Source organism: Micropterus dolomieu, linkage group LG14, assembly GCF_021292245.1.
Source record: "Micropterus dolomieu isolate WLL.071019.BEF.003 ecotype Adirondacks linkage group LG14, ASM2129224v1, whole genome shotgun sequence".
Taxonomy (NCBI): Eukaryota; Metazoa; Chordata; class Actinopteri; order Centrarchiformes; family Centrarchidae; genus Micropterus; species Micropterus dolomieu.
In genome coordinates this window covers 21,140,762-21,212,850 of record NC_060163.1, presented here as the reverse complement: position 1 = coordinate 21,212,850, position 72,089 = coordinate 21,140,762, and the positions used below count along the sequence as shown (strand labels likewise).

Here is a 72,089-nt window from a genome sequence, read left to right as displayed (position 1 = left end):
AACGGTCAAGCCAGTGGCCAAAAGCCTTAAATTGATCATTTGGTTTAATCATCTGGGCTAAATCTTGAGAGTAAGGGACAGATATACTTTATTTTTGACAAAAACAGCTCTTGTTTATTTGTCATTTGATTCCATTCCATCTAAATCTGCATTTCCCTCTGGCAGGAAAAGTGCCTGAGATATGTCTGATTGGTTAAATAACACTGTGTTGTGAATTGCCATGTCTAACTATGGAGGATTAAGACGGGGCTCCAAGCAGAGAGGGAATATTGTTGGAGCAAATGGTGAAATGTTGGCACGGTTAGCCGGATTTATAAGCAGAAGATGTGGCTAATTTCACCAGAGAAGGCAAGAGAACCCTGTAAAACCAGAAAGTTAAAGGAAACGGTAAACTGTCAGCCCTGACGATGTATATACTAATCAACCTTGTAAACCATCAACCTTATGAACAAATCTGTGTTGACGCTCTGCTTCAGTCGACAGTCTTCTCTCCGTGTAATGCAACACCTTACCCATCATTCCCAAACCATTCCCACAAGTCATTTCACTGATTCTTGGGAAAGCTGAGCAGGAATGAGACACAAGATTGTGTTTGATCCAAATGTTTCTTCATCCTAGAGGGTGAGTGATGTGACGAGCTCAGCATCTGTAATCCTTGGCTGTTTTTGTTTAAAAATCCACACGTAGCATGTCCATCACAGAGAAGGGCTGAAATCCCCAAGTTTCAGTCAAGTCTGATATCTGAATTCTCCTCACTTTCTGAGTGAGGAAATAAAAAGGATGATGATACTGCAGCCAATATGTATAGTTTTCAGTATTTCAAAAGAGGATTAAAAAACGCTTTTGGACATATTTTTGGAAACAGCGTCTAAACCTGGAGCCCGTGAGTGGGAGTTTCCCATTACATCGATTGACAACTGATCTATCATTGCTAGGAGACACACTGTTTACTACCAAGATATGAGACATTTTTTCCACTTTACAACAGGTCCAAATAGCGTTAGCTGTTAGACAACTTAAATGGTTAAAGGCTGTGTCTTTATAACATTCAATATTTGTGTGTCAATCAATGGTGCACCTCGAGCATGCTCTCACTCAGTCAAGCTCAATATCTTCACCGCAGCTTTGGAGGTTTTGTAAACACAATGGCTGAGAAACAACCACCTCCTTTGCCAACAACAGCGTATAGCACAAAACACGTGTTGGCGGGGCTTAGCAAATGATACAAGAAGCAGAGAGACGTGGAAGGTGCAGTACTTGAGTACTTTCTACCATTGGTAGTCACTTATTTCATTCTGCTACTTTGCTGCCATGAGGCATCAGCATCAGAACAGTGCCCAGGCCTGATTTCCAGTCTGGCAGTATCCCCCCCCTGTAAATTAGCATTTACACTATATTTACTATTTACCACAACCACGTTCTTTCCCTGACCTTAACCAAGTAATTTTTATTGTCTACACTAAACCACCAGACATTACTTTTGGTGCATGTTATTTCAACACTTAATCAGTCACTGGCAGCTCCTGCACACTCAGTGTTTGCCCTGTATTATGGAGATGAGAGGTTCTAGCTTTCATTAGTATTAGTCTTTTTTTCATGGGTCCATGTACTGTACGGAATCACAATGGAGTCACAATGGAGTCACAATGGAGTCACAATGGAGTCACAATGGAGTAACAGGATAATGTGTGTAAGCTGAAATGACAGATGGGGCAAACAACATCAGCCACATAGCTTGTTAGCTGCCTGTAAGGCTGTTGGAATTTAAAGAACAATTATAGTATTTTTACATATTTAGATATAAAATGACTGGTAGTTACAAAAAGGTTTGGAATACGTGCTGTTATGGCTTCATGTGGCAGCTGCGGACCGGCTGGGATAGCTGCAAGCTACTCCTTCAGAGCAATTGTGCCTGTTAAAATTATGTCCACAAAAAGTGCTTATTTTTGCCACTGACAGGCTTAGACTGTAACATCAGGTGACTGACAGCATCATGGAAAGGATCCCCTAAGAGTGACTCCTGGTGACATCCTTTGTTTTAAACAGGAAACTGACATAGGGTGTTGCCAGGAGTCACTCGTAAGCATCCTTTCAATGATGTTGTTACACACCTCGTATTAGTTAGTTTGACACCAAAATATCTGAAAATAGGGCCCAGGTTTAAAGGTATGATATGTAAGATTCCTCAAAACACTAATACATAAACTTGAACCTCTGTTAACATGATATCTGCCTGAGTCAATGGTGGAGAGCATCAGTAAAGGTGGTGCAATGGAGAATAGTAAACAAAATAAAGATTTCTTCTGTTTGGTAGTTACAATTTTGACTAAAGACACAAGCACACAAGTCAAAACAAACACCAAGGAGAAATATTGATTTCCTGGCAAATATGGACTTTAATTTCAGTTTGACTTTAAGAGTTTAAAACCTAAAAGATAAATGGTGATGACAAAGTTAAGTCTACAGTCCATTTGAATGCAGATGAGGAATTAAAATGCAGGTGCTGAATAACATCCACCAGGGGTCTGACCAGAACTAATGCCGCATCGGTTGGTTACCACGCAGCGCTGAAGCAGCTGCCAGCGTACCCTAGCAACAAGTACAGTCACCCCTCAAGGGCTGCGAGCGCCGGCGGGAGAGTGACTCACAGTGCATGTATCCCAGCATGCTTTGCCACTGTGATGCCCTTCACCCCCTGACCTGCCATAATGGCAGCATGGAGAGATGAAAAGAGCCATGTGACATGAGCGGACACAGTTGCTCCGGCCTCATGCTGCTCGCTGCCTTTTCAAACACAGCTCACATGGAGAGAGCGAAGACACTTGGCAGCTTGAGCAACAAGAGTCAACATAATCGGCCAGAACAGAAGTCGTGTTCTTTTTTCATCACTACAAAGGGTCTGCTCATGTTGATGACATACCTGCATTTTTATAGATGCTCTGTAATGAGTTAATTTTGATGCCTGTTTTCATTTTCCACTTCAGTGGTGCAGAATATTGCAGCCTTATTTCTGTTTTCTGAAATAACTCATCAAAACAAATTCCTTAAAAGTTTACTGACCAGAAGGAGCCAAATGAGAAAAGCAACACCAATCTGTTGCAGTGCACACTTTCACCTTCATTGTCCAACAGTCTCAGCACAGTTTACCCAGTAACATTTACTGTGTGAAAAAACACCATCTGTGCTCGGAGCCAGCAAACCGAGCGTACCTCAGCCATCATTCCTACAGTCCCTCTGTATTGTGACGGTAATGGGACTTTAAATCAGTGCCTTGCACCCTCAGGGTTCATTACAAGGTGACAGCCCATTGTGGCTGCTCTGTGATGACAACAAGTGGCAGTGGAGGGGGGTCTGGAGAAAGTGAGGCAGATGGTTCAGAGAAATGACAATGGTGCCATTTCACAGCGTATCCTCCACCTGTGGCGTGACGGAGGCTGCTGTCGGGGGCTTTTGATGCCTGCTGAGATGAATGCAATGGATGAACATATCTCTTACTGACAGCCTCCATATCATTGCTGATTGAGATGTCTAGAAGTCCACAACAGAGAGCTTTAAAAACAAACTTTGTGAAGCATTGCTCCACTTTCCCTTTCAAGGAAAAAGTTCTTTGAAATATTAAAATTTGAAAAATTAAAGTTGGAAAAGAAGTTGAACTTTCTTAATGCAGTTAATGCTGGTTTAATTTGAATAAAGCTATATAATGAGGTGTTTGAATATATAAGAGTCTAATTCCTCCTCTACGTACTTTGTAAACTGTAGTAACAGAAAGACAAAGATCCCATTTACATAATTGTGTTAATGCAGCGGCAATCCTCGCTAAGTACACTTAAATACCCTTAGGAATAGCAATTATTGCAATTACAAGCTTCCCAAAGTAGCAATCAAATAAAATGCAATAACCCAAGAATATCTCATATGCGCAGACTATAAGATGGGGCAATTCACATGTCATAACATCCTTTTAATGTGGAGCGTCAGCATGGGGAATATGACCACAAGAAAAGAACATCTACAAAATTCCTCTGAGCAACACATGAAACATTTCCCCAAGTGAGCATATGTTATAGTGGTGAGGAGCAAAACAATAAAAAGCCAGACAAGTTGTTTTAAGAGAGAGCAGGTGGTTCCTAGTTCAAAGAGTGCAGGGATGAGGTTGTGTTTTCTTTTCTCCAGCAGTGTACTTTTTTCCACTGTTCTTTCTTCCCAAAGGGTCTCGTCCTGCGAGTACTCCTGCCCAGTCTGCCAACTTCAGAGTTGCATTATTATCAGCAAAGTGCTTTTAAATCCGCTCCTGCTCGACACCAGGATGTCTTCTGCATGCTAATCCTCAGGGATACAGATCCGTCACTACTCTGTCGTTCTCTCATGCCTGGCATGCCTGAGACAGCTGGGAAAACAGTCTCTGCACGACAATCTGCACATACAATGGGGATCTCAGGCCACCATAGTGCTGCTTAGACGCAGAGCACTTTACAGTAGTGCGCTGTGTGTTGCAACATGGACTTTTCTGTAAAGTCAAGGACTTGCACTGAGGGGCAATGGGCTTGTGCAAAGGGAGGTATCATGAGAAAAGGTTACTGAGACCACAGTGTCTGCCTGTAGGTAAGAAAAGGTGTACCCATTACTTATGTAACTGAAGTGAAATATCATCCAGGTTGCTTAGAAACTGGGCAGTGATAACAAGAAGGTCACTGCACTTGGCTGAAAGATTGATAAAAACATATATTAAAATATTTACTTAGTCTAAAAACATAGTTTCCGTTGGCCAATTAATCTCAGCCAATATCTGGCATTTTGAGATAATTGATGCCTGCATCACCCACATCTGTAGGCGGCCATGTCAGTGTGTTTGCTGTGGAGTGATATTAGCAGCCCTCTTCTGAGAGTTTTGGGAAGTTGGTGAAAAAGTAAGTTTCGAACCCTAAATTTCTTCAGTAACCAACTTCTTTTCTAAATGTTAACATTTTTATCCTACACGATAGCAACTCTAATCTAAAACATTACTGGCTAGTGTTAAATGTATTCAGTTATACTATAGAGAATAATGCAGTTGAATGACATCACTTCTGACAAACTGTACCAAACTCTCCCTTTAATGTCACATTCTGAAATTTATAGCACAACCCAGTGTATTTTTCAATTTCAATAATTAATATCCATCTAAAGCAACACGTTACTGGCTAAATTAACCATCTATATTAGATTGTACTCTGCATGGAATAATGAAATCATACTTTTCTTTGTTTTGATTTTGGCATCATACATTGGCCATCGGCCGCCTGCTCTCTAAATATCGGCATTGGCCATTGAAAAACCTGTTTCGGTTGACCACTAGCCATATTACATTGTTTTTTGTTTGTTTTTTGCCTGAAAAGTAATTTTTGCCTTGCGAAGACTTACTTTATTGGGTTGAAATGTTGCTATCAGAAGCGTAGGAGTGCTCTCAATCCATTGTGTGTGTGCTATATCCTATTGAGGTTTTGGGGATGTGTATGATGGTCAGAAGTATTCTAGCCTATTAAAAATGTACCGTCGCTGTCTAGACGAATGGAGTGAACCACACAACATCCTGTTAAACACGGTTGATGTTTCAGGGCTAGTAATTTGAGTAATGACAAATGAACAGAAGTTCTGTATTCACTTTGGCTCTCTTTAGTAGCTTACACACAAGTTTCTTGCTTATTGAAACTTTTGAGTCATCTGATGTACTTTACCTTTAAAAGTTAAGGAAGTGTTCAAGTTTAAATGAAGCCACACAAGTTCAAAGTACTAATCTCTTCAGGACTTTTGAGAAGTGAACAGCATCACTGAGACTGAGGCTTATTTTCCTGAGTACAGAGAGAGGATGAGAGAGAGGAGCTACAAGCTGCAGAGAGGAAGAGAGTGGGGGGATAAATATAGAGAACAGTGATAAAGAGGTAATCATCTCCACTCAAAGCATATTTTATCCAGTGGGGTTATTAGGAGGATGGAGATGAGTGAAATCCGCACAGACATGTCTCTCTCTCTCTCTCTCCCTCTCTCTCTCTCTCTGTATTTACCCACTCTTGATCCTCTCTCCTCCTCATCTCCACGTCCGACCTACCTTGGCGCAGCGCCCAGCTTGCTCATTCTCAACCATTCACGGCAATTTCAATGTTTCACTGATTCACGTTAATAGCTGATGAATGGGCCAGTGCAATATGCAATACATACAAAATGAAGCAATGGTTTAATTAAAAGTTTCACTTAAGCGTCCTCTCTCTTCTGTGATCTATCATATTTGTTCTGTACAAGCAGAGTTCTCTCAGAGTTGCTATGTAGTTTTCAAAGATAGGGGGCAGTGTTCTCAAAGGTAACATAGCCTGAGAAACAGCTGAAGTACATTAGAAGCTGAATTGATACTGTGAACTAAAGGTGACTGTTAAAATCAAGACAAGAAGATCGCATTTCTTCATACACTATAAATAAAAATGGAAAGTTCCCACTCTTAATATTATTGCATACATCAGTCTGATCAGATTTTGCTGGAGGATTACAAATACTGTAAGTGTCAACAAGTACAATATGTGTTCCTTTATTAAGATCTTCTAACAAACTTCCTCAGCTAATTCTCAGTTCAATTTGGCTACAACACTTTGCATTAATCCGCTTTTGTCGTCTCTATATTTCCTTCCTGTTTAGTTAGCGGACAGACCAGTGTCTCCCTCCTAATTCAGCGCCATCCTGAAGATGAATCTGTTTGCCTACTGCATCAAGGCAGAAATAGCTCTTAATAATGAAAGATTGATGTGAAGTAAGCTTGTCATTACATGCTGCAGTAGACAATTAGGTGCCTCCCAATACACAGCTCTCTGATTTTTTCCTCTTCCACATTTTTTTCTCTCCTCCTGCTCCATATAGTGTCTCTCTTTTTCTTCCACACTGAAAAAGTTGCAGAAGTCATTTGCTTAAATTAGTTAGTAGTTTCAGTCTAAAGCAACAAACCTGTGATTCAGTCATTGGGCTGATGACAAATAGCTGATGTGCCCCCTGCAGCAGGTTTCAACCATTTCTACTGGGAACAAAGCTCATTAAAATGAATTACATTTTTGGTCATGCGGGGACACACCAGACTAAGCCAACTCGTACTTTAAGAAACAGTCAAGTAAAACTTTTGCAATGTGGATCATTAGACAAGCACTTAAAGGAATAGTTTGACATTTTTGGAAATACACTTATTTGCTTTCTTGCTGAAAGTTAGATGAGAAGATCCATATTACTCAATCTTTAATTTGAAGCCACAAGTAGAAGACAGTTAGCTTAGTATGAAGACTGGAAGCAGGAGGACACAGCTTGCTTGGCTACTCTACTTAACAGGCTATATTACATTTGTTTAATCCATACACTAACATTAAGATACATCTGTTAATTAGTGAGCTTTAGAGGTACAGGTAGGTGGATTTGTTACCTTTGGACAGAGCCAGACTAGTTGTATCCTCCTGTTTCCAGTCTCTATGCTAAGCTAGCTAATTGGCTGCATACATGGCGAACAGACAAGAGTGATATCGATCTGCTCATCTAACTCTCAGCATGAACTCCAATAAGCCTATTTGCCAAAACAATTCCTTTTAGATTAAAGGCATAAACAAACGTGTGAAGATGTGTCTAATCAAAACACACACCTCAAATTCTTTGAAATGGTGCCTGAGAAATGTAATTTTTAAAAGATATGTCCCCTAACAGACACCATCTGGAACATTGTTCTCCTCCAATACTCACATGCTCACACACACACACTTACAAACCTTTCACTGTTTAACCCAGTCCACTTCCCCAGGTGCTCCTATTGAAATCACAGATACCTCCCCTCATTCTATCAACCCTCGTGCTGTTGAGGCTGTAGCTGTGACACTGCCTGAATGCATTCATAAACACTAGCAGAACTGACATCTCAATGGGCTGCCTATTCCCCCACTATCAGCTTACAGCCTATAATTATGGCCAATCATCTTGGATCAAGCATGTCTGCGTGAACAGGCCAATGTAACATCTGCTGCCTTGGCCAGCAGGCCAAGGGGGACTTTTATACTGAAAGGTGAGCTAATTGTGGCTGAGGATGGGAGAAGGGAGTGTAATGTTAACAGGTACGAAAGGCTATTCAGAAACGTACACACAGGGACGTTTTTTTCTTCCTGGGAGCAGGTGCCCAAAGGTATTTTTTATCTTGCTTATGCCAGCGCAGAATTACAATCTGCATGAGGAAATGCTTAAGGGCATAACGATACATCTCCAAGTAGTTACATTTGGAGTGCAATAAAGGACAAACTGGAACTATGTTGTTTTAAAACCTCATTGAGATGCACCATAAATAATTCTATAAATAACATTGCAAGTAGTTTTGAAGCTGTGTGGAACTTGTTAAAATGGCTCCTCTAATGTCACCACAGCGTGCTAAAATTTTAAGGGATTTGGTCATACAAAGGCAGGGATACTTTTTTGATGTTGTTCTGTAATGGGAAACCATATTCCCTTCACTGTTGTGCCTACCAGGTTCCATTGGTAGTCCCATTTTCCCATTTACTTCGGTTTGCAAATGGTGAGAACATTTTATGTTTAGTTACTCACTGGGACTCTGTAAGACAAAAGAAGAAGAGCTACGTCACACTGGCTGGGAAAATGTGAATGGCAGCTGTGAAGCTTATTTTGTGGGCTATGATGCAGGCTTTGGTTCATCTCATCTGCATACCCTAGACCACAAGACAATGCTCTGTATAAGAGGCCTGGGCCTCAGCCAGAGCTATCACACAAACGCCTAACAACTAAAACATCAGCTTGATGTTTTGACTGCAACATAGTATAACTTTCCTCTTTGTTGTTCACTTTATTTTGCAGATTTGTTAAGGGAGTGGTAGTTTGAAAATCATAGATGCGCCCTTTGTAGATGAAAAGAACTGCCAAACATGATTTCCCAACATGATTTTACTTTCTCCAATGTGAGGAGTGATGATTGGAATCTACACGTTCTGTTCATCTTCTCCTCTGTCCGAACTCCATGTCTCTACATCTGCCTACACCCATTTACGTTTTCTGTCTGCGTAAACAAGTTAATCAGACTCAGAAGCTTGTCGGCTGTGAAACAAGCAGTTGCCCTACCCCGGGCCTTCACAGCCATCAATCATTTCATCTGGACTTCAGTGGAAAACTAAGCAAACAGACACAAAAATCACAACCAACTCTGAGCTTAGCTCGCTCGTCTCTCTGCTGAACTCAGCACCACAGAGCTGGCAGCAGCAGCCATGTAGACCAGACACAAGAAATAAATTGACACTCTTTGAGACTGAGTTAGACAGCGGCAACCAAATGTCTTCCCACCACAGACAACAAGACAGCAGGAGCAACAGCAGCAGACATGTCTAGAGTGTATTTGGATAATTATCAAGCTCCTAATTGTGGGATGGCTAATTGAGGGCAAATGCTCAGGCCAACCTGTCTATCCCAGTTATAATGATCTGAAAGGCAACAAAACATCTTAGTTCAATAGTTCTGTAACCACTGTGGATTAATAAAAGTTGAAGTCTTGGCATTTTCCACTTTAGCCCAGGGGTTGTGATAATAATAATAATGATAATAATAATAATAATAATAACAATAATAATAACAATAACAATAATAATAATAATAAAATTCCCCATAATTGACTGAATTTTTTTAACAAGGATGGAAAAATCTGAACACATCCATCATTTTGATAGATTAAGACTAAGGGTGATCTACCGTAAGATTAAGTAATTTACATGCAACACTGTCAATAACCACATGTAGACCACCTATTAGACCCCCTGTGGATCTCATATGCATGACCTGGTTGCCAACCTGGCTTTAGCCATCACATTATTAGGCTATATAGCTACATACCCTAGCTATTGCAAAATGTCACAGCAGCTGAGTGTCCCAAGTTCCTTTAGAAAGCCCAATAAATGTATTGTGGTCAATAAACAAGGTGAAAATAGAGGGATTTATGTGGTGGAGAGTGAAGAACAAGCAAGTAATACTGATAACATTTATCTGCCAACAGCAGCTAATGCTATTTTACTGGATTTAGCTACATTGCTATAATTAACTAATAATTTAAATAGTTGACTATATGCGATTGACAATACTTGACAACTAAACAGTCAGGAATTCAGGTATAAACATTAAGCCAATTGTCTCAATATTTCAGAGGATATTAAAAACTTTAACCTGGAAGAATGCGTACTTTTCACCACAGCTTTCCACGTAAAAATAATACAAAACAGAATACTTTTAAGTGCTAAAAGCCAGAATCAAGTCTCAATCTCAAACAATCTCATAAACAAACTTGAAACTTTGGCATAGGGAACCTTTACCTTGAACTTGTCTTCTCAGGCAGCACTTGCCCCAGGCAACATATTACTCGAATGGAGCTTCTCCAATTTCAGATTCTAATTATACAAATGAAGTTATTCAAGGGCGCAAAGATCATCCTGACATCCTGTAGGGACTGACTTTTTGCTGCTTTTATTCTGGAGGGAAACAACAGCAGTTACCTGCAGTGTTGCTTTTACTGTATTTAATCAATTGTTTTGGATTGTTTTAGAGCTGTAAAGTGGAAAAGCTTTCAGGACCATACAGACAGTGAGATGTTGTTTGTTGTTGAAGTAAGCAGGGAAGGGAGCCTTTTGTTTGTAAAGAATTTGAAATATGAGATTCAAATATGACAATTTGAGATACTTTAAATAGAGAGACATCATATATTTTCTCTGCAGCTTGGATGAATTTGTTATCAAGCTAATTTCATCAGAGGTGTAAAGAGGGTGACTATGAACCAGATCCCTTGTCGCCTCTCCTGCTTTTGTCCAGGCAACACCCTGTTTGACCTCATGTTTAGTCTTAGAAGGGGGTCATTATGGGCTTAAGCTGCAATGTAATGAAAATGTTGTGACAACAGCAGAGGGGTGAAGTAAAAACAGGGTTTAGGAGACAGCTGAGCCTCCACTCTGGGGACCAACAGGAGGGTTTAGAGGGAGGAAAATGATGGTTATCTGCACACCCTTGAGACATTGATATTAGCCTTGCGACTGGTGGATGGACTTGATGACAACCCTGAGCACTGCTGAAAGCCTGTCATAGTCCAGGGTGTTGGCTGTGTCTTGGGGAGGAGATCAAGTCAGGAGAGGTAGCTGCCTTAAAGGTTGGCATTTTTGCCAGTGGATTATTAAATATTTGTGTGAAGGTGAAAAATCAAGCAGGACATGCATCAGTCATCAGTCATCAAAACTGATACTATCTCACACAAACACACGCAAAAAACATGATACAAGCAGTGGAAGGATGTCTCAGAGGAAATTTAATTAATTTGGAAACAGCAGTAATCTAATACAAAATGCTCTGCTCCCTCAAATGAAACTAAATTCAAGGATCGTATGCATGCAGCTTGTTACGTGTTAGCAGACGCTTTCCTCTTTTGACTGCATTCATCATAATTCTGTGGCTTGTTGTTTTTCCACCGTATGGTTGCTGGCAAGTTGGATGTGACAAAAATGAAGAGTAATGTGCTTTGTCCCGGCTCCTTTATCCTTGTGCAGAGGCTGCTTTTGCCACCATTCGTTTCATTTCTTTCTTCTTCTTTTTTTTTTTTTACTGCTAGATCTCCTCCAAGCCAAAAGCACTTCCACATGCAGTACTAGAAATCCAAAGCTTGGTGCCAGAGTGAGAGTTAGCCTCAGTTTTGGACTCCAGCCTGCTCTAACCTCTCTGTTCTGGCACAGCTGCACCACCCTGTACTTTTCAGTGAGAAGAAACACCACAGGTATGCTGTACACTGGCCACTCTGCAGTTCAACACACACCCAATACAAATTTGCATCAGTGCTGAAGAACATGAGTGAAACTCACTGCAGTAGGGAAACTTACTTGAGTCAACCTGAATACGTAATAGCTATATTCTAAGTCTCTTTAATAGCAAATTGATTGTATGCTATTAAATGGCAATACAGAGATGATGCATAGGGGTGACTGGTGCCTTAGGTGATGATATTCAAGTCAACTTGTGTCTAGCTTGTGATGCCCAGACAGAGACTACAAAGTGAATAACAAGTTACTAAATCTGTTCAGAACTTTTCTTGCAGCAGTTTGTTTTTATGTGATTATTATCGAATCAACTCCTTTGGCACTGTTGCCAATTTTGCCCAAAAAATGTCTGTTCATCATAGTATGTCTTCATCAAACGTCTGTCCAATTATTCCAGCACTGTTCTAGCAAGTCTTTTCGGTGCACTTTTCACGCACTGAATCACAGTAAATCTATTTCTCCTGGCCTTATTTATTATTTTAACTTCTGACTATTGAAGTGCAACCACTGGGACGTGAGACTGAAGGGCCATGAGGTGAGCCGTGATGAGACAGACATATTGGTTCATAATTGCTACATCCTATAGTAACCTAGACCACTAAGTTGGCAACCTCTGACACACACATGTATGCACATGAACAACATACAGGTTGATAAAACCACCACTTTGACTACCACCACCACAAAACAAGGCACGAAATACTGCCTCCCATCTGCCAGCACATGAATCATTGTAGAATGACATTGTTCAGTGCCCAAGGCCAGATTCTCAGCACCCCCTCTCCAATCTTTTTATCTATCCTTCCACCTCGTCAGTCCCCCTACTTTCCTCCTGTCTCATAAATGGGCCAGTCTGCTGTACCAGAAGCAGACAGGGAGCCTGGAGGAGGGACAAAACTATTATCTCTCTCACAGCAGCAGCTCATGCCGGAGCTCTAACAGAAGATAGGATTCTCAAACAAGCTGCTGTCCTCGCTCAGATTGCTACCCAGCCTGTCCTTGCTTCGCCTGCACTCTCCAACATGTCCCACTGTGGTGGTAGTTTTCAGACTTCTTCCTGTGGGGCACTAACATACCCAAACTGATTTTCTCAGCTACTGCGTGAGCATGTCTGACAAAACATATCCTGTTTTAGGCAAACACAGTGTAGGCAGCAAGAAAAGGCAGCACAAAAAAACAACTCATGGTCAATTTATATATATAATAACAGATCCTTTCATGTGGTTCAGCATGATGCCTTCATCAGTAAGATCTCTTTTCGAAGGATGGAACTTACAATCAGCAATCAGCAGGGAAACAATTACAATTACTGTGAGGACAAAATGTGGGGTGTGTTGAAGATCAACACCAACAAAGGATTCAAATCACTCAAAAAAGAGGACAAAAGAAAAGAAAGACATTTGGAAATGTTCCTCTTCCAAATTTGTAGCATGCAGCATTTTTATTGAGTCTCGTAGAACATTTTTGAAAATGAATTATCATCATAATGTTGATACTGCATTTTTCTGCATTTTCTGTATATAGCTCCATATGCAGTACAATCAATATCCACTTTATTAAATTAATCTAAAATACACTATGTAGAATTAACTGGAACAGCCTGAATATGTCAAGACACAAGGCCTTCCGTCCAAGTTTGTAATTACTAGATCCTGGCTAAGCCCGATTGCAAACTGGGTGAAATGTTCTTTAGAGTATGGAGTCCTGAGTTCAGCTTGCACTATTTAAACGTGTCTTGTACTCTCTATTGAGAAAGTCCTATAAACTCAACATGATGCTGTAAAGATTCCACAGGTGACCTCCACTAACAGTGTTAGGTAGAGATCTGGGAATTGTGCAGGCTGTTTCATTTTGGTTCCCATTGATGTGGCATCATCTTGAGACAATACATTCTTCATAGCATCATCTGGTCAAAGACCATGTTTAAAAGAGTACTCAGATATAGCATCACACTCTTAAACACCATCGGACTCATGATGGATCATTAAAAAAGAATAAGCAGGATCAACATCAATGATGCTGAACCAGATATAGTCTTGTTCTTCCTTGTCAAAACCCACAAACCTGACCAGTGACAGTGACAAAACTTTTTTCACATGTACACCTCCCCAATACCTTCAAACAGACTTTTACGTGTAAAATTAGTGGAGTTAAGTACTGTTTACATATAAACAAGTAGGAGTACTAATGTGTCTAATATACGCTATATAGATATTTAAACCATTACACTAACAGCAGCAGTAGCTTGTACTGTTGGCACTAGGCAGAATGGCTTCCAGGATTCATTCTGTTTATGCCAAATTGTGACCCTGCCATCAGCAAACTGTAACACAAAATGTGCAAGGCGACTCAATCTTTTCCTACTCCCCAGTCATCCTGTTTTGGTGATCACATGCTCACTGTGGCTTTATCCTCTTATTGTTAGCTGACAGATGGCATGGTTTCCTGCTGTAGTCACTTGTCTACTTCAAGGTTTGATGAGCTGTGTTTTTGGAGATGCACACCTGCCCGTCAGTTTTGTACTGAGTTGCTATTTGCATATATTCAGCCAGCCTCTAAGTCGGAATAAGTATTACTATTTTAATCTGATGTCACTCATCAACAAGGTCTGCTGCTAACTGTTTTTTGATGTTTTGTCACATATTTTTTGGTCAATTCTGTATGTATGTGTATCCAACCACATTTAGAGGAGTTTTATCCAGAGTTCCAACACCTGGAGTGGGGTATATTTTACTAAACAAGTATTGCATATATTTTTAATTTATGTGATCCAATGCCTGGAAGAGCAATCTGTTTATCTGGATCTTGCAGAGACAAAAAGAACATGCATGGTAGGCAAAGGTCTTGAAAAAATATTTGTCAGTTCATAAATTAACAGCGAGCAGTGTTAAAGCATCAAACTAAGGCCCCATGCACACTACTGCGTTTACGTTGCGACGACTTCTAGTCTGTTTTCCGCCGCCACCACCGCTTTTAACTCCTGTGTTACATTCAGTAACAGTCCCAGTTCGTTATTGGTCCATGCAAAATAAAATCTGGTGTGGTTCTTCTTTACTTTATTCTTTCGCCAAATCTTCTGTAACTACGGAATAGACCATCTGCTTCATGTTTATACTGGCATGCGCATGCCCAGTGTATGTGAATGGCCACTAGATGTGCGTTTTCAGTCGTTTTAATGTAGACGCTGATCAGCTCTGATACACAGCTAAAACGCTGGTGTGGATGGAGATCGTATTCGTTTTAAAACTCCGTTTTTAAACTAAAAACGTGGATAGGGCCTAAGTGAACTCATCAAGTGTGAAATCCCCTCCTCCCACACCGTTCTGATGTTTTGTCTGAAAATTTCAGAAACTTGCAATCTGACAATCACACCCACTTCATGCAACGATTGGCCAGATGTGCAGAGGAAGAAAATTAGCAGGTTATTTGAATTTTATTTATTTTAAGTGTTCAGCTGAGTGTAACAACATAAATGCCTTGAAAGAGAGACTTTCTGAAAGTCTACTCCTTGTGCAACTTATTTTACAAGTCTTGCTGCTCGACAGGGAGACTCGACTGACAGCTACGACCTGTGATGGAGGTAGCAGAGCACTAGTTAGCAAGCTAATCTCTTATGTTTACTGCAGGACAACCACTAAAGGCTTACTGTACAATGTCATCTAATAGAACCCACCTACTGTGGGTTCTAAAAAATGTTACAATGGACACATTTCAAGAAGAATTTCTAATTGTTGGATAATTACATTGGCTTTTGCTGGACGACAGACCTACACGTTAACTGTAATACAAACATTGGAAGGTAACTTATATTGAAGGGATCATTAAAGGGTGAAGTGGTTTCTTAAATCTGATTACCTAGAAGTTATGTTTGCATGAATATTCAGAATATAATCTTCAGGGTTTGCTTTCCACAGTACAAGTACCATTAGACATCAGACTAGTAAGGCTACTAAAAAGTAGCTTTGGCTGTCTCTGTGACTTTGCAGTTTGTAGCAGTCCAGTGTCTCCCACAACGACAAGTTCACCCTGCCTTTAAAATTGTCACATTCTGCCTGTCGGCTATGTTTAGCTCTCTGTGAGTTTTGGTGATTTGATCAGTTCAGTATCTGTGTTATAGTATGTTGGGTTTTGGGTTTCAGTCCTGTCCGTCTGTTGTCTTGTATCGAATCTTCTCGGTGTGTGTTTGCATTTAGATTTGGTCCTGTCTGTTTGTGTTTTGTGGAGTTGGTCTATGTTCTGTCTTCTGCTTGTTCTGTGTGGTTGTTTGGTCTGATCTGTCCTGTTCATATTTCGGTGCCTGCCTTAGTTCTTGTTCAGTTCTGTTCCTGTCTGATGTATTAGTTTCTGTACCATCGTGCTTGGGTTCTGTCTGTTCTCTGCCAGTTTCATTAATTAATCTGATTTTGATCATTCTGCTTTAGTCTATTCTGTCCTCATTATTAATCTTATTATTCAGTTGCCTGTTTGTCCTGTTCTGGTTGGCCTCTGTCTTTTTTGTTGTTTGATTCTTGGCCTTTTTGCAACCTGTTAGTCTCAGTCTGTTGTCCCTGGGTTTTTTTGTAGCCCATCTGTATTGTTGGTGTTTCAGTCTGTGTTTCTGGTCATATATCTTAGGTTTAGTTCTACATTTTAGTTCTGTGTCTTATAGTTAATCTCTGTATTTAGTATTCAGTAACCTGCATCCTGTCTGTTACTCCAGAAGCCCTCTGCCTGCCTGTCTCGTTAGTCCTTATCCCTCTCACCTGTGTTGCTCCCGCCTTCTCGTTAGTCCTTGGTGTATATATGTTTGGTGTTTCTGTTCAGTCATTGTAGTGTGTATATGCTCTGTTGTGTCATGTGTGGAGCGTCCTGCCTGTTTTTCTGCTGTCTTGGTCTGTTGGGTTATGGAATAATCAACTACCTGTAAGCCTTGTTATTTTGCTTCAGTCTGGATTAAATTCCCTGAACTGCATCTCCACTCTGTGTCTTGCATTTGGGTTCTCACCTGCTTTGTGCTCACCCTAACCATGACAAAAAGAAATCAGACCTTTTACTACTGCCTTTTATGAAATCAAATTTAAGACTTCTGATTAATATCAAACTACACTGTAACTTTTACGGTTTTATTTTCTATTTAAATCTTTTTAAATTGTATATAAACTTATTTTATACTGCCCTATGTTGCCTTTGTATTCCCTTTTTAAAATGTGCAATACAAAAAAGGTATTGTCAGTAATGTATTCGGACCACCAATGTACAAACTAGTTGGTTTAAAGCATACTGAACTCTTTACAAGGCAGCTGCATTGCTGTGTTGTAATTGCAACTGCAGCAGCCCTTACTTTTACCTACCAGCCAGACAGATTCTCACTTTCTGGCCCATTACCCCCCATTAACGGCCTACAGCCAGCAGAAGTGGAGGAATCGGGGCACAAGGTTGATTCAGGTGTGCTGGGGTCTTCTACAAGGTGTGAGGATCAAACTGGAAAACAAACTGTTGGAAAATGCCACAGAATTTAACTTGTCTGTTTTAATGGATGGAGTTTTAATATGAAACAGATCAATGTTGTCTTATTTGTGGAAGCACAGGTGGCAAATGTACAATACATCCATCATCTTTCCGCTCTCAAGCCACACAGCTGCCAATGAGAAAAGTTCTCGGCAAGGCACTATCACATAAATGGGATGGCTTTTCCGGCAAGCTCCTAAGAATTGTAAACTAGATGTCTGGATTGTAATTTTCTTTTCACCGGAGAATCAATAGATTCTGCAGCGTTCCTGACTGAACCTGCTGAAGCGTGCTTCTCAGCCTAATGGACCCGCAAGTTCCCATCTGCTAGTGAAAGAGATCTCAGTGGGTCCTCTCCATTTGCTGTGTCCAAACACAGGATAGTGAGCACAGACAAAATGTGATGACTTTTATTGGAATTCCTAAAGTCGGCTGGAAAACAAGCTCAGGACAAGCCCAGTTAACCTTTGACTGTAAGGAGCAGAAAAACAGTTTTACAAGCAAAATGTAACAAGAGGTTCTGTCACTATGTTGCTTTGTTACCTATCATCACAACAGTTTGAGCATTAGGGTGCCATCCCTTTCCTCCATGTCATGTTTCCCTCTTCTTCTGGGCTCAAGACACCAGGACCCTGTTTCAAGAAGCAAGTTAAGTGGTTAGCAGGCCACATTTGGGTATGACTCAGGTTTCCCATTAGAAAGCTGGCTCACTTTCAACCAGGGTAGATAATCAGGGTAGCCCATACTGCATGGCTGAGCAAAATAACAAATCTCATATCAATCAAAACCAATAAGTTCACAGGAAAAACTGAATCGTCATACCTACGGGATCCTGACATGGGCAAACATATTGATTGTTCGATAAAGAGCAAAGGAGACAGTTTGAAAGATTTGTAGAATTATTTTGCTGACCATGATAAATATGTCAGAGATAGAAGAAAAATCCACTTTGGGTTTTAAATAGGACTTCTGACAAACAGAAAGCTAGTTTACCAGACTACAGCCTAATAAATGGTGATAATAACTGCACACACTGTCAATTGGCTCTGTAATTTATGCAGCATTTTCAAAGAGAAATGATTAAAGGATTCCTTCAAGACTTTGATAGTGGACTCCATAGACTCTGGGATTTTATAAGGCCCTAATATAAATAGTAACTATTTATACCAAAGGTTTGCAATAGTATTTTCTTTTTGCTAAATTGATGAATTGTCCTTATATTGTAGTTCTATGTATATATGTATGTATTTTACCTCATTGAATGTTAACTTTTTTCTTAATTATTAATTTTACATTTTGACAAATATTACCTCTCATTTGATATTAGGCACTCCACTCGTTGATTTTATCTTGTTGCATGAGATCCACACGCAAGTCTCTTTCTCTGTAATTAGTTGAATTGCCAACAGAATTGCCAATGTTAGGCTCAGTTAAGCCAAAGAGACTGACTAAATTGAACTTCCTTTGTAATACAGGCCCCAGTTTGTACATTTGTTTGACATCTTTTCAACTGCATGTGATAACACACCATTTCAGGTAATAGGCCATTGCTGTAGTATAATTTGTCCTATTAAAACCTGTGATGCAACTGTGACACATCCAGTCCTTTTAAATTTAGAGAGGCCCAATCGAAATTTGATTATTTACACAGGAGGTACAAAACTGAACCTGTCAATCATCGAACAGGAAACCTCTGAGCAGAGAGGAGCTGCTTTATTTCAGGTGGGTCCCTTTTATACAATATATATCCATTCCCAGGGTGCGAATTTTACAATGAAAACCAGGGGGGTGGCACTTTTTTCCAGTTCATAAAGGAAAGCCAGTACAGAGCAGGTACGTGCGACAGTGAACTAAAATCTTACAATGCTTAGGCCTACAATATCCTCGCTTATTTAATTAATTAATGTCATCAGTCTGTAGATGATAAATCAAATTCATTCCACCAGTTGATTTGAGTCCCTTTTGTAGTCAGAGGTCACCAAGTATTTTAGAGCAAAATACAACGCACAACAGCAGACCATCAAATGCTCAAACACAGACTCATAAAATGCTGAACCAGAACCAAAGACACAACCATACAATACGGGCTGCATTATCATCTCTAATTCCTCATTCTTCATTCCAAGTTGTAATTTTCAACTTACTCTCTTTTTTTTTAGCAAATATCGCTCATGTTGAGTGTGAATACAATGTTCAATAAAGCAGTAGTCATACATTGTTGGGGAATTGGGAATTGTTGGATATCTATATTAATTTTGTTATTTAAATATATATTGAGGGGCATCAGAAAATGGTTTTACTGTGATAATGAGCCTTTACAATACAATGTACATTTTACAAGGGGCATGACAAGCGGTAATAATTCTGAATGTGTCAGAACAATTAGCAATTAGACCGCACATTTTGTTAATTTATTACAATGCTGCATTACATCACACAAGTGTATTTGTTCAAAACACGGGAATAAATAGCATCCCACTTCATAAGAACAAATACTTGCAGACAGTTTTTTTACTTGCTACAAACTTGCTCTTCTCCTGCTTGACAGATCTCTTGTCCTCGACTGTATTCGCCATCGTCCACAGAGTGAGAGTCCTGGTTGGAGAAGGTGTAAATCACTTCAGTAGTATATTCCCTGTCGTCAAACTGACCTCTGTCAATCCGTGTTCACTGGGAGGCTACTGAGCCTGGTTCCCTTGCCCGCTTAGCTCCAGTTGTGTTCATTCCTGCACCACTTCTCCAAAGCTCCTGTGCTATTGGTGTAAACATACACCAACACTTCCAAGGTATTCAGAGCTCCCAGTTTGGATAAAGTCATCTAACAGCCTACAGTTAGCAGCAGTGCCATGTACATCCATGACCATTAGTCATGACCACTAACAATAAATAAGAAAAAGCCTGCCGCTAAAGACAAGGCACAACATTGATGGGGGTCTTTTGTGGATAACTGACCAATGAAAACTTGGTCGACAAAGACTCTTCTCATTGACGAACGGTTTAGATGAATATTAGGGGAAAGCCCTACAACACACAAGCTATTCCAGATGCATTTTCCTCTGAGCTGCATTAAAACATTCTCCAATGGCGTATTATGAAACACTGCTTCTCAACAAGATGGAATATCCCTCAGTGATCAGACTAATGTGTTGTTTTCTGCTGCTCCTTCTCTCCCAGTCTCCTCCCAGGCCTCCTCTGTGTAAATGATGAATGCCTCCTCCCGGAGAGCAATGGCTTTAACCAGAGTGTGGGTATTTAACTGAGCATTTAAAACATTAGCCAGATACTTGGAGCGTTATGCCATCAGTGACAGAGGAGGATAGATTGAAGAAGGGAAACAGGAAAAAGGAGGCAGAGAGGAGAGATGGGGAGAGGGATTAAACATGGGAAATACGTTGCGGTCGCTCATAAAATGGTGAGAGCAGGAAAGAAAACATGTTCCCCCTGACCGCACAAAGCTTTGATGGCACTTGATGAACTCTTGTGTGTGGGCGTGGGATGGAGACAGAGACAGGGAGGAAGACAGAGGTAGGCACCGCAAGGACTTCGGCCAAATTCATCACCCACATGGTTTAATCCAATATGTTGTTTGGCGGCTGCTTTCGTTCATCAGTCTGCTCTTAGCTGTACTGACTAACACGACCCATCAACAGTAGTAGTCAGCAGGGAGAAAACCTCCACACTAATTGGTAGAATTTTTCTTTTCACTCTGTCAGCTGTCAGTCACTGTCAAGCTCTTTAACATTATTTGTGTTCTTTTACTACAGTAAATGCTATAAACCCTAATTAAGGTGTCTTTAGCTTTTGTAACACACATTCGTAAGTTTTTCCAACATGACATATTTTGATAAATCAAAAGTAGACACAACTTAGAAAGCACTGAGTCTCTGGAGAACCACAGTGATGTGAGGCTGTAGCGGGCTGCACGCCTACACCCACATCTCCCTCTCCTGCATTGTTAGATCAGGAGGTGGAGGATAAAGCAGAAGTTAATAAATTAGCTTGCAACCCAACCTGTTCTCACTCCCAAGTCGTCATATATGGACGTATAGTCAAAAGTTGCTGGTGTCAGTTTGTAACGCACTGGGGGAAGCCCTGTAGCGTCATTTATGAATGCTAAAAGTCGGTGTAGGATGTTAATAACTGAGTAAGGAGGTAATTGGGATGGATGGGCGGGCCAAGAACCTCACGTTTCGCCCAGGAGACCGGTGTTCATTTCCTGTGTGAAACAAAAAGTCAACATTGATTGTTTTTAGTGAGGTTACATAGGTTGCAAAATCTACGTAATTTGCGTTAGTAACGTTACTTAACTGACGTAAGTTAAGGTTTTTAACCCTAACCATGACCTTTCCCTAAACCAAACCAAGCAGTTTTGGTACCTGAACCTAACCCAATGGGGAGGTTTCACAGCGTTAATCACATGCTGTTTGTCAATGTTAACCACTAATTAAATAAGTGTTTACAATAACTGTAACCAGACAGTGTCTATTATTGCTAACTTAACCGCGGAGCCCTACACATCCAAAAATAGGCAAAAGTAGTATCAGGGTGTTAAAAAGTGACGCCAAGGGGTCTTGACTAAGCATCCATATGTGATGAGTTGGGAGGGGGAATGTGCTGCACAACCAGGCACTTTTTTGTGAACTGATATCTAAACACACACCTTCGATCCTATAACATTACTCTGCTGCCTATCACAAACCTTAAAGCTAATGAAGACAAATTTAGAATGATGCAACACTCCAATCGGAGTGAGGATGAAATCCTAAGCTACATTTGATTTTATATAATTTGTATTGACTTCAGTGAAAGAGACCTTTTTAGAGTATCTTATGTCACTTTAAAGTTAGTTTTGTATATGTAGCTCAACTAGTTCACCAGCTATTTGCTAACTTTGTCTGTCTGCTGTTTGTTGCTCAGCAGGTAGCACACAAACCCTTTTTGCTGAAAACAGCTGTCTGCTGCTGGACAAGTTGATAGGAACAGTAATATTGACCAGAACAATAATGTTGTGTGCCATAAAACCAAAACAACAAGCTGAAAGATGCTAAAACTCTCATCTAGAGCTGAAGGGAACTGCAGAGGTGGGTGATAATCCTCTGTGGGTTCGTAACTACAAACAACACCTTAATAATTTGATCCACTGTTAATATAAAGGTATTGGTTAGTATAGCTTTAAATATAGACATAAAATAAACAGTATATGGTGAGAATCAGTGACAACTGAGAACTCCTTCACTTTGTTTGCTGCTTCCGCTTGAGGCCTCTGGCATGACAGCCCCTCACCTCTGCTCTATGATGTAATAAGACACAAAACCCAGTTTATTTGAACAAAGCTCTGCAAACAGGAAAAGCTATGAATCAGCAAATAAGATAACTTGTCACAGATGTGCTGGTGGGCAGGTTTGATGGTCAATTAATTAGAGGCCATAAAAAGCCAGTTCCTGTAGGTTTTAGGGAGGAGGGGTCACTGTTGTAATGGGATCAACCTCTCCATAGAGTTGGTCAGATTACTTGAATTTGGCTTTTTAATCCGATTTGGGTGTGTCTGGCCTCAGCATGAGTCTCCCATACAACCTCTGCACTTATCACAACTACTGTAAAAAGCCTGCATAACTTTTCATTTTGTCTCAATCTCCTGCATCTACAGTAGGTAACCATTATTCCATTATTCCCCCTTGACCTTTACATTAGGGACTACTCTTCAAGTAAACACAGTAATCAGGTTTCCTGGCCCTCAGCTGAGCCTAATTGAAAATACTCAACTGAGAACTCAATTGTGTAAGTGTGATTTAGTTAGTGCCTGGCCTAATTAAAGTCCTGGAAATGACCTCCAAAGTTCTGTGTGCCGTTAATCAGCTAAGGCACCTCATCAGCCACCAGAGGAAGGACTTGCGAGGGCCTACACCCACACGGCATTAAGTCAGTGTGTGTGTGTGTGTGTGTGTTGTGATTTCCTGGTCTTTAACCCCTTGCACAGCTCTGACAGGATCAGCCACACTGTGGTCTATTGACAACCTTAATCCTACCTCTGTGTTCAAACCTCCATCGCCTGCCACCATTCTGATACTGCACACGTTCCTCATTTCCTCCAACATGTGATCCACGCACAGGGATCTGAGTTGTTTTTGGAGTTACACCCCCATCATCCCCTGACTCGAGAGACCAAACTGGCTTTTGCTCACCTCCTGCCCACCCTCTGCAAACGTTTGCCTGAATCTGCCGAGGTAATGCATGCAAGTTTTGATTAAAGCGCTCCCTTATGTTTTTTGGCTCAGAGCTGCTCAACCATTAACGCCTGTGCCATGAACAAATGGATTGTGTGCCAGTGCCAGGGCCCTTCCTCTCAGCCTGCTCTGACTCTCCTCCATCCAGCCACACATTCAAAACTGCATCCTTTAATGCCTCTTAATGTTCTTCTTGCCTTCCCTTGACCTCCGTGTCCATATGTTCACTTAGACAACTTTTGAGACATTTAGTACTTCTTTGGGCATTACAGGTACTCTGCAATGCCTTCAGAAAGAGTCTTGTTCTGAAATGAGTTCTCCGTTTGAAAAAGTGATGTAGTTTCAGCACAAGTGAATTCAAATGCCTTTTTAAGGATAGCACTGGTGGGAACTTGGTTGACAAAACAATGAAACTTTTGTAGGAGACTGTCCTCCCAAGGAGAACAACAGCAGCAGTCATTTCAGCAAGTGCTCCAAAATGTGATATTTCCGTTCAAGTGACAAAGACCTCTAGCAGCTGCAGGAATGATGACTCTTTCTGTAGTGAGCAGAGGTGGAAGTTAGGCGGTGATCTTATAGAGTGACAAAGTCCACAATGGTTGGGGTGGATGGATGAGTCAACAAAACATCAGACTTCAGCAAGGAGGGAGACCGCTGTTCAGTTCCAGTTTCCAACCGACAGTCAATGTTGTTATTTTTAATATCATGACATGATTGTACCATTACCTACCTAACTACATGTTTGATGCCAAAGGTCCCCTAAGAAGTCACTTTATGTTTATGTTTATGTTTATGTTTCCCTAAACCTAACAAAGTCATTTCTGTGCCTAAACCTAACCAAAACTTAACCCTAGCATTGTGGCATCATAAAACAGAACAGTGACTTGTAACAATTTTGTAGGACACTGATGTCGTCCAGCTGATAGGAGGGTCAAATCAGATCTTCTTTATTATGTGTCATTCTATTGGGGAAGGAAAACTAATGTATTTTTGTTGTTTAATTTGTAAGATGTATTGTTTACAGAATAGATATGGAATGCTAGGAGACTGTACAAAAGTTAGAAGAGAGGGAGGCAATGGAGGGTTATATTTTTTTTTTAATTTCTGTTTGCTTAAGTGTGGGTGGTCTGAAATTTTTGGAAGTGGAAGTCTTTAATTTTTCCCATGCCTCAGATTTATATATTATGTAAATCGTGCTGCATGAAAAAACTATAGATGCATTAAACCAGTTATGTCAAAAACATGCCTTTTGTGTGCACGCTGGATCATAAAGGTCCAGGACAGCAATCTTGTCTATGTACCAGGGCTTTATTTTCTTGTTGGCGTGTAGGAATCATGTGGACATCATGTCTCTCAATTTTTTCACTCGCTGTACTTAGTTACTAAATGTACATTTATTAATAGCAACTTACAATTGCTATACATGTCAGAGGTTGCACGCCTCTGGAGCAACAAGGGTTAAGTGTCTTGCTCAGGGACACATTGGTAGATGGGTAACAGAGGGGAATTGAACCCGGATCTCTCACGCCAAAGGTATGTGCTTTATCCATTGCGCCATCACCACCCATTTATTTTTCTGCAATACAGCTACGGAAAAGTTAATCATACAGAGTTTACCTACAATATTATGCATGTTCAGCACAACCCAACTTGTTCTACTGCGGGGTGAAGTGAAAATAGGTTAGTTGAAAAGAGGTGTTGCTTTTGAAAAATGTCAAACATGGTTCAGCAACCCCTCCCCAAACTAAAGAATTTCATACAGTCCCTAATCTGTAGGGATTTGTTAAAGAAACCAATATATAGCATTTTTAAATCAAACTATTAAATAACCTGTTGTAATTTATATTTCTGTCCAATTTGTGACACACCTCACAAGCACAATCTGTCTTTCCACCTTCCACAATCTCCTTTGTGCCCTGGTGCTTAGTGCAGTCGTTTTGTCTTATCACATTTTCACACAGTCCCCTCTGCAGCTTTGACAATTTTGAAATGCTGCTTTTGTTCGTAGTGCTTGAAAAGAGAGAATGAGAGGAACGAGGCCTCAGAGAATCGCAGTACCATCAGCGTTAATGCAGGCGCCTTCCATCTGCTGTTGAAAGCCGTGATGCATGCCAAGGAGGCACTGGGCACCGCACGAGCAACCTACCACGCTGAAAGTTACATATAGCTGCGTTTATGTGTGTGTGCATGTGCATGTAGGTATTCTGTACTTGATAAGGGCTTACACAACTGCTCCACTCAGTGGAATCATGTCCAGCAAAAACCGACAAAATCAGAGGTGGGAAGTCATCAGTTTAAACCACCAGTCAGCGCTTCATAGTTTAAAGCACCATTCCATCCAAGTGTATTCATGGGCTGCTGTTAACTACGAATTATTATGTACGCTTCTGGTTTTCCTCCAGGTAATCTCCTGTTTTCTACATGTTCGACCTGTCATTGAGCTTTCCAGCTACTGTATAACGGATACAGATGAGATTAAGGAAAAGTGAGAGCAGCTAGATTGATAGGCTTGATTTTTGATTTCATTGGCAGTGTTTCTGTTAGCGAGGGACTAGAGAGAGTTAGCCAGAGGCAGAAAGTGGGAAGTTGGGAGGAGAAAGAGTACGGGAATGGAGGCCATGAAGAGAGGACGAGGAAAAGGAACATTCATCAATGGTCTTCTCGCACTACCTTAACAGGGATTCTTTGATTTCTTTTCCTTGCTTTCATGCGTGACACAGATTCATAAAGAAGGTGCTGTTAATATGTCATGTCATAGGAGACATGGAAAATCCTTGAAGCAAAGTGTTTCCACAGCTGGTCATGCTGGGGCTCGACAGGTGGTTTGTGGCCACACCACAGGATCCATGATCAGACATTAATTACATGTGCCAGTCATACGTTTGGATTCCTCTTCTGTGCCAATTTGATCTCTTTCCCTCATTGCTATCTTTTCTTTTTAACATAAAGCTACAAGCAGCCCACGTCTTGCATATTTATACACATATAAACTGTGATCATGGGTTTAAAAATGTGTTTAAATCCTATGAGGAAGTGTGCATGTTGAAGGTTCAGTCTTCATCAGCAAATTGTTTGTTTGCTTAGACACAATGTATTTATGAATGCATAAATAATAAATAAATTAATAATATAATATGATTAAGAAAAAATACTTCATATTCCTATAAAATATGGGAACATTTTATATGATTACAACTCGTATTTAATATTGTCAGCAAACCAGTTATGGATGCTTCACATGAGGAGTTATAGACATTTAAAAATGTCCTTGTCTCTGCTTACAACTACATTTATTAATAGTTGAACCTAATGTATGAAAATCCCAATACACTAGGTTCAAATTGTTCATCTAATCGTCTTTATTATCTGCTTTATGAAACTTATGTGATGTCTGCTATAGTAGAGAAAGTTTCACAAGGAAATACCACAGAAAGTACACAAGTCAGTGCTTAAATTGTAGTGGCTAAAAGGCAGTATGCTTTTGAAAGTGCTGAGAGTAGCACAAGTTTAATGTTAAACACCACATTAGCTTTTGGGACCAAACTGCAGCTGTGTGAATTAATATTTATGAGTCAGCACTAAAGGCTCAGCTCTTTATCTTTTGTCTAAGTATTTACAAAGTTCTGTTATTGATCGCGAGGAGAGTGCTATTTGCATGAGGCTGGAGCAGAGAAGTCAGTGTTCAGACCTGAAAGGTCACTGTTGACAAATTAGCTTGTTGATGGGTCAGTGAGAAGGGTCGTGAGCCCGCAGGAAGAGGTCAGGGATCAAGTTTGTGCAAACACAAACTCACCGTGTTGTAGCTACTGTCAGGAGCTGTACAGGCTTCAACTCTGTTGTAGCCTCATATGTGGGATTTTCTTCACAGCATGCTTTAAAAGGGATAACATAGCAGCTATATCAACATTTGTCAATACTTGTTTTTAGCCATGCCAGCATCAAGTTTGTCCAGTAATTTAGTTCATGTAATAATGTCAGACTGAATACTCAACTAATGACATTCCCATCGTCCTTAGCTGTAGTTATTAATTAATTAATTAATTAATTACTAATTATTACTTTGTAATTACTTTAATTAGCAAATGTTAGCATGCTAACACTGTGAACCTTATGCTGACTAAAATTTAGCTCAAAGCACCACTGTGCCTAAGTACAGCCTTTTTATCATAATTTCAAAAATGACAAATATACAATTACTCACATTTACTCTTTACCACATCTTTTACCTTTCATCCTCTTCTTCATTATCACTGAACAACATCATTTAGATTGACTTTTGTATTACTGAATAAAAAGCGTTCTTTGCTTTTCTTATTTTGTGTGATTGTAGAGTGTGTAAATTGGGTTGTGCAAAAGAAAAAGCTGCTTAAATCTACTCTGCAGGCAGGCAGTGTGCTGATATTTTCTATCGCTCCATTACCTCCCTATTGATTGAAGGGCTGGATTTGATGTGTTAATCCGCTCTCCCTGGCGAAAGATTCCTGTCTTTTGAGACACTAAACACACACACACACACACACACACACACACACACACACACACACACTCACACACACACACACAGTCTCTTGCGCTGACTGAAAAAAACTGTAATCAGCTGAGAATTCTACAAGGCTCCTCATTCACCTCGCAGTCTTCTGAAAGCCTTTGATCAAGAAGTGCTTAGGTTTCACATAAACGGTTGGACACCTTTCAGAGACCATGCTAAGCACACAGCTACTTGGGGGATTTAGTCTACTTTAATGCATGTTTTCAGAGCTTCTCTGTGGTATTTGAGCCAACACGTTAGCTGAGGTGCATGGCGAGTTAAGAACTGCCACACAAGTAGATATTGCAGAGGCCATTGAATGTATGATTTTCATGAAATATTGGCTAAACCCATCAGTTGATATTAGCTATTAGGAACACATAATAAAACCTTTACATTCTATTAAGCTTCTTATCCATCGTCCTTTATTTTTCTTTTGATTTGTAGTCTGAAAACTGTATCACATTTTCCATTTCTGTGCCATCTTTCTGACTTACGAGACATCTTTGTTTGGAAACACTCTCCTATTCTTCCAAGTCCTGTGACACCGTGAGTGAAATGAACCATTTTGAAATCTTATCAAATAAACATGTCTGAGTTTGTCACCATCTCCATGTGTATAGTCGTGTGTCTCTTTGTCTCATAAATATATGAGACGTTACAGAATCCCCCTCTGCCTTCTAAATTAAACCTTCTTGTTGTTTCTGTCTGAAACTGTTTGTCTCAGTCTCCCAGCCAGTCATTTACTAGCAGGTTCATGAATATGTGTCTACGATGCGTTGACACTCCCATAGCTAACTGTGATTAGCAAACATGTTTTGCAGGTGCATTATGCTTGCTATAATTAAAACAAGCAAGCAAAGTTGCCTGTAGCATTCATTAATTTCAATTAATCAAGAGCATCCCATCTTGAATACTGAATACTTCTTTTCCAAACCACAGTCAACCTAAGTACAAACCTATGCTTCCTGTTTCTGTTGTTGACATACAGTATTTAGGCAAAAATAACACTGCAGGCTTTCTTTTTTATTTACTTAAGTGGAACTCCCTGATTTATTGTTCCTTCCTTTTCTCTAGTTAGAGGGAATCCCTGCACTTACAGGAGGACGGTGTCTGACTTACCTCCCAGCCAAAATCCACTGGCTATTTTCCAGTGGCCAGCACAGTATTGACAAAAAAGCAACACTTACATGAGAGCACTGCCGCCTCTATGAATCAAAGCGCAGAGCAGCAAAAGGTTAAAAGCTCCTGGGGCCTGCAGACACATTTTTCAGGGGGGCGGGTAATAGGATCAGGGCTTCCATAACTCCCCAGAACAGCCAATCCTCCCTCGTTTCTGCCCGTTTAGCCTTCAAAGAGAAAGTTTGTGTGTCTGTGACGGCTGGTCAGGGGGTTAAGACGAAAGTGCATTTTTTTGGTCACAAACTCAATTTCCTTGGTGAGCTAAAGAGGCCATGCTTTAAAATCCAGAGCATAAAGCCTGTTTAATTTGTCCCACATAAAGTATCCTCCTGAACCTCTCACTCTGTTATGGACCTGCTTGAATAAGCAGCAAAAGAATGTCTGTCCAGCTATTTTTCTCCAAGTCTTGACCCTTTGTGACTGTAATAATGATACACTCTGTAGTATTTCATGCTGCTGTCTCTCTCTGTCTTGATGTTGTTATCTTAATGTGGGAAATTTGTCAGAAAAGGAAATGAGGCCAAACAAATGAACTCTCTGTTTTATTATTAGCAACTACCATATGTTCCCATGTGTTATTTTATTTGACAGTACTTAACAGTTCCCATCCGTGCTGTGTTTTAGGGTGCATGCCCTAATCTAAACGAGTCAGAAGAGGGAACCGAAAAATTAAAAAAAAAAACCAAACACTGACTAACTTATATTAACACACTACCAGCCTAGTCCCATAAGCATTTACAACAGTGACATTTAGCAGGAAAATTTATTAATTTTAATGAAATCACCTCAGTCAGTGAATTTGCTCAGGCAGTAACAGAGATGAAGTTTGACATGAAGATTTCTGACCTTTGGGGGAACACCCAAACTGTCCAAGGAAAATCTGCTTTAAAACACTGTAGCTATAAAAGGAATAGTTCTGGGAAATACATGTTTCTCTCCAAGAGTGAGGTGAGGTGGTCAATCTCTTGTCTATGTGTGAAATGTGGATCTTAAGTTAAGACATGTAGCCTGGCTTGGCTTACACACTGGACGCAGGGGGAAACAGCTAGCCTGGCTCTGTCCAAAGTAAACGAGTACAGTAGAGCTACGAGCATCTCTAAAGCTGACTATGTATTCCGTTTGTTTAACCCGTGCATGAACAGTGTGAAAACGACAACTTGTGATTTTCGGCGGGGTTCCGTGTCTGCTTCTCAGGTTTTCCGTTTGTGATTGTTTTGTAACATGTGCTTCGAGTTTTCATATGAAATGTTAGATGCAATGATTATGCAGTCTTACTTCATCTATATCACACACATTGGTTTCAGTGTCTTACTCTGGCCTTGTCTTTAACCCTGAACCAGGTATCTTAGCTCTTTCTTGCTGCCTCACTTTCTACTTTGTATACTTAGATTTTCCCAAGGTCTGGGGTTACACCTGAGGATATAATTTATCAGTAGTTTTTTTTTTAATACACCCACTGCATGGGGCTATGACACTGTGGTAATCTGGGCTAAAAGTAACACTACTCACCTACATGGCCTTTGTATAACGTGCACGCCTCTACAATGTCATCAATTATCACCGTGCCTCTGCTACATGCCTGAATGCCTGAACTGCTTGTCTCATGACTGGGGCAAATACATTTAAGCCGGCATCACTTGAGCGAGGACACTGTCCCTGATAATTAAAAGAGCTCCATTGTCATGCAGCAGAGCTGCTGTTCCGATGCGTGCAGAGCTGAGATCAGATGACGATGACAGGGCGAGTGTGGAGCCGAGCCCGGGAGTAGGTGATGAGGGGGTAGGGTCCCTGAGGGCGACCTCGGCCCGGCTTCACTCACCAGCTGCTGCCTGAAACAGGACACCCGAGCCCCTCTGCTGCCATCCACCTGGATCACTTACCTGACACACATATAGACTATGCTGCATACACATGCAGATACAGATGCAAATGGCAACAGTCTCTATAACAGTTCTGTACAGTGTAGTCATGCACACATTGCTCTTGTTCAGGGAACATAAATTGCTGTGGAAACTCAAAGCAGTCTCATCTGGGGACCAATGTTATTACATTTTAGACTATGGGCTTGGGCTGTCTTCAAGGTGGTTTTCAGGATCTAACCTTCTGTGACTGTCCAAATTTTCACTACTTCTCACAGCTAATTACTGTTGCCCTGGGGATGGCTACAGTGCAGTGTTGGTAGATGCTTCTTTTCACTTGCCAGAGACAAGCATCCCAAGAATGTCATAAAGACATGGTGCCCACCTTTCCCAGCAATGCTGATGTTATTTTAATTTGAATGTGCAGCAGCTGGGTGCACCTAGTCAACTAGCACTAATCTCATCATATAGCCAAAAAGTGTAGGATGTAGCTTAAAATAGAGAAATGGTTAACAATATGAAACTAATATAATCGTTGTTTACTGGCCCAGATAACCAACCTTTGAATCTGATGTTCCTGTGACCGTTCCTCTTCATTGATCTATTTTTTTTCTGCTGTTGTACAATTCAGGAAACGCAGACTCCCGCAAAATTACAACTATTGTTTCCCTCAGTGTGATTTCTGTGGATGCCAAAAACATCGAACCATCATCAACTCAGGCTGCAGCAGTAAATAGACACATTTACATTGGAAACAATTAAGTGGGAATGGTAGTAACTTCTCGCTGTTTAAAAGTACTTTTACAGCATCAAAGACAACAACCATCACCAGCTTTCCAGTGATGCTGTTATAATAATAATTATTAATATTATTAATATTTTTATTCACTGGAATGCACAACCAAACTAGATGTACCATTAATGGGGCTCAAACCCCATGTCTCTGTTATAGTGTACACAAACTGGTTTTACTTTTTATGTATTTTGTGTTACTGTTTGTCTGTAAAGGGCTTTCCACACCAAGACCAATAACTATCACAATAACTATGAATATATGGTTTTAAAAATAGTTCCAACTCAATTGGATGGTGGTGTCCACACCACAACTATAACGACAATGGCAGTGGCAAAGGGTAGCATTGGGATCACTCTCAAAGCTCTTTGGTGCTGATGGGGTCTCTGAAGTTGGTTTGGCCCTTACTGATGTCCTCTTTAATGATAATCGGCAAGATACCATGCAATTGATGTTGACTCATATGAAAGTATAACTAAAAAGACGACTACTCTTGTTCAACGGAGTGTTGGATTCTCCTTGTCTTTGAAGAATTTGGTGAGCCCATATCCTTCTGGTTTTCAGCTATAACTGGTCATCAGTATCCATTTTCCTAAGCTGCCGACACAGCTGGAGCATGCAGCATGGGCTTGATGCCCATTTACAGAAAGTTATTGTTCATCAGTATGGAAGCTTCCATCATACTTATTGTTTTTTGTTCTTGGTGTGGAAGATTGTTGAACAGCCAGGATTTCCTTGAAAAACACATTTAAAATCTCACTGAGTTAAATAAGGGTTAAATACCATGTTCCAGCATGACTTCAACACATGCTGAGAAAAGACTGCCATGCTGAGAAATGTCCACAAAGTTTATGATGTTTTTTAAAGGCCAGGCAGCATTATGGGCATCAATAGATCACACTCAAGCGCATTGCAGCAGTCAGTGTGTGGCGAAATACTTGACAGCACGTGTAAATGATCCACCATACAACCTTGCTGATTACTGTGGCATCCCTAGAAACTAATCCATCAAGTGATTACACCCAAACTTCTCTGGCAACACATTCAAAAGTAACAAACTGCTATACGTGTCATATTTATGAGTGCAAGGGCCCCTGTTTGTAGCAGCAAGAGCTCATACATACTTCACACAATGGCCCCCATGATCCTCTCATTTGTCAGAGCAAGATAAACCTTAACTAAAAGGCAAGGGAGTGGAGAAACCCCCCCAAGTTGGGTGGAGTGACAGAATGGGGAGTGACGCTAGATAAACACAGACAGTGTTATATGTCATAGGGTTCATAGTATGAACAGCCCCACTCCCAAAACAGGTTAAAAAGCAACTGACTAAAACTAATTCAGTTGACCAAAGGGACAAATTCACTGAAGTGAAGACCAACAGCTCAGATTTCCCATCTCCTGCTCTCTATCTTTACATCAGTCCCACTAGCGCCATGACCTGCTCCACCAAAATATACAGTCTGAGATGTAATATTGAATCTGTCTGCAACACCTCATAAGGCTCAACCTCTAGGCTAGTTCATCAAGTTGGCTCCCTCCAGTAACACTTTGCCTCCGCAGCTATAGCCTTGGGTGATAAATAATTACTCGTCGGAGCCTTGACTTTTCTTCTGTGGTGTTTTCATGCTGTCCCTTCGCTCAGCAGTGTGGCACTCTGACTGTGTCAATTATTAACAAGCTGCTTTTTGCCTCAGTGTGTACTCTTTCTCTCTGTGTTTGGAACTTTGTGTTGTTTCTGGGCTCACAGTGAGACAAGGTGTAAAGAGGTTGGTGAGTTTTTCAGCAATAGTGCAGTGTGTGTGTGTGAGGACCTCTGTGCATGATGGGCCTGTAATGAGTGGGAGGTAAACAGGGGTGAGTTCTCATTTATTCATAAGGCAAACAGAGACTGTGCAATGAATGGGAATAAGTGTGTCATGATTTATTTAGAGATATTTGTTTCGGGCCACACAGGCTAATTTCCCTCTAAAACAACTAGCGCTCTTTATCCAGCTCTGTGCTCTCTGACTATATCTTACTTTAGACAGAGCTATGTGTACCATCTCACCCTTGCTGCAATATTTTAATGACAATGTGCACACTGCTGAGGAATAATTATTGCAAGATGACACAGGAAAAAGTACAAATAAAAAAGTATGGACAGTAAGGACAGCCTCCTCTAAGAGTGTTTACAAGTAGAAACCCATTTATGAGCTTTTTGATTATATCAGTATATGTTCACCTGGAACATAGAGTTACCAGATTGTTGATCTCCCTGTATACATGACTGTAATGTTACTCAAGTTTCTGATCGCCTGCATCATGTTGTGTGTGACTTACTGCCTGGAAACACTGCTGCATAGATCACTCTTTGCTGAACAGTATTCTAATGTCTACTTTGAATGAAATGATGAAATAAATCATCGCCATTATTATTATTATTATTATTATTTGTTTTACTAACTGCCACAAGTTGAGGACAATGATCAGAAGCCTGGTTAAGGTGATTATGTGGAACCAGACATTGTCCTTATCCACTGATCTGTCAGTATTTTTTTTATTTAATCAATTCATTGTTTAGATGATAAAATGTGAAATAATGTAGATACTATAACCCACTGTAACGTATAACAGTTCAAAAGAGAAATATATGAAAATAATAGACATTTCTGGAAATGCATTATTAAATACTTATTTTCCCTAAAACCACAAATTGCTGCTAAAATGACAATTTGTGGTTTCGGGGAGTTCTGTGCTGTAACTATTACTTGACATACAACAATTTATCTGTCCACACAGCACTTCTGTGCAGCGTCTCCACTGTGTGAAAAAGAGTCACTGCGCCTGGCTGTTGCTAAAAAAAATGTTATAGCACCTAACTCTCCATAAAACCACAAATTTAGATTTAGGATTGTGTACGATTTGAACTAACAAGATACATAACAAGTTACTAATTTGTTTATTAGTGACCTTTAGAAAAGTCAGTAGATGGATTTTCTCTCTTTCTATTTTTTTTTTTCAACCTTGGACAGAGCTAGGATAGCTGTTTTCCAGCTTTTATGCTAACGTAGGCTAATTCGCTTTCTGGGTGTAGCTTCATATTTTGCGTACAGAAATGAGAGTTTTATCTATCTTCTTATCAAACTCTCAGCAACAAAATGGAGAGCGTATTCCCTTTAATTTGTGCGCTTTAGAGCTTTCGGTCAGTTGAATTTAGAGCAGATTTACACTCTTTATGCTAAGTTAAGCTAATATCCTGCTGCCTAAAGCTCCATACTTAAGGCAAAGACATATGAGTAGAGCAGTTGCTTTAATTTGATATTGATACAAAACAAAAAAGCAGCAAAAATATACTCTGTGATTGTGTGACTAAAAGGTTCCAGTGCTGAGTGGCAGGGCTGACAGAGCCTTCCACTAACAGGGCAAACTTGTCCTCCCTTGAGGACGTTTTGGGCTTTACCCCTCAGACGATCTGGCCTTCTTGTTTGGAGTTCTGTCACCCTGCTTTTCATCCAGGGGAAGGAAAATTTGAGCTTAACATGAACACATCTTTAATCATGTGTCAGGATCAATTATCACCCTTTGAAAAGCAGCAGTTCTTTTGAAGGAGGTTCTGTTAAGGAGAGATGCGTGAAAACTTCGAAGTCAAAACGCACATGTCTGGAAAGACTCCTGCTCCCAGACAATCTTAATTGCTAATTTTGTGTCTTGTCTGCTTTACTCGGGGCACAGAAGTGACAGTTCAAAGAGCAGTCCCTCGTTTTATTACTAGCATGCAAACCATTGATGCCTTTTCATCACGAACAAACAATTGGTCATTTTCATGAGAATGTCTTTAAACTTAAAACCAATAATTTTGCTGCTGCATAGCTAAACCTTTCTTTCTGTACATTGTTTGCAGGCCACAATCTCTCTGTTCTGTCACAATGAGGAAAATCTGCAGTGTGGTTCAGAAATAAAATATAGAAATGAAAACTCAGAATATGAATCCTAGAAGAGCCTGAAGAGAATAAGGAACTCTTTCTTTCAAACATTTGAATCACTATAACGAATCAAACCATAGTTGTTGATGGCTAATGCGTCCTATACTACTGTAAATGCATATATGTTTGCCAGCCTGGAGACGGAGAATAAAACACAGGTATCTTGGTTACATCTGGCCATAGTGCACCAGATAACACTTGAAATTCTGCTTTGAAGTTTGAAGATCTCTCTTTAAGATACATGAGTCTATGATAGATAAAGCAAACTTCAAATTGAAAGTGCGACTCAGTCACCCCCTTTGGCTGTTTTGATTAAGGCTGTGTGTGGAGCGTGCCTGCCAGAGATATTTGCTCAGACTTGGCCAGGGATTAAGTGCTTCTCTTCTGGGATCCAGAGAAAACAGAGGTCTGATCCCTTCCATGTCCCCCCGCAGGGCACAAGTCAGTAGTGACTGTATTCGAGTGTGGATCCCAGTGGGTCAGCATGTGTGTGTGTGAGCGAATTCGTATGTATGACACAGTGTAAAGCCACGTCTGCATGTATGTATGTAAGTGTGTGTGACTGCGTTCACTTAAGGAAAGATGCACAAACGAATCTGGGTGTGCGCAAATGCTCTCGCTGCTGCCTTCTTCTTCAAAGCAATCTCTCTGATCCCTTCACTTCATCATTTTATACGGCCTGTATGATGCTGAGGGCACTTCCCATGCAAGCACACACACACACACACACACGCTCAGAACCTTGTTTTTCTAAAGCGCTGGCGGTTGTTATCGCACAGCCCACCCATCTTTTTGCCGCGCTTCTGTAACGTCTGCGTGTGCAAAAACAGGCTCAGAGTTGCGTGTATGGGGAGGGTGGTCTGGATGATTGGAGGTTTTGGTGGCTTAGTTAGAGTTAAAGGGGGGGTGGATGCAAGCTAATTGTGCACAGGCGACTCCCCACAGGTGCTCCCGCTTCTAAACGTGTGTGTTTGCGAGGGATACTGATGCCATATTGATGGAATGAGTAAAAGATGCATAAAAGGTGAAATATAAGGAGAAAGAAAAGGCAGATCAAAGTGATTTGCGAGGCACCAGAAATGCCTGTCTTTCTGCAGCAGCTTACCCCACCCTCAAACCCCCTTCCACCACCACATGCGGTCAGCTGTTTTTCAATACACAGACTTCAAGTTCTCCCCAGGTCCGTGCCATTGATACTGAGCTGAATACTCTCTGACAGGGGTGGTCTGTACGCTGTCCCGTAGCAGATGTTGGCGTTCCATTTTCTCTTTCATAGTCAGCTGCCCTTCAGAGAATTGAGCGGGAGGATGAAAACTGTCTCTGTTTATTACTGTGAGGAACCGCCGCTGAAGAGGCCCTGCTGACCCACTCAGGAAGGAATAACAAGCAAATTGAGCAAGTCAACAAATGGACATCAGCCTCCCCTTCCCTCTGCTCACACATCTCCGTGCAGGTTGTTAAAGTCACAACATCTTCTCAGCACGCTGATGATCAGCATGAATAAGCTTCAGAAATGTGTAGACTTTCAACAGGTTTCCTCCTTCTCATCATGGTTCATCTACTAAGTGCCTGTCAGTGCAGTTTTTCAAATCAGTCAGCAGACTGCGGGTGGAAAAGGCCAAGAGATTCCTTTAGCAAAGAAAAACATACAGGTGCAGTGTAGGAGGAAAGAGATGGAGATGGGGGAGAAAAGAACAAGTGTGCTTTTCGGAGTAGCTCGTCCCACAAGCACAAGCTGTGATTGCCATACTGTATGTAGACCATTACATTAAGACTACAGTTATTCTGTATAGTGAGGCATCAGGTGGAGGCTTTATATATGAAGTGTGCCTGCTAATTGCTTAGTAGCAGAATTCAGGCCTAACCAGTGCTGATTAATCATCAACATATACATACATATGTATCAGCACTTCAACTGCTTCAGTTCTTCAGGACAATTTCACCTACAGTAGTACCATTTAAGAGGGGTTTTTATCTATTAATGTCAAAATCGTCCTTAAAGCTGGGCAGACAATGTACAGATTATGCATAAGTTTAGCCTCACATAAGTCACCTGTAACTCATTTTAGATTTGGGATGCGTTGCGAGATCGGTTACCATTTGAAATTCAGTTTGACGTGGGTGTCAACGCCCGATTAATCCACGATCTGGCTGTTGGCGATCAGATGAATTTTGGTTGACTGTCTTCTTTGAACAGGTCCATGATCCGATTTCCCAAATGGTGTTCAGAAGACACATTATAAACTGGGAGGTTGTTATAAAATATTGGAGTAGTATCTTACATGTTGTAGGTAACTGTATGTCGCACTGCCATAAATAAAATGGAACTATGCTGAAAAACAAACTCACCGTCACTGTTGGACAGTAGCGACGCTACAAGGCAAGCAGCACCTTAGTTCAATCCACACAAGCTACATTTTCCCAAGCATTTCTCAAGCTCAAGCTCAATTCTGAACTACAAGGGCTAAAGATCAGTAAGTGACAGAAGCACTTCTGTATAATGTTGACATCACGTAAAAATCCTTGGGCTTATGGCTGTGACTTTGCAGCAGAGGAATAAAGACATCAGACACTGAGTTTACTAGTAGTTACTGTTTGAAACAGGCTGAGTTACTGAGTTTTGAGTTAACTTACAGTTTGTACACACACACACACACACACACACACACACACACACACACACACACACACACACACACACACACACACACACACACACATAAAAATGACCATACACATCCTCTTGACACCTGTTGTTATTATGTGGAGCACAAGTTTTGTTTGCCAAATTGGAACAGTGAGAGCAGGGAGCACAGCACTGTTTAAAAAACAATTGAACAGAACAATTGCCTGCCTATTTGTTTAAATGACAGTTGTATTGATCATTGAAATAGCATTGACATAGAATAAAGTTGGTTCAATATAAAAAATAAAAATAAAAACAAAATAGCTTACATGTAACTACTTTTGCCATGTTGCTGTATCTTGGCTTGCTTCATTTCCCTGGAGGGTAGCTTCAGTGTAGTGAAGCTTCATTTAATGTAGAGTGTGCAGGTCCATATTCTTTTATTTCTTCGTGCTTTGCTTTCAAAGTACAAGTGCACAAAAATGACGCCTTTCTCTTTTTTGAGAACCTCCATATTGTTTGAATAAAACTTTATTGCAATTGCTAATGTACAAAATGTACCGAAGGGTCTGTATCCTGTGCATAACCTGTTGATCAAACCATGCTGTGAGTTCGTTGTTAGCTCCAGTCTTCCTTAGTCTTCAAGCTGCCAAGGAGCTGCCAGCAGACCAAAACTAAGGCTTCAAGATTGCAAGCATCTTTTTAAATCCTTAATACCTCCTTTTATACTCTGCCCTGGAGACTGGAAGGAGATAACCAGAGACAATATGTGAAGGTATAGCTTGTGGTGATAGGAAAGGAAGTGCTCTTATGATTCTTCAGGAAGCTGAGCTTGTTAGATGTGCATGCAGCACTATAATGACTTTAATGTTCTCTCCTTAACTGCTTAATTACACCCTATGCATATATTTTTGAGGGGGAATCATTGGCATGAAAAAATTAAAAATGATTTAAAGGCCAGTGTAAATAAAATATTTACATATAACATTTTTTATTCAAGGAGTGCCTTAAAAATCCCAACAACTTTAAGAACACAACAGTAAAACAGCACAGTTAGATTGGTAACGTAATCCCCGCATAATCTAGATGATTCTTTTAGATCAATTTCTGATGTTCACACCAAAAAAACAACAACTTGACTTTTTGTCTTTTGAGGCACATCTGCTTTCAGAAAGTGGCTCACAATACTAGTAGACAGAAATTAGGAACACAACTCACCCATTGTTCTTGTGCTCCGTGGGTTTAAAAAGACTTCCACACACACACTGCCTCAAGGCAAGGAAGGCCAGTGACATCAAGTGTATTCAATTCACAAGGAGGCATGTTGAGGAAATCTGAGTCAAAGTTTGGGAAGGCCCTTTGGAGGTCTTTTCCTTCCACCAGAGTCACTGTTGCTTGAAAAACAGTGAGTTCAATCTTTGCCTGTAACTTCATTAACTGAAGGTGGACGACCCTTGAAATAGCAAACTTGCAGCTCTAGAACTGAAAGCTAAGTGGAGACAAGTGTTCCCACTCATCCACGTATAGTAAATACATACTGAAAATGGATGACCTGAAATTAAAATGAGGACAACATGTTTCACTGAAATATGTTCAGTATAAAACAAACAAAACTCTAAAGGCATGGGGAGCATAATGATATTAAGAGAGCAAATAATCGTTGAGGAGTTATTGAAAATACATACTTGTGTACTTCTAGAATAAATACATTTCAAAAATACATAGATTTTTATCTTTTCATATTCTTTCTGCTAGAAAAATTGTACAATTTGAAAGCAGCTATGTATGTTTAAAATATGGCATTAAATCACACAGTAATGGCTTTTAACAAAAGCCCTTGGACACAATGTGTTTTTACCCATCTTCTTGAAGAAGCACTGCATACTATATTTCTGTGTCACAGCCAAGGACTTTAAACTGAAAAAAAACCCCCAATAGTTTCTTCAGATAGTGCAGGCAGATATGACTCAAATCCTTCAACAACTCAACGTGTTTTAGAAGAAAATAACTCCATGATTGTGCATTAGAGGCAGCTATGATCATTAAAATGTAACAGTGAAATATTGCATATCCTGGTGCCACTGAGGGGACTTTGGGCCTCTGTCTGTCCTGTAACAGCCAGATATTGCTTAGGGTTAGTGCTGCGGACAGAGTAATATGAATGCTATAAGATTCTGAATATAAAGTCATAATATTTTGAGAAAATGTCAGATGTTTTGGCAAAAATTGTTTTTTATAATTTGAAAAATAACCCAATAACTGCATTCTTGTAAAATTATAACTTTGAAATCATAACATTTAAATGTACATTATATTTAAAACAAACACAATTAAATTAAGTAATTTTAGCGGAATAAAGTCTAAATGTTACAAGAAAACTCATATTTTGACAAGTATGAAGTTGTAAATTTATGGGAAAAGATCATAAAATTATGAGAATAAAGTTCAAAATTTTAAGTGGGTTAGGTTTCAAGAATATAATAATCAAAATGTTGTGATTTGATTAGCTATATTAGATTAGATGCTTTAGCATTGCCTGACTCCCCATAAATATTTTTGTTTATTAGGCTATTCACAAAATATTTAATTTATTTTTTTTAAATCGTTCGACTTCAGTACGACTTTTAAATTATTTTTCCTTTAACTTTTTTTGTAACATTAAACTTATTTCTTGTAACATTATGACTTTTTTTGAAATATTACAACTTTACTCGCAAAATCAAATATTTCCTCCAGTGGTCCTAATACTCCTCAGTGTCACATTCAGTCATCCCAGCCAAAAAAACGCCCTGTCATCTGGTAGAATTTCATGTTGAAGGGCCTGTAGAAGTCCCGTAGCCTCTGCACCACCTCAGGGTCAATGTTCGGATGGGTCCGCCCTTTGGTTTTGCCCAGGCAGTGGGGCTTACTGCTGCCCTCTGCCTTCTTCAGGCAAGGGAAACCCTTGGTCTGGTTGAAGTAAAAGTGTTTGTCTGTGATGATCCTCTTGAGCCCCAGGAAGTCCTGCACACGGCCCAGCTCTCCAGCCGGGTCGCTGATCAGACGCTCGCCACTCACAAAGAGGATCTGGTCCATGGGGAAATACTGCAGCCAGTTGTCCAGGTGCTTGGCATAGATGCCGATCTGGATGGCGCTCCAAGAGGTGTCGATGAGCCCCGTAGTCCTGTTTTTGAAGGTGAGGCTCTCAAAAGAGGGAATGTCAGGCTTCTTAGACAGTGTCTGTGTGTAGTCTGAGATAGCCCTAGTGACGGGGTCCCTCACTACCACAATCAGCTTGGTGTCCCGGGACATGGCGGATATCCTGGCTGGAGCCTCTCTGGTCACAAAGTAGCTGGGGGTTTTCTCCATGGTGATCTGACCCTCCAGCGTCTTGGGCATCAGCTCCCTGCGAAGAGAAAAATAGGGAAAAGGAAGTGAGATATTTGTTTGACCTGCACTCCTGACTGAATCACACAGAGAAACTGTAGCACTTGTACCACCGCCCTTATTACAATAAACATTGGATGAACTCAGGCTATGTCATCAAAAACTTTGAATCCAATCAATCAAGAATAATACTGGGAACAGTCTGTTTGTAGCAGTTTATTTATTTGATCTCTATCAGGTGTCTTTATCTCCAAGCTCAATTAGCTGCCAAGAGGTGTGACCAAATGTTGATTTGCAGTTTTGGCGCAGCACCACGCTCGGAGTGCAAAGACATTCTTGTGGTGATAGCATGCAGATGGTACAGCAAGTGTTCCTTAATGTAGCCTAAGGACTTATGAAATCAAGAAGGAGACTCCCTTGGGCCCATTTGAAAGAGGGTATTCTTCGCTCTCACATGGTGAGAAAAGAAGAATGTCCATCTTTATACCCATTCTATGGTAGTGCTGGTTATGAAATATTGATATTTGAACCAAAAGACCTTCTCAGCATAATTGATTGTTACTTAATAAACAGTTCTGCGTGAGCAATCTGAACACACAAGAGTAACTATAGTCATAGATTGCTATTCTAAATGTGTTCACCTCTATAAAATTAAATCCTACTGATGACAGTAAATCCACAAGCCCAACCTCAGATGAACGGGATGGGAAACAAGCTAAATCATTCGGCATGCCACCCCTTTTCTCCCACTCCTCTTTCTCCGCTTTCCTTCTGCCCAGCTACCTTCAGGACAGTGACCTTAAGCAAAGCGGGTAAAAGCAGCCCATGAATGATTAAGGCGCCCACCCTCTGCCATTTAGGGCCTCTGCAGAATACAGCTTTAAAATTCACCAAAGTACAGAATGCAGGCGTCAATTATTCATCTACTTGGCCGGTGCTGCTTAAAGCAAAGACTGGCGCTGACAAAGTGGCCCAGGCTGCTCCCAGGGTAGACGCAGTTTGCCGCCCATTACAGAACTACTGAGACCCTAAAGGAGGATGGTTTTCTGATATTTCCAAAAACTAAGGAGTACTCATCACTTCACTCTGTTGTTTATAGGACCATGCAGTGGCAAGCACTAGCATGTGTGATTAAAGTAGAGACTTTTCCTACCGCCCAGTGTCTTTTAAGATGTGATGGGCGCCGTTTTTCTGCCTTACAGAAAGAGGCTGGTAAACAATCATGCTCAGTTTAACATACACAGAATGAAATGAGACAGAGGGCACTGAGGTCTTTGCTAAGGACAAGCTCTACACAAACAGAGCACTTGATTCTCCATAAAAGACACAAGCTGTCATGATGAATGTGATGGCTGGTTTCACCAACAAGTCCTCCCAATTAAAAACCAAAATAAATAGTTTGTAATCAGTCCATGATCGCTTAAAATATTTGGGATTAAAGTTAAGACAACAAAACTGAAACCATGTCAGAGGCAGAATCCCAAAACTGCTGAAGAGTCAGGATTACTTAGGCGAAAGCACGAGTCTGTCTTTTCCAGTTTACCTTATGGCTGCTAAACAGCTGCCGGATGAGCTCAGTGAAACGGATCTAAAAGCCATAAGTCAATAACTTCAGGCCAATGTCAAAACACACCCATGGTATGTGGCTGACAATTCTGAGTGGATGTTCTCTGTGAGGAACAGATCACAAATTCAGCACAAGGGAGACATGCAGGAAGTGGTCAATAAGAGCAAGAGCGGCAACACTGGCGCACTGATGTCTCGACATCCGTCTTTAACATTGACCATCATCTGACCTCCAGAGTCCTCTCAGTGTCTGTGACCTCTCCTACAGCTGCGTAAAGAGGAACATGGACAAGGTTCCTTTCCTCTCACATTAGCTCTGCCCCATCGCCCCAAGAGTCCAGAGTAAGGCAGCATAATGGTGCTTTAAACAAACCCAAGGCCATCTGGGACTGCAATGGCTACTAAGCTGACAAGTCAATAATAAAGAACACAGAGACTAAGTATTTTTAAATGGGGGCTCTCAGGCGCTGGCATGCAGGTAGTCTTCTTACCTATATTGGCTACATGCTGATTTGGGAACCACCAGACTTCTGAAACCCACCCGTGCAGTAGTACCACAACTTTATGATGCAAAAGAGAACATTATTGTTTTATGAAAAAGAAATGAGCCTGTACTAAAGGAAGCATCCATATTTGATGGTGCACGTTGAGCTTGTGCTGTGGTCGATGCACTCACAGTGGTGGCATGTTGATGCGAGGGCACTCTGGGGGGATTTTCAGGGTCAGTGAGGTAGGCTATGTGGTATGGTGTGCAACATCAAGACATGTTTGGAAGTCCCAAGTATGGTTCTCATAAAGTACACTGTATTCTGGTTGCTGTACATTATATAGTTATTGGCAGAATGATTTTGGGTTCATCTGTATGAAACAGATGCTGACCTTTTTGTTCTGCGTCTTAGGCAATTGAAATTTTTTATTCTCATTAGTTGTTTAAATGAGTATTGAAATGAATTTTTTATTCTCGATTAGTTGTTTAAATGAGTATTCCAGCAATTTAGCATTGCACTCGTTGGACTTGTGAAAAAAATAAAGTAGCTTCCACCCTCAAGCAGAGATGAAGAGTTTGCTCCACATACCCAGATTGTTTTCATTTTTTAAACTGTTCAGCTCTTTCAGCCCCAGCTCACATCGCCTCAAGTTACGCCACTTGAGACAATGTATTAGACTTTGCGCAGCTCACTCTGAAGCCACAAAAGGATTTATACAACTTTTTTTCACATATGCAGTAGTACTCCCCAAGACCTGTAAACAGACATTGATGTGAAAAAGCTTTGTCAGAAATCAGAGGTTCCCAGAGCCCAAGGCTACGTCTTCAAGTTCTTCATTTTGTCTGACCAACAGTCCAAAAGATATTACCTTTTTGAAGATTTGAAAATGAGAAAATAAGCAACTTCGAGGTCACTAGTAAGCTTTCAACATGTACCTTGTAACTGAAACCTGACCTGGGACCCAAGCCAGTCTAACTGGTAATGTCCCATTTTATTGTCTTGAGTCAAGGGTTTGTTTGACCACATTTGGTGTTCTCTCTCTTTTTGGGTATTTTTGGGTTCAACACATTTTGGTTTAGATGTAACCATCCTTGGTTCTCCTCGGGTCTCTTTCGGATTAGGTCTCATTATTCAAAAATTTTAATATGCATGTTGCACTTGGGTAGGTATTCTGAATTGGTTCCAATATTTGGTACCTGTGAAAACTGCTAAAGTAAAAATTCAAATTTGAGGAGTTGTAACCAGTAACTTTCTCTCAACTAATCAATTAAGTAACTACTCCACACTGATGTTATAAAGTAGAAGTAAAGAACTTCACTTCTCAGCTTTCAAGTTTTAGTTGGGCAAAGGAGTAAGGAACACTTGGTTTTACAGTAAGTGAACCACACTGGGGTATTTCTTTCCATTCTACAGCAGAAACATGCAGCGCTTTCTAATGAAACTTTATTGGCAGGGTAGGTGATGTAACATATGACAAACCGTCCAAGTGCTTGATATTTACTGCAGTTCCAGATTCCGCTTTGATGTCTTCATTGCGCTGCTAAAATATTACTCCCTAAGCACACTGATGCATGTAAAACACAGGCAGCGGGATTCACTCATGAAACAAGACACAGACCAAAACCGAAATAAGAAACACGGCACATGAACCCTGGCCTTCCTTTAAATCAAATTCACTGCTTTGGCATGTATTTCAGTACTGGAAAGAAACAAGAAAAAATATTTAGGATGTTTAGAACATAACAAACAGCTTGTGTACATGACAGAACATAACCCTTGTTGTAATTGTACGTCATTCCTCTCATATGGAACTAACTAGCTAGAAAAGGATGCCAGGACTCATTCAGGCATCTCTATTCCCTATTAAAAAACCAAATCCAATGTACACAGTAATGTGCAGTACATCACTCAATGTGTCCTTTGTAAGCTCGTCTATAAAGTAACCACTTTGGAATAAAGGTCCTGACGCATCACTGCTTTCGTTTCCCTACTGAATGAATTATATTCGCAAACCAACTCAACTCTGCCCTCATATACAGGCTGTGAGTCATGTCTGCCTGTTATATAAATGCCCAAAAAAATTCAGACTGCGCCATAAGGTCTTATTTATTGTAAATCGGGTGCATTCATAATATGACAACATGACATATGAATTAGGGAGGAGTATTAAAACTAACAAGTGATCAGCTCTGATTGGGCCATTTCCTGGCGTTATTGTAGACCTTTTAGAAAGGAGCTTGGATCTCGGCCAATGTCTGTCAATTGACGGGAGTTGTAAAGACATAGAGGCAAGTGGGCATGAGTGTTGTCCACTTCTCCCCCACCAGCCTTTGATTCATTTTTCCTCTTCCTGCAGGGAGCCCTGGCAGGCATACCTACACTCCCACAGTGTCCCCTGTCACTACCACCAGATAATAATCTTGTAATTGGCTCAATATTTCTCGTGTTTTCAGGCAAAGCAGAGGCCAGTGGCTTGGACTCACCAGATATTTTCCAGATCAGTTGATGCTAGTGAAGGTCAGAGAGAAAGAGGAGGAGGAAGTGAGGTGGGGGTGGGGTGGGGGGTGATGTAGAGTAATGGTTGCTGTGCGGTGAGGGGAAAGCCCACTCCTCTGAGCTCTGAGTTTTACTGCTCTGCCAACCTTGTGCAACAACACAGCCCGTAACCTGCCCTGCGGGCTGAAATCAACAACATACAGGCATACAAGAAGAAACACGGTGGGGTGTGTAACAGCCTCTGCAGACTACTCTGAGATTCCCATGGAAACACTAATGAATGACAAAATGAAATGTTTGCTATAAACTCTAATTCACCTCCCTTTGTATTAATAAAGCTTTTTAGGTGTGGGCAGTGAGAGGCACAACTTTTTATAATTCAGGGATTACAGGTGTGAATTTCCCACAGTCCTAGTCAGGATAATCATTAGTTTTATGACCCTGACAGTCTCAGTCCTCCAAGATCAGCCCATCTGACATTTTTGTCCTCCACCGGATCCTCATGCACTGTCACCTTTACCTGCACACCTGCACTTTACAGCTCTAAATCCTCCCCCCTCTTGATTACTGTCATCTGAATCACTCAGCTTCAATAACACGTAGGCCATTTAAAAATGAAATGATCAGAGGTAGTGTGCAGGATTTCCTTCCTACCAAATTACATCTTGCGATTTTCACTCATTAGTTCATTAGTTCATTAAGGTCACCTATTGTTGCCTTGGATTGTCATGGAAGCATGCATGCTCTCAGCTCCTTCTTGTTTGGTACATAAGTGGAGACCTGTTTTGAAGGAAAAACTCAAACTGAACTGTATTTTTCATTATTTTTCATCATACTCATTGATTATGACGTCACTTTACTTAAAACTACATACATTTTCAACAAGTCCTTCCAACCCAAACGACAACATAGGTTGAGCATTTCCTAAATTAGCGCCCATGCCGATGATGTTGGTCGCAGTTTAGTTAGGTTTTGCCAACAAATACTACTTGGTTAGGTTTAGGGAAATGTCTGGGTTTCGGTAAAAGTTAGTAAATTACGTAAGTCATGTGACAAAGTCAGTAATGCTGCTAAAGTTAAACTCAAAATAACACAACATTTACTTGGTCTCACATGGGACTCAAATGCCGTTCCCCTGAGTGTAAGTTCGGGGTTTAACCCATCTGACCACCCCATCCTGCCTCCTTTTGCAGACTTTCTACCTATTTATAATATGTCACCCGAATTCCTCCTTTACTACCATTGTACGGCCTCTGTACTTATAAGTAGAGTGAAGCAACTGCCACTATCATGATCAAAATCATTTGAAACGATGAAGATGACGACATTGGTTAAAAAACAAGCTGGAGTCCTGCTTTGTGAAGAATACAGACTAGTTATTTTATTAATAAAGCAGAAGCAGTTTGAGTTAAATAGAAATTATCCAAGGTGGGCTCTTGGAATTAAAGAATGAAATCAGAGTGGTACTTGGGAACTGTAGGGGGTAGGAAGCAATTTTGAGAGACATACAATTACAAAGATAAGAGAGTCGTCTATTCTTGGTAAACAACATGGGAAGACAGGGTACTGTTTTCCTTTGGGAAATGACATGGTTTTGAAAAAGATTAGGTAGGAAAGGAAAGAAACCCTGCTACACCGGGGACACAAGATAACAATGTCAATGTGGATAAAAAATGTCAGCTTTTAAGTTCAGTGTCAGATTGATTATTAGGTGTGTTTCAAATAAAATGAAACGGATGTGAATTGATTTAAAAAGGTTATGGTGGTTCTGCTTGGGAGGAGAAAAGAAAAGAAAAAACTGAAACTGAAAAAAAGTTTTAAAGTCAAACCTCAGCGTCATTAATAAAACAACTTTGTTAAAAACATCCCAGTGATGTCGAGCCAAGATGGAAGGAAGAACAATAAAGGAAAGTTAATCAACAACACAAGAATAGACTGGGGAAAAGCAACACTGTAAATGGTACAAAGCCCCACAAAGTTGTGTTGTCTATTCTCATTTGTCTTAAGATTCAGTCCCATTGACTATTAGCTGGTGAAAGCATTCATACACACTTTCTAGCCTTAAAGACAAGGTTTGAAAAATAGTGCTGGCCTGTTGCCATTGCAATTTTTCTCAGCTGAAATGTCTGGCAAAACTTGGATTTAAAAAAAATATATACTCTATAAGAGACCTCATAAATAATGTCTGGAAAGAAACAATAATCAGAGTTATGCGATTTGTTGAACGTGATTATAAATGGAGTACAAGAATAATATTGTATCATACACTGTAGTAAAAACATATTTCTTCACAAAGTCTTGTATAAATAAATCTCTCCGCTGGACACTCGCCTTACTACTGAGCATTGAGTTTTTCCACTGAACTTCTTTCCATACAACAACAGCTATGCGATTTACTAAAAAATTTATAGAGTTAGCTTTGCGGTATGTTCTTATAAATTTATCAGCAGTGTTTTTAACAGAATCCCTCTTTTTTCCTTGGTGCTGAGTGTAAGTCCTCAGTTTATTGCGTAAGGTGGAAAAATAAGCTTTATCTTTATGGCAACTAGCTTGTGAATTATTCACCCTCTCTAACTGTAGTGGAAGACAAAGAGGCTACAGGATGCATTCCCACCATCTGAAGACTTTTACACATCAACTAGCATAGCCTGCTTACTTCCAGATCCAGACAGCATATCAACAGAGAGGACAGGGGGATGAGTTGTGGAGCGGAGTGGGTGAGATAGCTGAGAGTGATCAGGACAGAGAAAGGGAGACAGAGAGAGAGATCAAAAATAGAAAGAAGAAAGAAATACAACCATAGACTGTATAAAAGGGTTAGGGTTAGGGTTAGTGGACGTAGCCATCGTGACGTCACCAGTTGGTTTATGGACTACCGTTTTGAAGCCTTCTTGTTTTTTTGGAGCCAGAAATTACCACAAAAGGGTGGAGCTGGGGAGGGATACACATGGTTGTGCCTGACAGGTCGATGTAGTAGGAACTTGTTAATCACAAGGTAGCCATGCCCTAAAGCATAACTTTCTTTATCGTCTATTTTATTCTAAATGGGAGAAGAATTAGAAAATTAACACCATGCTGTGTTGAAGAAGACTTGAAACTAGCAATAGACCATAAACTTATTAGGAAAGTCTTTACTGTAGTAATAAATCAAGTGAGAAGTAGCCATTTTCTCACAGACTTCTATACAATTCAGACTTCTTCTTGCTACCAGTGTAGTCACCCCCTTCTGCATTGGCTTCACTTTTCAGACTCAGAGGTTTCCGCTCGTTTACAACTGGTATTTATTATGATTATATTATTCTATCCCAAAGTAGTTTTTTAAGATGATCATACAAATCTTAAACAAACCCCCAAGTTAGCCAAACAAATTGACAAAAAGTGGTTTAGATCTCTGACTTGTTAACAACCCGTCTGATCATCCGCTTGTTTCTTGCGCTGTCTGACTTTGCTATAGCGATGTCAAGTGTTCCCAGATTTTAGAAAGAACTTTAATCAGAACAATGTTATCATAATCTATAAAAAATTATAGCCAACTCTACAATAATAAGACCCTAAAAGTTATAGATCTTTTAAGCCTTTTGTAATCAGTCCAAGTGAGGTCAGTCTCTCAGAGGAAGTCACAAGTAGAGTCAAGTGTTATTTCAGGCTTGACTAATGCTTACTATGTCCATGGGACAACTTCTAATGACTAAGCAAATTTAACTTTCACAAATTAAGAAGACTGCAGACATGCTAGCAACTCACGGAGGCTTTATTTAGCACAGCATTGCTTTAAGCTAAATGCTAATGTCAGCAAGCTAACATGCTCACAATTACAATGCTAACATGCTGATGTTTATGCATTTACTCATTTACTGATGTTCAACAGTTACAATGTTCACCATCTTAGTTAATTAGCTTTGTTAATTAGTAGTTTCCTTTGAAAAAAAAGTCATGGCAATCTATCAGGTAGTTGTTGAGACATTCACACAAAACCATAAATGTCAATCTCATGCTGTTTCTAGAAAAAACATCAGGGGATCACCTAAGTCAGTGGGCTTCATCCTCTGGGGACCATCAAATTTCATCGTAAGTCATTCAATGGTTGTTGATATTTAAGACTGAAGTGAGGGGCCAACTGATCAATCAACCAACGGACACTGACAGCCCTATTAATAAAAAAACAACTGTTACGTACAAAACACCGGCCAAATCTAATTTCCATGAATAGCAGACAATACTTGTTTGTATGTGTTTTCCCCTATAGCCTGAGTGCTACGTGTCTGACATTGTTGACAAAACAGTGATTTGGGTAAATGATATGACTATACATGTGACATGGAAAAAAAAAGTATTTTACACTCCCCTGCATGGTTTGCAGAATTTAGTTTTTAATCTGTCCACAATTCCATTTATACCTGGATTTTCATGTGGAAAGGTGCAATTACATTGACACTCCAGTTGCATTTCAATGGCAGGTGTAAAATGTGGTGAGAGTAAGCCAAGTAAAAGCCTGTGTCAGAATTAGCTGAGATGAGATTCTGATTATGGCCTGGAGAGTCTGAAAAACCCACACAAACTGAAAGCAAGCCAGCAGAGATGGGGCTATATTTAGCATTTTGTGATTCATGTTCCATTAAACCAAATTACTTTAAGGCCTAACCACTAAATATAACCAAACTCTAGTTCTGTATTGTATCCAATGTCATCACATAGGGTGTATGGATCTTTGAGTAGATTCACAGACACGGCACTTAACATTACTTTTTCATTTTACTCTGACCCATTTGTTCATGGACTTTGAGACAGAGCATGTGGAGATGACACTTCAGTGTGACCGGCTTTGGTAACAGCTTAATGCTATTTTTCTTTTTGCCAAGTCAGTTTTTAGGGTCTCAGCAGCTTGTGGGAGATAAGACACTTAAACCTGGGTTTCATACCAAAGCTCATTTTCAAGGTACTGTGTTTCTATAATGGTCACTTGTATACTGACGGTGGCTTCATTAGGACATTTCAAGCGTTCTTTCTATAGCCCTCCTTATCCTTTCTCTATAGTTTCTAGTACTGAAATAATCTGAGGAAGAAAATAGTCACAGAGAACCACTTGCCTCAAACGGAAACCATTTCATTGGGTACTTACATTTTACATTTAAGCCTGATTTAAATACAAAAAATAAAAAGCTCTGTGTCAAATGCATGAGTGCAAAATTAAATGTGAATTAGTTCAGAGCCAAATGGAAGGCTTTGAGGGGACTGCTCTGCGATAATTACCCATGACAAAAGGCTAGATCTTTTGTCTTTGGGACCATTACCATGGTGATTTTCAAGCTGCTGAAACATTCAATATAAACATTTCAGTGTGGTGAATATGCCACATAGACAGTAACTATAAAGATATGTTATGTGCCACATTTCTGCTGGCACAGATCCCGCCCTTGCGCCTCTACTACCGCTGCTGCTGCTCCTGTTGAGAGAAGAAGCAATTCAAATACTAGAGCTCAGAAAAAGACAAACACTTGTGATTTAAAAAATATAACGGCTAAAGACTAATAACTTAAGCCCAGTTTCAGACCCTTCTACAGACACAAAATGATGGGCTGGCAAAAAGACAATCCCCTCCCCATTTTCTCTTTTTGTTGCATGAGAGACACCGGCACAAGCATTCCTCAACATTTCTTCTCAGCTCAGTGTGGTGATACTGATTTCACCAACAAACACTTAAACCATTTGACTGATTAAAGGAGTGAAAACTCCCCAATATACCTATTGTATAAATACTTTCATTTTTCTCCTTAAGAGATTGTCAAACCAAGAGAAGCTCCACAAGGACATGCTGGTGTTTTTTAGAGGTACCCTTGTTGTCTGCTCTGTTATTCCCGAGGACGAGAAAGCTGTCTACACTGCCATATTCCTCAGCTATTCTACTGTGATCTAATATGTATTACGATAGGCGGCTTATTAAACACAGTCTTGTAAAATTATAGATGATAGTTTAATTACAGGAAAATTCAAGAAAATGTCTCATATACACAAAAAGCATTTGGTCATTAAACTCTTGGGAACGTTCTTAAATGCTACTGTTCTCTCTATGCAGTAGTGTGTTATATCGCAGCTAGTAAATGCTTCTAGTGCACTGATACAATACAGGATTTCACGCAGCAACATGCATGTCTGATATCATCTAAAGCTAAAACCTGTAATCTATCCTGCAATAAAAACATTGAAACAGCAGGTCAATGATAAATTACAGCTTATTTCAAACTCAAATGAATTAATCAACAATTCTGAGGCCACTTTTAATCCTGAGCAGTTTCAGTTCAGTTTATGCCTGCAGCTGTTCTGCATTATGCTATAAGAAGTATAGTAATAGGACTTGCTATGGCTTGTGTTTCACCGAAACAGTCAACTAGTATTCAGCAGGGAGCTCCTGTAAAAATGAGTGAATTAGTGTCATGGTCACCTAAAGGGACATGTGCCCTGTTTTTTACCATTTAAAGTAAAGATATGGCTGCAAATTTTCTATTCCCATGGAAAGACCAAAACCAACAACATGTTGGTCTCAATAATTTCTGACCTCCCCATCCTATCTGTGGTACTCCGCCCCAAGCCCATTGGTTCCTTATGAGGATGTAAATATTTGAAAGTCACGTCAGTCAGTCACAAATACAGTCAGTCAAAAAGCTCAGTCACTTCCTAAAACAGCTGTTTTTTTTGCAAAGGTTATTTAAATAGGAGGAAATAGTGGATTTTAGACGTAAATTAATAGCCATTCTGCACACAAATGAATGTTTATGGTAGCAGGATGATGTATGTGAGATTGATTCCAGATAAAGTGTGTTCATCGCAGTGAAGGTACATGTCACACAGTGTAATGGTGTGACGCATAGATGTGTTTTTAATAGGTTTTAAACAACAGTGGAGGTCTACAGCACATAAAGCTACACAATCCTTTTCACTAAGATCAAATTATTGTTATTTTTTGTCTTTATCAGGAATCTGTCGACGAGGACACAGGTGAAGACAGACGTTAACCCCTAGAAAACACACAAAAAAATGATATTTGGGGATACAATCCAAGAGAGTGAAGGAAGGGCTTAAGTAAGGAACGAATTAGGGAGGGCTGTGTGTGTGTGTGTGTGTGTGTGTGATTGCTGCTACATTATACATTTATATTGTGTTTATCACATCACTTTAACCACACAATGCACATGATGAAGAGCTTGTGGACATGTCATGTGCATCCTCAAAACCTAAATCATCTGAATGTCTGCTTTAATCTTCTTTAAAAATATTTCCATCTCACATCCGCAGCACAGGTAAGCATATCAATGTTCTGATAATAATACAGTTGTATAACTGGACTCAAAATCACAATGTGCTGTACCACACACACAATTAAAGTAAGAACTTGACAGGTTGAAAGCCTTAGTCTGAGTCTCCTGGCATACTTCTGAGAGCTCAGACTGTAAACCGCCTGGGATTTTCTAAAATAGAACAACTTCTAAAAAGGAGTCATTGTCCTGTTCAAATGTAAGCATATAGAGAAGCCAAAATTAGTCAGGTAGTATCCTAGCCAACGGAGCTGGAGTAGACAGGCTGGCAATCTTCTCATTGTGAACATTATTGTATTTTGCTCTTAGACATTGTGGACTACCTCACAGCAGAGAGCCGGTGTCAGTTTCAGCTGCCATCATTACAGTTTTCACTTTCTTACAGTACTTTGTCTCAGGACCTATAGGCAGCAAAGGGCAAGAGGCAGTAAAACATCATTTCCATATGAAATTCAATAGCTCTAACGTAATGAAAGCCAAATATTTGACAGTTAACTTTAACCACTTTTAGGAGCACATGAAAACAGGAGTCTAAGCTTACCTGGCTGAACAAAATGTTAACATGATAGCAAAACAGTGCTGTGAATATTGGGTGAATACAAAACCCGAGAACTCAAATTTCTGCTTTGACTGTAAAAAAAGGAAAGCAAGAAACGCAGATAGACAGAGTGAGATACTGGGAGAGGGGAGTGCAGAGAAGACTAGGGATAAGAGTCAAGCGTCAGGAGGACAGCAGTATCGGGGAGTGTAGAAGTGATTACACTGTCTCCATGCTCTCTTCCTCTCTGTCTACTGCCTTTTCCTATTTCATTTTCTCCCTCCTCCCTCCTCCCTCCAACCTCCTACTCCCAGGCTCAGAATACAAAGCACCTGGCACCATCACATCGCTTTCCTCATTTTAGTGCCAAGCCACAGCAGAGCACACTAGCGAGCTCGCACCCTCTGCACCATCCTGCCACCACAGAAGAAGCAGATAGGGGCAGAGATTAGCATGTATGAATGCTCCCTTTTATCTCTTCTTTTGACATAAACTCATTACAAACAGTCTTGCTCAATCTGTTTTTTTTTCTTCTTCTTCCTAGATTGTAGCGCCAGAGAGACACAGACTGAGGCAGATGAAGATTATGTTCCTTTACTCACATCTAGGAGCTTTAAATATTTGATTTTTAAACATCCTGGAAAATAAATAATGAACTTGGTAATAACAACTTACCAAAATGATTTATGCTCACCGGGGGTAAGAATGAATGCAGTTCAGAAAAGCAGGCAGGGAGGAGCCAGGGTTAAAGACATGGTCGAATACGTGATTTCCATTTTGCGTCGCTTGCATTATCCATTAAATAAATAGCCCAGGGAAAATGGAACTCCATGCAGCTCGTTTCGGCAGCAGTGCCGTGCATAACGAACAGGTGATGTTGGGGTGTGTGAGATCGCCATGCTATCAGCACCAGTTGCACAAGCTCATAGTGATTAGAAGCAGTGCCAGTGAGGTGGGGTGGGATGGAGAACAGGTTGTCCCTAAAAGAAAAGGTGAAAAATGACCCACTGCAGAATGTCACAGGGGCTAAAACGACACAGAATGGCTAAAGCGGAGCCAGCAGTTGCCTGGGGCTGGGCTGTGACCCAGAATTCAACAGACCCCCAGTGAGAAACAAGGAGGCCCCATCACAGCTGAGCTAATCTGGCCAGCGCAACAGGAAAACACCTCCTTTTCCTCCCCAGACAGCGGAGAGGTAACCCCATCTGGGAAGCTGGATTGAGGGTGCAAGATAATATGAAGTGTAACGGAGAGCTGCGGCGTCTGAGGAGCTGCTGACAACGTGCTAATGTTTTAGCCTGTCAGCTCTCTGTGAGCAAAGACGGATGGTTTTAGAAATAGAATGTAATTACAGGGCAGAACCTCATTGTCGGGGTTAGGACAATGCGCATAGTGTAGTGGAAGTTTCTTTTTTCTCCCTGCTAAAAAAAGGCGCTCTGCGGAAACCCCAAAGTGAGATTGAGCACAGAGACTAAACGGACACAAACCACCATGCAAATGACGTGTCTTTTTAAAATAATTTGAAACAAAAGATTTAGTTCATTCACCATATTATACCATATTTACCATACCATATAAGTATTGTCTTTTTGGTGATTTCTTGGTAAGGACAATTTCATTATACTGCGATCCTTGTCCTTGTAATTTTTTGAGTCGTCACGTTCTCACTTGCCCTCTGTGCAGGAGACCAATAAGAAGTGCTGGTGTACAAACAAGGTTGTGATCCCTCACTGGCTTTCCACTCGTGAACTCCTGCCCCAAACCTCTTTATTTTGATGTTATGATGTGTTTCACAAAAAAGACTTTGGTCTCAAGCACAGAATACAGTTCTTTCAACACCAGTGTCATTATTTTATATGATTTTGTATACACTAGCCATATCTAGTGGCTATATATATATATATATATATATATATGACAAACAGTCACACCACTGTTTTAAGCCAGATATTTTGCCTACTGCCAGATGAATTGGTTATTTTAAAGAACTGACGCTTCAATTTAATACTTTACCTCCAGTGTGGTTAAGCCTAGGATCTGAGCTAGAAGACTGACTGAAAGGCTCTTACACTTGAACAGCTATAGATTAACAGTTATCTCCATGAGGGATGTAGCACACATACAATTTTACGAGCAGGTCTGTGGAGTATTTATGTACGGCATTACAGAGGCATAGCCCATGCAGCTGTTTGCCAGTATCAGTCCAATAACGAATGTTCTAATTCTCGCCAAAGCCCATCTGATTACTAAGCCAGCACCATAACCCAATCTCATGTGAGCAGGTGATTGCGTGGAAGGCAGTTCCCTAGCACATTGCCACAAAGATGGTAAATGAGGTGTTCAGGGGGGAGGCGACACAGGCTTGATGATTCAAGTTATCAATCAGAGGGATATTTTTCAATATTTCACGTTGATGTAATCGTCCTAAAAACACATTAACATTGAAGGAGTACTCCGCAGAGAGATAATGGCTGGATATTTGCGCAGTTATTGAGTCAAACTCTGCCAGGCTTGAATGACGGATGTGCCTTACATACATAGTGAGGCTGTCGTTTGAATAAATACGGTCCGTCCAAATCCCAATTAGAAAATAAATAAATAGAGTGATGAGGCAGGGCTTGGTGTGCACGATCACTCCAGAGAACACACGTCCGAAGAAAAGAAGCAAACCACAACGAAATGCATATTAGTGCATTCATATTCATGACAGTTGAATGGAGGCCATTATGAACCAATTTCAATCACATTTGCATTCACATTACAGGCCTGTAATACAACAGTAAACCTATAGAATAAATGGTGGTGAAGTAAACTGTGCTGCATACAACTAGCATGGGTTTAACACAGTACTTTATGAGAGTACTTACGAGTACCTGTATATATGTATGTAACAAATATATCACTTACATATACAGACGTGTGTGTTTGTCTGCGAAAGTGTGTATATGTTGACTTCAAACACATGTTTGTGATGTCTTCTTGAGTGTCTGTCTGTGAGTGTCATGTGCGTGAGACTCAAAAGAGCTCTTCTAAAGGGCCATTTTTGCTATAATGTGCATCCAAGAGTTCATCAGGGAGAGCTAGAAACGCGCACTGGCACTCGATTGCCAGAAGTAAAAGCTTTGTGGGTGGGGGGGAATCCCTCATGCTGGATTTACGCCTTGCTGACCGTGTTTAAAAGCCAGTTGGATACAAGAAAGAGAGAAGAAACATAAGACCAAAAACAGGGCGGTGAATGCTGCTGTTGCTGGGCTGAGTGGAAAATAATATGATGTAATAAATGGTATGTCAGAACCAGACCTGCCCACAACAGCCACTGAGTCTGTGCATGCATGCGTGAGTCTGTGCATGCATGTATATGTGCTTTCCAGTGCATGTGTGTGTGTGTGTGTGTGTGTGTTAAAGCCTCTCCATTAGCACTCACATAACATTTGGTCGAGCGGACAAAGCACAGAATCATCAATGAGGAGCACTACAGCTGAGGTGATAGTGGGGTGAAACCTTGACAATATGAGTCTAATTACACACAGTTGTCTCAGAAGGGCCATAAATCAATGCTTGTGGTGACTCCTAAACAACAAAATCAATACAGTTGCATCTCAATGGCCATAATGAGAATGCGGTTGAAGGCAGAGATTTTAAATCAGCCACATATTGGATCCTTCCAGTGAGCTAAAGCTCAGTAAGGTGTGAAACGTATGTTAAATTACATGATGATTAAAACAAATCTGCTGAATTTTGAATGTGTAATTCTAACAAGATGCAGTCTTGTAATCAAAGTAAAATGGCACAACAACATTTCATTTTGATTAATAGAGTAATAATTAAAACCTTTTCTTGCTACTGTCTATTGTGATAGGGAGTGGTTATTAATGACTCTGGTACAAGGACTGAGCCAGACAGAGAGTCAATGTGAAGAAAAGCATGACTCCACGTGTACGAGCAACATGTCAACCGGTGGGGGCCTTGAACTCTCATTTGTGTTAATCAAACTTCTCTAAATTGTTTGTATAATGAAATTATGGCTGGCAGGGAGGCCTGGGGGACATCAATTAAGCAGATAAGCAAATGAAAATAAATCACTTTTTATCAAATGTGCGGCCGCCCGCCTGTGTGTCCGGTAAACACAGGAAAAACAGGAAGTGATTTTGTTCAGAGATTTGAGGGTCCATAAATCCCAGTGACAAGCAATCATGATCACTGCTCTGTTTGTAGAGCCCTGGGAAATCATGGGAGGACAGCAAAAACATTACTTCCTCTTCAGAGCTAAAGACAAAGGGCATAACATATTTGGTAATGACACATTGTTCATTTTGGCACCTGATTTTGATTTAGTTTTCGCAGTCTTTTGATGAAAGGTAATACTAATTTTAGTCAGCCCTTGCATTATTAGACTCATGACCTGTTGAGGTGCTGGCCTGCATGTTTTCATGGGTTGACCCAGCTGATTTGTTGCTGCTTCTTGTTTAATTTTCAGTGCGATTGTGGATACAACAACTAATAGCATACTACCATTACTGACCAAGACGTTATTTTACTGAAGAGCAAGATGTTGCTTATTAATACAACACATCAAGCAGCTAAATCAACTTCTGAAGATATTTTTTGTGGAGAATACTATTTTACTAAACAGTAGGATACGATGCATGCAGATCTTTCAGTAAAAAGGTTATTATGGTAATTAATTAAAGTGTCAATTCATCTGTCTTCCACATAACTCTTTAGCTTTTACTAACATCCTACTCCTAATTTTCTAAAGCAGTCTTTTAGGCATTTTATGACTTTATTACAGATGGAAGACAGATTTCAGGTTATTTGGGAAAGAGAGAGATGCAACAAATGTCTCTGACTGGACTCAAACCAGGCACATTGCAGTTCATGGTCGGCGTGTGCTCAGTAGATACGTTACTTTTTATTTAGCATTAGTCTAATTTCTTTAAAAGTTTTCAACAAATAATCTTTGTCATAGTTTTCACTGATGAAATTGACACTGTAATGATACAAAAAAAAAGCCTTAACCGAGGTTTAATGAACATTTAAGCGAATTATGAGCAATTTAATGGTGTTACTTCATTTGAATAGGTCCCTAAATTAAATTATTACTACTGGTATTATTAGTATTGCTAAAATTATCATGAAGCACTACATGCATATGATGGAAGCATGATTTGTTGGTCAAATATGTACACTTGGTAGTGGGACAGTGGGCTGTGCGACTGCCGCATGGGAGAGCCACAACCAGGCAAGGCAGTGTCGTTAATGGATGTGATCACAGCTTCCTGGTGAATAATGCAGCCCTGCTAATTGGCTGGATTAATAATTGATGGAGGTGTGTTTGAGGAGGCGGTGGGGGGAGCTGCAGTGGATAAAGAGCATACAACTGTCTTGTTAGAGAAGACTTTGAATGCTATATCTTGTGCATCTGTCTATGCTGGTGGTTGTCCCTAAATAACTAGCTTCCTCCTCCTATTGATGATATGGCTGTAGGGGAGGATGTGACTGTGTGAGACGAAGATGTCAGAATAAACAATCGCCCTGACAACATAATGATATAATGAGCCCTGGCCCCACCACATGTTTGACGTTTAAAATGACTTGGGCTCATGTCAAGTCCCACAGGCTCCACAATGTTGTTACACCCTTAGTCCAAACTGACCGTAGTCGACCCACAACTAGCCAGCTGCGTAAATAAAAATGCCTGAAATAATGCAGAAATTAAACATAAGGTATTGATATAAGAGGGTCAGTTTTTTAAAATGCTTGACATTGGATTTGGAGCTTGGTGATCCAGTGCGAACTAAATGACAGGAACTAATGTTGGTCTGGGGAGGGGGCGGTACACAAGCTGGTGAGAAGAAATACGTGTGATAAAAGAATGGGACATAGGGGGGTAAGAAAAATAGATTTTACTGTTACTGTTTACTTGATTTATCCGTTGTTCGTGAGGTGTCAAGTTTCCAGAGGATGCATAAACCCAGTTCATAAAGAAGTCGTGTCTTCCTGTGTCTCTTACGGTCAACACCCTAAAACCACCTTTGTGGTCTTACAGGAAACAATAGGATCAATATCTCAGGGTGTGTTCAAAGGATTTCTGACAATCAAAAATCATGTGTTATAGAGTTCAATAGGTGCTAGACACGAAAGAACAGAAAAACAATGACCTGGTCCGATCACTGAAGCAAATAAAGACTATACCTGTGTGTGTTGATGGAAAGCAGTGCAGAAAGGCACAACGTGAGGCTGAGAATTTGAAAATATGACTTTCAGCTCTGGTTTGAGCATCAGAACACAAAACAGGCCTTCCCCCACAGATACAAGTTTTAGCATTACAGGAAAAGTTCAACATTTTAGGAAATGCACTAGGATACAGTTAGCCTAATTTCGCATTAAGAGTGGAAACAGGGGGGAACAGTTAGTCTGGCTTTGAGCAGCTGTAACAAAATCTGCCTACCATCACCTCTAAAGCTCACTAATTTACATGTTATATTTTGTTTGTATACTGTGTACAAAAACTTATGGAGTATGACTCAAGGAAGTCATTGCATTATATTAAGAAATGAATGACCACAAAACCCCAAATTGTGATTGTTGTGATTTTTACACTTTTTACACTATTTCTGCAGATTAAACAGATAAGATATAATATGTTAATTAGTGAGCTTTAGAGGTGCTGGTAGGCAGATTTTGTAACTTTTGGACAGAGCCAGGCCAGCTCTTATCCCATGTTTCCAGTCTTTATGCTAAACTAAGTTAACCAGCTGTTGGCTGTAGCTTCAGATTTAACAGACAGATACAAGAGTAATGTCTTCTCAGTAAAATCTTCTCATCTTATTCTTGGCAAGAAAGGGAATAAACATACATTCACAAAATGTAGGACTATTCTTATCAAGCAATGAAAGCCAGTTTTTGTACCCACACTTTCCCTGAAATGTTTCTTCTCTCATACTGGTCCATAACTGAGAAAATCTGTTCCCAGCTCCTCTCATTAACATGCAAATCCTCATCTTTAGGCAAAAGGATAATAGTGGAAAAAAGAAGCCCTTTTGTGCAACTGAGCACTGAGGATGTTCCTTCCCTCTTCTATTAGTTGGACATGTTTCCTTGACGGCAATCTCCCTCCTGTCTAATGTACAGTCAGACCTAGTTACAGTAGCAATTACTAGTGTTCAGGTTAAGATTAATTGAATTACTGGGTGGCTTCCTTGCACTCCTCTGTGGGCATATCAATCACTGCCTGTGCACTACACAGACCCTTTATCACCCTCTTCCATCTTTATGTAAAAAGACGCAGGCTGTGCTGTTGCACTCCATCTATCAATAAACAGGTCTGGGGTGGCAAACTCATTTTCTAACACATTCCTCTCTTTAATCAAGCAGCCTGACATTTGGGGGTAGTTAGTAAAAGCTGTCCACCATCTTTTCTTATTTAAAATAGAGTAGCTGGGATTGTACCAACTCTTTTCTGACGTTATGAAAGAGAGGGTAAACCTGCACTCTCACTGATAAAATATTTGTGATTGATAATTTGTAAAGAGAAATCCAGCTAAACAGTACTGTGAGTGGTTCTTTTGTGCTATGCAAAGTTTAAAATTGTAAAAAATAAAATAGACTTACTTTATGTCAAGCATTTGTTTGAACAGCTGGAGTTCTAATTGAGGAACCAGGTAGCTTTTCAAAACCGCACGTGCAATGGATCTGCGGTGCTTCTGTTTGAATAAAATATCTCTCAAGGCAGATTAAATGCCACTCTGTCATTCTCTCTCCATTCACCACCTCCATTATTAGCTATTTTAAAAATTGTGCAGGATTTCTGGTCATGGTCTATAGTACTGCCAAACCCCAATCTTCGGCAAGTTGTATTTCCCTCATCACTACCATGCAACTCTTTATTCGTCATCTAGCAGGAGTATAGAGAACACACTGGATGTAGAAGTGCTGAAAGCTTGAAAATAACATCTGAAGAAAATAATGTGTTGGCTTCTGTCGGCCATCCCAAAAAAATGCCAATCCCTCATTTCAGATTGACTCCAAGAGCCACACACACACACACACTTGCGCCTCAAGCTTAGCTACAGTATAATTCTGTGTTTTGCACGGAGACAGAGGTTGGGCAGTCAGATAGAGGTTGTGCCTGAGGTGCCGTCTGGCATAGCCTCTACCCATGTCTGTAGTTCGGACTCTGCCAAGAGGACTGGCACTGGCCATGCCCCGATGGAGCAAGACAAAAAGGATGTTTGGTGCCATCCTATCACCACACAGGCAGCTGCAGATACATGCCTTTAAGCACTGGGGCAGAGGAGGAAACAATCCCATGTTTGGCAAATATGCCTTAAAAAGACCCTTGAAAAAAGTGAGAGTGAATAGAGTAAAAGGGCTAGAAAGATGAATCTCTGACTTCCTTGAGTAGTAAACACTTAAATGTTTTTTTGTAAATTACAGGAATTGAAATACAGTACGGCATTGTGTTTGCCAGAAAACTGGCAAAAGTATTTTAAAGAAACACTACAGTTGGAACGGAAAATGGAGGACCCAAGAGGAGAGGGCTTCCTTCTTTTTATTGGTTCCCAGGCTTTCCATAGCTCTGGTTTTCCCTCTCTTTCTGTCTCTGTCTTTTTCTCTCTGGTCGAAAATACGGAGGGCTCCCTGTCCTGTGATAAAGCTGTTGCCTCTAAGATGGGAAAGAGAGATCCATCACGCTGAGGCGTTGGTTTACCCTGCCAATCTGCACCACTGAGGGCTGTAACGCATACATGCTCCATCCATACATCATTTACCAAGTCCTTCCGTGCCCAAATAACATGGGTTTGGCTGCACGTTTCTGAAATCCTAAAGCACTCTGGCAAATCCTCTGAAAGTCTTGATATGCATGAATTCTGGAGGTTGTTTTGCGGTTTGTTTAGTTCACTTCTATGAAGAGAGCTGAAACAGTGTAGTCTAAAGCCCCTTGACTCTCCAGTGCCAAATGATAGGGTTACAGTCTCTCTTTGTTTGTGGAAGGATAACACTTAACTTCCATCAACCTTGGACTGCCAAGAAGAAAAAAACTAAAACATAGAGGAACAGAAATACAGTACAGGAAGAAAATTGCAAACATGATTCTTTCTTTTTTTTTTCCATTTCAGTCATACTGCTTGTAAAGTGCCTGAAGGCAGAACTGCTGTGATGTTAGAAAACATTACCAGTCAGGCTTCCATGGAGTTCAAGGAAAATAAACACCACTGACATTCATAGGTATTGCTTGAAAACCACTAAACTGGTAAAGGTGTATTGCCTGAAAAATAGTACACTGAACTGTAGACCTAAAAATAATGTCTTGAAGAGGTCAAACATCTCAACATCAGACACAATAAGACGATAGAAACGACTGCAGTGCATCGTAGCTGTACAGAGCAATGTATTTTTGTACAGTCAAGGACAATAAAAGAAGTGACCAAGTACTCCGTTTGAAATTTGAATCCCAGAATAAATGCTTCATAATGTATGGGCTAATACCTCATAAAAAGACCAACAGCTGCTAAGCCGAAAGGGCCCGAGATACGACAGGGTCAAACAGGTTGCTGACTAGTGTACACACAAACCCAAATGTGAATAAACAACAGAATCCTAGAAACAATGTAACCTGAGCTCAATGTTACAGTACCATCTGCTGGCATTGTGAACTCTGAGGGTGGCACATTCTATGGCAGCCCTCTAAGTGACCCTCCTGACCGTGATCAATCACACTCCCTTTCTGCACACGTTCATCAAAGCTTGTGGAGTTCCTGATCCCTGAGGCCTGAAATATTTGCATGAAAGTAACCAGTTAGCTTGCTTCATCTTGCTAGGTTTGAAGAAGTCAACAAAGAGCTCTTATTTTAGGTGTGTCAGGTGAATACGTCAGGTGTGAGTGTCTGGTGGTGATCCAGGTGGTGTCTGCAGAACACCCTGCACCTGCTGCCTGTCCTCACTCACCCATCGGGGGGCAGATTCCCAGGATGCCAGAGGGCAGCTGCTGACAGCCACTACTTTGGATAGCCCTCTTGCTTCTATCTACCTCCCCTACATGGGGCCTCCTAGGGTCAGCTGCTAAGGGCATGCAAAGATGTTGGTGGGGGTGGCGAAGGTCAAGGAGTTGGCAAGGAGGGGGGGACTACAGTCATGGGTGGATTGCATGCCTTCAGCAGGAGGTGATCGTCCCGGTTTTACAATTATACTTCCCGATAATCACTTTCACAATCCAAAGGCAGCTCAGAGCTCATTCTCAGGAGGTCTCTGGTGATCACGTTACGTCCGCTGTGTGTGTGTGTGTGTGCCCTCTATAACCCCTACCATGACCCCTTCACCCACCTCTGCTAGTCCTCTCTACTCCACCTGCCATCCGCATACCTGCCCTTATGTTAGGGCAGAAAATGAGCCACTCAGAACCTAATTCTGTAAAGAAAAACTCTGATAAAATGTCCATGTCAGTATTTCATTATCATTAGATGACATGCGTTTTAGTTCACTTTTATAGTGAAATTCCACTCTTCTCATGTGAAGCATTGATAATTTTTAACCAAGTACACACTTACAAAGATTTCGGGGGCTACTGTCACGATCTTGGTCTGTTGTGTTCCTTGTTTGGTTTACTAGAATTATGTATTGATGTTTATTTGGTTTTAGATCTGTGTCTTAGTCCGTTTACCTGTTTATTATGGTTTTACCTGCTAGTTCCTGTTTTGTTTTAGTACTGTCTGTTTCGGGTGTTTGTCTTGCGATCGCTTCGTTCTGCTTTAGATTTTGGTCAGTTTTATTCTGTGTTCTGTGTTTCTGAATCTTGTCCTGTTTCCTGTTCTAGTTTGTAGTAATCAGTCAGTTGTCTGTTTATTATCCAGATTTCGCTGATTCGTCTCACCTGTTCCCTCCCTGCTCGTTAGCACAGTATATATTACCTGCTGTTTCTATCAGTCTTGCTGGGTTGTTGTAGCTTGTTGTTGCTCTGTCTCCCATGGCTAGCGTGTCAGCCTGTTGTTCTCCCTGCCTCGTGTCATCCCATTCCAACATCCTGTTTCATGACAAAACATGTCTAACAACATTAGACAATTACCATCCACAGCCACTGCTAGGGACCTTTAAGCTGAATATTTTCCAATGTGACACTACATTGGAAAATACCAAGCAAAAATGAAATATTCTTAAAACAGACTAAGTCAATCAGGGGATCAATTAGAGGAAATGGGTTAAATCTGTTTTAAAAATCCCGACTGTGCCTTGGAGAAATGCTAAAACAAATGGCTCCTTTCCTCACTTAAGAGGCCGTGGAGATACATTTTGAGGGTTTTGCACACACAGACACATAACAGCAGAAACATTATATTCCTCATACTTCTGGCTGATATGGTTATATAAATCCAGATAGACAAGTGAGATATAGTATAACTATATTTAAAGTTGGTATGCAGGGTGGTCCAAAGGGAGCGGGTGGTAAACTATTTTCAACTCAATCATCAAAACTCATGTCATTCTTGTATTCCTGGCCGGGTTACATCCAAGGGCAGCAGGCAGCACCAAAAGTACACGGGAGGTGGTTACAGTTTACATGCTCACATAAATATGGACACACGTACACACAAGGATGTCTGTTAAGTCTGGCCTCTAGTTCCAGCTGGTGTGTGGTTATGTCATGACAAGCTTGTGCAGCCAAACATAAATCTATTCAAAAATATACATGCATGTTACAACTTGTTTTGTATGTTGTACAGTTTTTGAGCGATTTCCAATGTGTTTATGTCTTAGTTAAATGATAGGAACATGGAGTTTATAGGCATATAGGATTGGCTCCTTTAGAGTGACTGCTACAACAACTTTACTGTCCTAGACACACAACTGAAGAGGTCTTCATTAATTTCTTCACTATCAACATCTAGCCTCTCCCATTTAGAGTTGTGTCATGCTTTCCACTGGCTCTCCAAACCTCTCCACACTCAGAATGACAAGCGTAATGTCAGGCAGCAGCAAACAAGGCCAGAGTTTAAACTCTGCCTCCCAATTAACTGACACCCACTCTAAACACAGCCAACATATGAGAAACTTGGAAGTCGGCCTCATTTCAAATGCTGGGAATTCAACAGCTTTTCACTGTCAACACTTGACAAATGTGACTTTATTTTCTTTAAAGTTGTTTTTTTTGTGGTCTTTCCTTAATAGAGTTGTGTCAACAAACCCAACTGTGTACCCTAATGTAGGGAAAAATGCTATTCACTAATGAAGGGGGAAAAAGCTAGCATTCGTGGAATTTAAACACAGACAGGGCACATTTTATTATTCCACACATTTACATCTGGATCTTGATCAATATTTCAATAGCAGACAAAAAAAATCTTGTTCTGTGTATGTTCACATCTGAAGCTGCCTTGCCTCACAGACCACTGCAGGACACACAACGGCACAGAAATTCAGATCAGCATATACAGATCACATCAACACCACCGCTTTCTTAAACAAATCCCCACTGGGTCACTGCTTTTATGATTAAGACCCTTCTTTTATTACCATTACAGAACGTCCTTTTAAATAAGGCCAGTTTTATGATGAGGGAAACCCCTAATTTAATGTGATTTTCTAGCTGAGCATACTCTTTTCATTTGCTTTCTCGTGGTACTGCCCATTCGTGTATTGCATACATGAAGGAAAATATTTAAGGAGAGGCTGATGTGGATACGCTAACTCTGATCAACTTTACACAAAACATTTGGTGATACATAAGCTGCTATACACCTTTTTATTTCCTGGATATTTATTTGTTTTTAAATGCCTGTCTCTTTCTGTCTTTCTAAGCTGACAGGACTGAAAGTCACACAGAAATAATTTTTGTGTGTGTGTGTATATGCAAGAGTCTATTCTGCACTGGATACTATTGTGTTTGTTTGTAGCTAGATAAATATGCGTGTGGCAGAGTTGGTGGATCATTGCCTGTGTTTAATGGGTCACACATGTTTTTATGAAGGCTAATTAACCCATTAAAGAATCTGGTGAAGGCTAATCCGACATCAAACAGCAACTACGACTGGGTCTAGACAGGTGAAAGCTGGGTGTTCAGTAACCCAAGTAGGACAAAAAAATAATACTGACTACTCTGTTCCATGAGCCTCTGCTCTAGTTCAGTTTTTGTGCTTGACCTCCTTGTTCACTCTGAGTGTTCATTTCCACAACAAAAGCCTTGTATGTGATTATACGGAAACACTGCTTAGATATGTGTAGTGAAATGTAACACTGACTGACTGGATGATTGGGCCAGGTGTTGGTTTTCTGTTTAACAAAAGGTCTGAATTTACTGAAAGTCTGTGGACAAAAAGTGCACAAAAAGCGAGAGTGACATTTTATTCAGAAATCTAAAATTGTTTTTAGTTGGAAGTACAACAACACCGCCAAAGAATGTAAAAAAATAAATATATAAGTCTGTACCAAGATTTGAATAAATGCAGATGGTGAGACAGAATTGTACCCAACTGTGTGGAGCCTTTGGACTGTTAAAAGTGAAGTTAAAAGTTTAAAGCTACCAATGTTTCATGCTGTGACAGCCGTGATGTCAAAACGGCAACTTTCATCCTTCTCAATAAATTACAGATTTTTTGCATCATAGCTTTGGGTGTGCGACTGACTTTTTAGAGCAGTTGATGGAATTTCCCATAACAAGCCAGACAAGTATAATTCTGAGAGAGCTGGAAAAAGAGGCTGGAGATATTGCCATGTCACATCAAGTGCTTTGAGGTGTTAAAGTATGTTCCACACATTCCCAGAGGGACAGAGACGAGTGATTCATGCTGAGGACACATATCAGCCTTGACAATAAAAAAAAGAGTCTCCTTAGACGGATGCAGCTACGTTTTAAGTGTTCACTGTTGCTAATGAAAGGAATCACATAATTCAAGCAAATTGGACACGGTAATTACTCACAGAAAATCTGGTCTTGTGTACAAACACAAGATCAGATTGTTTTTTTTTTATTTTAAACAACAGTCTTACTGAGAATCAAACACTAAGTGTGGAGCTGCTTCTTAGTATTTTGGGAGTTTGTCCCTCAACCATGACACGTTAGCTTTCAAAGTGTCATGTGTCAGAGCAGTTTTAAACACACTTGCAGCCTTGAAATCTTAAAACCATCAGTAAAGTATCTGTGGCTCCGAGGCAGCGAGATTGTGCCAATTTGTGACGAGGGGCCGGTTAAGCAAAGCGATGCAATCAGATTGATTTCCTGGTTTTGACAAGCACATTTGATGTGCACATATACACTTCTATGTGACCTCAAGCCAAATGAATGCGACTCAATCAAAAGCTTCCTCAAAAACACAAAAGCTACCAACGGGAAGACTCTCAGACGATGTCGAGGAGAGCTGACAAGATGAACTCCTGCAGAGTGGGCCACGTTGTTGTAACAGTTATTTATTCCCCTTTTCAATTCAAAGGTCCTTCTGTTTTAAATGGACGGCATTAAGGGGAACCGGCACTAAGGTCTGTCCTTGGAGGCACGGTCCAAATTCCTGAGAATCTTGGCAACTCCTCTGGATAGATGGGACCCTCATGGATATAAAACCCCACAATGGATGAATAGGTAAACAGAAGGGTGTGAAAGAGTGATGGCGAAAAGAGAATGTTCACTCTCAGAGAGGCACAAAGAGGGAGGTGTGTGAGTGGGAGATGGGAGAGAGCCAAAGTGTTTGGGGGAGGAGAGGGGGTGAGCGAAAAGGCTCTGGAGGGAATTGTCGGTGAGGGAGAGTAAAAGTTTTGTCTCCAGGCTTTTAGAGGGTGCTGTGTGTAGTGTTAACTCAATCAAAAGGTGAATTATACCTCCTGAGACACTCAGGTAACCTTTCATTATAGCCCTAATCCTTCTTAATAACAGAGCAGCAATGTCGGCAATGCCCCATTAGACAGAGAACCACTGAAGGAGGGAGAGCCATCGTTCCCCACAGGCTTGTGGAAATGTGAACACAGCACTCACTCACACACACTTGCAGTGACAGATGAAATCAATCACAAATTCGACTTGAGCGAGGAAAACGCAGCACACTCCTGCATAAGAAGATGGAGATATTGAAGGAGAGTGAATGTGTGTTTAAGTGGGATCAGAGTTTCTCTAAAGTTTCATTTTCGTCAGGCAAGACGAAACTGATTCGGAAAAATCAAATTCAGACTGAACTGGCCTCTTTGTAATAAAGGACCGAAAAGACTGCAAACTTGTGTTTTCACCTTCAAAGTTTGTTATAAAAACACACTTTTTGAAGCACTACAAAAAGTTTGATGAGCTAAATTATGATTTCAGAAGAATTTTGTCTTGATATAATAAAACTTTGGTGAATATTTATATTATATATATATATGGATGTGTGTGTGTGTGTGTGTGTGTGTGTGTGTGTAATTATATATAATTCATCTGCAGTAACATATTCTTATTTTGAACTATTATTTTGTTAATTGTCGTGCCCTTTCTTAATAGTAGGCATATCTAAGCATCAAGTTTGGCTTTTTAGAAAAGAAAGCTCAGTTTTACTATTTAGATTAAAGTGTAAACATGACATGTAGAAAGTAAACATGTTTGAACACTTATCACAGACATTGCAGTGTTCTTCAGCAAAGTACTAAACTTGCAATAAATGAAGTTAAATTTAAAAAATGTGGAGAAAAAACTCACAACAGCAACATGTTTTAAGTTTGACTGTGTTTTAAACGGCATCCATTCTTCAACGGGGAAAACTTTGAAATAGGTTAGGATGTATCCTTGTCTTGTTTCCCAGCTTAATCAAGCTGTAAACCGCGATCCCAATATGGCCCTGACCAAAGCAACTTAAAGGCAGTCAACCCTAAAATGTGCAACAAAATGAGCAGCCTGATAACATCTAATGAAAGCAGGCCTAATGTAGCGTAATAAATCAACAGGCTGTCCACAGTGCTTTCTCCAGCAGCAATTAGGCTACTTCTGTAAAAGTTGAGATGTTAAATAAAGATTTATGGGAGATGTAGACTAATCTTTATCAGTGATGTAGTAGTAGGCTAAATAAAAAGTTAGATAAACACAATCTATCACCGTGGCAAATAGAATGAATAATAATATACAGAAAATGAGCCTAGATTTTAAGAGGCTTTAATGAATGTCTTCCAATATCCTATCTCCTAGGTAAAGTAAATATGTATGCTAAAGATTTGTGTCGGTCTAAAAAGTGTTTAAATTACGAGTTTCGGTCGGTTTTTCCTTCATACATAATTATTTTATTAAATATTCACCTGTACCACTCCAGTCCGTTCTCATAGTTGCGGTCGAAGAAGTGCGGCTCCGCTCCCACGGCTCTGATGTCGGGATGAACCCTCAGAAACTCCAGCAGAGCCCGTGTCCCTCCTTTCTTCACCCCGATGATGAGAGCCTGGGGCAGCTTCTTGCTCCCCTCCCCGAGCGGACTGAGTTTACCTGCAAACCTCGGCGACACTTTCCTGGAAGCAACTAAATCCGGAGGCGGCAACATGAGAGACTCCTCGGTCACCTCCAAAACCTGTCCTGCGCGCTCATCTGCGAGGACCCGCGAGGAGCGCCTGGCGGCCCCGTAACCCGTAAGCTCCGACCCGGCGGTCCATTCGTACACCAGTCTTTTAGTCCTCCGCGACCTCAAGTCCTCGAAAAGCCCCGCAGCACGCCTGGAGGACGATTTCACCGGCGAGGGCAAGGTGGTGATGCAGCGGTCAGTGAGGCAGTGCAGGAGGAAGAGAGAGGTGAGGAGGGAGCACAGCATGACCGCCGCTTTCCTGAAGATGCCTCGGGACGGGGGGTCCAGTTTACTGATGCGGCTAAAAGCCATACCGGTCCCTGGGTGGTCGGTACAGGAGCCACAGCCATGCTAGACACACATCATTGAGTCTTCTTGCCATGAAGAAACCGAGGAATAAGTCCTCATCCACAGTCTGCTGTGGACAACACCTCTGCCTCCTCCAAAAAGTGCCAAGCCTGCTGCGCACAGGTGAGAAAGCCCAAACTGACCGAAAATAGTCAAAACAACAGCCCACAGGTGCGTCTAGGCAGTGTACACCGACTTATGCACTCAGGTAAGAAAACACTCTTCCCTCCTTGCTCTGTGTAGGATGCCACCAGGAGCCCCGATGTACCAGCCGCACGTGTGTAGAGTTGTAAACTTGTCTCGCACGTCAGGTTGCTTGACAGGCACCTCCCTGGCCAATCACATGAAGAGAGGAGCAGACAGAAACCAATGATGTTCCAGGTGGGAGGGGGCACTGACACTTGAAACATCTCAGCCAAATTAGAGGGAATTGTCATGTGCAAAATTACATTTGTAATTTATTGGATTGTGAATTGGAAAAAAGCTGCATAGACAAACTAAAATACAAACCACAATAATGTACATAGAGACATGCCACAAACAGATACATATACATTGCCACTACATTTGTTTAATTCATTATTAGTATTGTTATTAACATCTCTTTTTCATTAAAGACCTGTGCACAAGAATGAACATATAAGCATAAATAAATACACTAAAATTCACAGCAACACATAATACAAAACATACAAATATACGGAATGCTAAAAACTCATACATGCTAGACATGTAAAAAACCAAGCACACACACACGCACACACACACACACACACACACACACACACTCACCATCTCTGTGTACAAACAAACAGACAGAAGCTTGTCATGTTTGCTTAGTGCATCGCCCCCCAAATTTTCCACTGTAGCTATAGCCAAAATTAGTCCTCAGATCTTCGAAACACTTGAGGGACCATTTCTCTGTTAGTGACAGCGGCCACATGCAGCTGAAGTCAGGCCACCAAAGAAGATGGCCTCCAGCATGAACTCTT

The 72,089-nt window shown here is 40.6% G+C and overlaps 1 protein-coding gene across 1 annotated transcript; it reads right to left on the bottom strand.

Annotated features, from left to right (window-relative positions):
- Window positions 1-39,005: 39,005 nt before the first annotated feature.
- LOC123983265 (heparan sulfate glucosamine 3-O-sulfotransferase 3A1-like) lies at window positions 39,006-71,353 on the bottom strand. The gene is made up of 2 exons (XM_046069455.1): window positions 70,496-71,353; window positions 39,006-41,877 (listed from the first exon to the last, which is right to left on the bottom strand). The coding sequence occupies exons 1-2, from the start codon at window positions 71,059-71,061 to the stop codon at window positions 41,256-41,258; spliced, it is 1,188 nt and encodes a 395-aa protein (XP_045925411.1). The 5' UTR covers window positions 71,062-71,353; the 3' UTR covers window positions 39,006-41,255.
- Between the last annotated feature and the right edge of the window lie 736 nt (window positions 71,354-72,089).

Coding starts and splice junctions, on each gene's coding strand:
- LOC123983265 (XM_046069455.1), bottom strand. CDS start 71,061: ATGGCTTTTAGCCGCATCAGTAAACTGGACCCCCCGTCCCGAGGCATC. Junction 41,878..70,495: donor AACGGACTGGAGTGGTACAG/GTGAATATTTAA, acceptor TTCTCTTCGCAG/GGAGCTGATGCCCAAGACGC.